The following is a 72,089-nucleotide window of genomic DNA, read 5'->3' on the forward strand; positions in this document are numbered from 1 at the left end:
CTCTCATACGCTTCACCTCCTATCGTCAATGTTACTGAGCCAGGGCGCCTCTTTTCCAAATGTGAATCCTCCTGTGTTTTTCACTTCTGTTAGTTGCACTCAGCCCGCCTGCAACTATAACAATCGGTGCGTTCTATTGACGACTCTTATAGGCCGCGTCGACAGTTCTTTTGTGACGAACTTACCTGTGTGGATCGGAATTTTCATACCGATGCGATGAATGATGGGAGCTCCGTAATAAACGTAATTTGTAATGTGGCTTCTTAAAGTAGCACTGGACTGGCTTGGTGCGAAATATATAAGTTGTGTCTGTCCTTAGGCGAATAAATCAAAATAACTTCTCATTCCAGATTAGAGTGTATCATGGTACCAATAATAAAACTGCAATCAGTTTCTCACTATTGGGTTTACGTGTTGTATTGCAACACGTGATTCACCCTTAGTGTTAGCAGTAATTACGTAAGCCTTCCGATGTCGAATTGTGCGTTGTAATAGGACAGAATGTGCAATTGCAGAGAGTACCTCCAGTGTGGTGGGGTACAGTAGTAATTATCAAAAATTTTTAACAGCTTTGTTACTGTGTTTGATACCTAATTGTCGAGTACGTCTGCAAATACGTTATTCAAGTGTGTCGTGCTGGTATTTTTTGTTTATAAAGTTCGATTTAATTGGGTCACTAGTGCCCACTACAGCGCCTGGTTCGTAGCGCAGTTTGTTGCTAATCGGCGCTTGGTATGTGCCATCTCAGCAGGGTTGTGCTGCGCATCTGCCTAGGCGGCTTGCGGCTGTATGTCACTGCGGTGTGACAAGCGGCTGCTTCGAAGAATATTCACGGATAGTAGGCGTCAATATCCCATTCTATTAGGAGGCATCAACACAAATATATTCGCAGTAGACGCAGTTCCTTTGATACTAATATTGAAAGATATTTAATCAATAGCCGGCCGCGGTGGCCACGCATGTGTTTACCAGACATTTTTGCATCGAATGTTCGTTTCTGTCACACCCCTGGCCGGCTGTTTGTGGCCGAGCGGTTTTAGGCGCTTCGGTCTGGAACCGCGCGACCGCTATGGTCGTAAGTTCGAATCCTGCCTCGGGCATGGATGTGTGTGATGTCCTTAGGTTAGTTAGGTTTAAGTAGTTCTAAGTTGTAGGGGACTGATGACCTCAGATGTTAAGTCCCATAGTGCTCAGAGCCATTTGAAGCCATTTAATCAATATTCAGTAATTTCGAAGTTGAGAATCGACAGCCTCAGTGGCTCCATAGGCCGAATATTCAAAAACATTTCTGGAAGCTGATAGTTTTACTATGGGACTAATAAATAAGCAATCTATTTTACCTCGATCTGATCGCAAAATAATGGAGGGTGGTCGGGAATAAGTATTGTTCGGACTGTAGCTTGAATAAGACTTCAATATAACCGTAATTTTATTAGCAATTCTGTTAAGGGTCAATTGTTTGCTGCATGGTTCGCGAATTCGCTTGTCTTCCTCGTAGCAGCTGAATCAAGAAGATGCACAGAGCAGCAGGGTCCTTGCTAATGTACGGACCTCCATTAATCACCTAACCCCCTTGACAGATAAGACAGTACAAGCCAGCTGGGGAAAGGCAATCAGGTGTCTTAGCAGGGCGGACAAAATTATGTTTAGTCAACAACTAAACTGACCACAGTATTAGATCCTGTCAAATTACTTGTGGAAGCCGATAAAAGCTTTTCAGAGAGCCACAATTAGCGAACATTATTAAGCAAAACGCTTACAAGAAAGTATCGAAATGAGCCAGGAATAGTTTATTCGGTATATGACGGTGGTACAAGAAAGTAATTTAATGCCAATCTGTCGGCCATTACTCTAAATGTGTGACCAGTTCACCATAACATTTTCGTATTTTACTGTTTCTTTTCCTTTATTTTCGATGAAGGAAATGTTCCGGTATAACGATAAGTGACGGCACGAAGATGAAGAACGCAAGAGCAAAGAAGGCTGTGATACGATGTTAGCCAATAACCCACTAACAAGGATCGCACCACCACAGGAGCGTCCTATAGCTGAAGAGAATACAGGGTGTTACAAAAATGTACGGCCAAACTTTCAGGAAACATTCCTCACACACAAATAAAGAAAAGATATTATGTGGACATGTGTCCGGAAACGCTTAATTTCCATGTTAGAGCTCATTTTAGCTTCGTCAGTATGTACTGTACTTCCTCGATTCACCGCCAGTTGGCCCAATTGAAGGAAAGTAATGTTGACTTTGGTGCTTGTGTTGACATGCGACTCATTGCTCTACAGTACTAGCATCAAGCACATCAGTACGTAGCATCAACAGGTTAGTGTTCATCACGAACGTGGTTTTGCAATCAGTGCAATGTTTACAAATGCGGAGTTGGCAGATGCCCATTTGATGTATGAATTAGCACGGGGCAATAGCCGTGGCGCGGTACGTTTGTATCGAGACAGATTTCCAGAACGAAAGTGTCCCGACAGGAAGACGTTCGAAGCAATTGATCGGCGTCTTAGGGAGCACGGAACATTCCAGCATATGACTCGCGACTGGGGAAGACCTAGAGCGACGAGGACACCTGCAATGGACGAGACAATTCTTCGTGCAGTTGACGATAACCCTAATGTCAGCGTCAGAGAAGTTGCTGCCGTACAAGGTAACGTTGACCACGTCACTGTATGGGGAGTGCTACGGGAGAACCAGTTGTTTCCGTACCATGTACAGCGTGTGCAGGCACTATCAGCAGCTGATTGGCCTCCACGGGTAGACTTCTGCGAATGGTTCATCCGGCAATGTGTCAATCCTCATTTCAGGGCAAATGTTCTGTTTACGGATGAGGCTTCATTCCAACGTGATCAAATTGTAAATTTTCACAATCAACATGTGTGGGCTGATGAGAATCCGCACGCAATTGTGCAATCACGTCATCAACACAGATTTTCTGTGAACGTTTGGGCAGGCATTGTTGGTGATGTCTTAATTGGGCCCCATGTTCTTCCACCTACGCTCAATGGAGCACGTTATCATGATTTCATACGGGATACTCTACCTGTGCTGCTAGAACATGTGCCTTTACAAGTACGACACAACATGTGGTTCATGCGCGATGGAGCTCCTGCACATCTCAGTCGAAGTGTTCGTACGCTTCTCAACAACAGATTCGGTGACCGATGGATTGGTAGAGGCGGACCAGTTCCATGGCCTCCACGCTCTCCTGACCTCAACCCTCTTGACTTTCATTTATGGGGGCATTTGAAAGCTCTTGTCTACGCAACCCCGGTACCAAATGTAGAGACTCTTCGTGCTCGTATTGTGGACGGCTGTGATACAATACGCCATTCTCCAGGGCTGCATTAGCGCATGAGGGATTCCATGCGACGGAGGGTCGATGCATGTATCCTCGCTAACGGAGGACATTTTGGACATTTTGAACATTTCGGCCGGCCGCGGTGGTCTCGCGGTTCTAGGCGCGCAGTCCGGAACCGCGCGACTGCTACGGTCGCAGGTTCGAATCCTACCTCGGGCATGGATGTGTGTGATGTCCTTAGGTTAGTTAGGTTTAAGTAGTTCTAAGTTCTAGGGGACTGATGACCACAGCTGTTAAGTCCCATAGTGCTCAGAGCCATTTGAACCATTTTTGAACATTTCCTGTAACAAAGTGTTTGAAGTCACGCTGGTACGTTCCGTTGCTGTGTGTTTCCATTCCATGATTAATGTGATTTGAAGAGAAGTAATAAAATGACCTCTAACATGGAAAGTAAGCGTTTCCGGAGACATGTCCACATAACATATTTTCTTTCTTTGTGTGTGAGGATTGTTTCCTGAAAGTTTGGCCGTACCTTTTTGTAACACCCTGTATAAGCGCCGCTTTGCCAGCCTCGGCCACACAGAACCAGACCGGGACTCGCGACCAGCACAGTATTCGCACAGTATTAGGACAGTACTAGACGGCCTAGCGGATAGCACTGTGATAGCAGATACGTGTGATCCATATCAATTGCTTTCATGGACCTTGTGTACAGCAAAGGACTTTGATTGTTTGCATGTCGTCCATCGCTTGCGACACCGTTGTAAATTCAAAGTTAAGTATTCTTTATTGAAATAAAAACTATTACTGTAATTTGCTTGAACTGTCGTATAGCATTCCGAGAACGCAGCGTCATTTAGGCACCCTATACGAGACGAGTGGGCAGGACCACACACGACATTACTATACCTGTGTACTTGTACTTTTCAATATGAGTAAGGGGTAGAAATGGCTCCAACTGTGGTTCAAAATTTAACGCAAAACTTTCAGTTTGACTCCACTTCCGATGGCTAGCGTGCCTACTTCACCGTTAATTAATTCAAGTAGTTTCTTACTTGGTTTCACGAGACAAAGTGGACTCCATTGTAGAACTTCTCATCTTGACGAAATTAGAGTTGGTCTCTTGGAATCAAATGCGGGATCTCGGCATCAGCAGCCACGGAGACTGACCACTTCTCCACAGCGGCAGGGAGCATGGTGCGTCAAATTTGAGAACTTATATCACAGAACTACTATTGTCGTTAGTATAAAACACTTTTAATATCCTTCGAAACGCATTTTTTGCAGAGAGAGGGGAGTGTGTATGTGTCTATGTGTGTATGTGTGTGTGTGTGTGTGTGTATGTGTGTGTGTGTGTGTGAGAGAGAGAGAGAGAGAGAGAGAGAGAGAGAGAGAGGCATGCTCATGAATATTTACAACAACCACATTTACAGTTATTACTTCACAAGTTTGCTGGGTGTTGGTGTCTGATATTCCTTTTGCACTTAATTTTAGTACTCAGTTTTTATTTATTTCGTATCCAGTGATGCAGTCTGCTGTAATAATTTTTCTGTACCATTTGCCCCTTACATCCCAGATGTACTTGATAACATTGGAATGTCGCTGGAAGTCCTCCTCGTTTTGTTTTGTAGATCTCTTAGCACGTCGAAAGATAACTCAAGGTGATACCTTCAGTTTACACTGAATGAGGCAGTTATTTATTTTATTCATGGTTTCACTGAATTTCCGTCCCATATTTGTCTTGAGTTACATTACGTTTGGAGAGTCATTACGAGGTCGTCTTGATACACAACGACAATTCCTGCAGCCTTGTTATCTTGCTGTAGTTCTACAACTGGTTATGCAGTGTCCTTGCCTAGGACCTCTTACTTTATTTCTTGTTCATTTTATATTATTATGTTTGTTATTATGCATGAGTAGCAGATATTCCCATCTCGAAACTGTCATGCCAGTAACTCAGGCAAGCACGGAAGGATTACGTGTGCTGTCAGAAGCGTCAGTTCTGTCAGTTATAACAATTCAGCACGTCGCTCACGAAAACAATTACCTGATTATTTACGTCGTGTAATGATTTTCCTTCTGTGAAACCATATTGCTTTTGTTACCATTACTAAAACCTCCCTACTAATCATTAATCAGCAGTAAAAGATAGGCTGTTTTACTTTAACAAAACCATAGGCCGATCCGACTTCAGTCCATCTCCTCTCTCAACTACTGGGTCATTATAATTAAAGTGCAGCTACTCAGAGACGCCCAGTGTGGGCTAAAACTGTCGTATGGCAACGAAACTTGGTAGGCGTTGTAACGCGTTAATGCGGAACTGATTTACACTGAAAAAAAAAATCCAATTTTCGCCACCAGGTGTAAATCTGGCGCTTTGAATGTAAGAATGGTTTATAGGAATATTTCCATGTGTAATGCTTAGCATTGAGACGTGGGGCAAAAAGGTCAAACAAGTGAGAAAAGCATAATTTTATTTTTAACCGCCGTTTACACAATTTGTTCAGTATGACCAGTCGAAAACGTCGACGAGATGCTGTACAGTACCAGATGTAGTTGGTGGCCAAAATCGGAACATTTTTTTCCATCGTAAATCGGTTCTGCATTGACATATTTACAAAGTTTCGCTATCATATGATAAGTACAGCCCACGCTCGACCTCAGTGAGTAGCTGTACTTTTAAGTTCAACCATTCAGTATAACAGCGTCCGTGTCCTCTTATACGGGCAGAATTGTGCCCTAAATGACGGTTCAGAGCGGTCCTGAACCAACTGTACCATGTCTTTATATCTCAGGCCTCAGCCCTTTTTAATGAGTCCCAAAGAGTATGATACGAGATCGAACGAGACAGCGTGGTGTACACTGAAGCAACTTTGACACTGGCTTCAGAATCCTTATACCTATAACATTTTGCAAGAATACACATCAGTAGTTCTAAGAAGCCACTTCCATTGTACATTTCTCACACTAAAACAAGTTGGCACGTGAAAAGAATCGAGCATACTGGTAAATTACTGAGCTTGTACGCCGGAGGAACAGATCTGAAGTGACTATAACCCACAGTTTCTCTAAACAACTCGAGGTGGTGACGAGTTGGTTACCTCAATAAAGACATGAGTAATTCCTTCTCTTAGTGTTGTCCTGGCAAATTGGTGCACTATCATAAAGGATCGTTGCTGCTCTGCGATTCACACTGGGGAGCCGCAGAGCTCCTGCCCTCTCAGAAGCTCGCTATTGTCCCTGTTGTTGGAAACTAAAGAACAAAAATTAATGACAGTATCCTGAACAATATGTATACGAGAAGGCTACGACGTGTATTTTCGTTTTGTGTTTAACTCGTTACAGTAATCGTTCGAAGTTCCAAATACGTTATTAATTTTTCCCATCGGCGCCAAATGTATTTCCTCGTGAAATAAACCCTTAAAATTTCCTTCTCAGCCTCAACAGTTTCTTTCACTAAGTGATCTTAATCGAGTTATTAATTTAGTGGCAGATTTAAGTATCATGGCACCAAAGAGACGACTAAACTTTGCTAAGATATGTAAAAAAATTTCATTTCTCCCTATTGAGTATCATACTATGTCCGTCTTACTCTCCTGTTGGATCTATCTTCAGATAGGTAGAACAAAAGGCAAATGGAAAATAAAATGGATGGATAACGTAGTGTGAAACAAGATACACTCTAGAGTATAAAACACTTACATTTATTAAAATACAGGCAAACATGAATTTATATATAAAAACAGGTATATCACGACATACTTAAAAATATTTTGAACATTTTTTCTTGATGGCACACAAATTTCATGCTAATATGAGTAAAATTAATGCATCTGTCAGCCTTTTGTTGATATTGAACTAAATGCAGAACATTCATTTTAATGCATTCGTATCTCAGGATAAGTCGTGAAGATGAGATTTTTAGTAGACCTTTGGATTCATAATGTTCTCTCTTTGAGTAATATATACTTTACACAGCTGTTTAGCTCATAAAAATGATAGTTTTTAACACTTTTGTTGCTGACACTTGCGACAATTATGGCTCAGTGAAACAAGCCTTTGGGTGTTCCACTCCTATTGTCCTGCGTTTATGGGCCTTGCGTTCTTGGGCTTTGGTGGGTCAGTGACGTATGTCAGTTCGTTAAGATAGTACCTGAAAAATAAGAAAAACAGTCATTAAAATAACTACCTTACTCATTAATTAAATTATAATCTACAAAATAAAGCTGATACAGCGCATGAATTAATTCGGTGAAATGTGACGGAAGTCCAACAACTAAGTTATGAGATGTGAACATAACACTTTCATTATAAGCACGACCAAACTGTGAAAGTGTTTAAAAAAATTGGCTAAAATGCAAGGAAGGCGAATGGGATTAACTGGGAGAAACTTTAAAAAAGAACACAGTATATTAAAAGAAAAGCCTAAGAAATCCTGAGGTATAGTTAGCTAAGCCACTGGCCATACGTACAAGAGGAACGGTGTTCAAATGTTCGTTCGTCCATTCTAATTTGGATTCACATTGTTTATCGAAATCACTTGACGTGAATGTCACGATGGTTATTCCTTCCTCATAGATCTACCGCTAAGAACCTATTTTGTACCTCATGATCTCGACGGCATCGTGTTTTCGTAGTAACGGAATTAGGAATTAAAGTGGGTAGTCTGCCTCACAAAGCAATGTGTTTAGTGTGCGTGCAGTGTCTGGACGTAGTCGTCTTCAGTAGAAAGGAAAATGGAATTCACTGTTTCCATTGTAACTGCCAAAGTTTCTGTCGTATTAGTGTTTCGCAACATCAGCGGGACGTATTCGTGAATTCTTTTTTTTTATTTTACTAGTTGTATAGTAAAGTCACTATCATCTAAAAATTAATTACTTTGAAAGTTATCCACGGCGTATGGGTGTACATGTTAAGACAGTTTTAGTGTTTTAATTCAAGCACATGTATTAATCACATTAAAGTGTTTTTCTTTTTTGCTTCGGTTTTATCGAGCCCTTATAACGAAGTCGTTAGAGAGGGATTCTTGCAGACGGTAGGTAATCCATAGTTACGTTATTAGGAAATCTACGCAGCAATGTTTTCCCTCGACGCTGGATGTGGCATGGAACACATAACGGACAGTATTTGTTTGGAATCATTCCTCCTATACACTGTGAAACAAAATTACGAATATACTTCCAAACAACAAAGTCAGTGATCCTTCGCCGTTTTTTCTGGTTGGATGGTTGTGAGTTAAGGTACTAGACAGCGAGGCAATCAGCCCCTCAGATGACAGACAGCTCATCAAGAGTTAGTGACATCAACCACAAATTAGATCGAATTATGAAAGTACGAATATGTAGGTGTAGTAAAATCGAGGTCTTCAAGGAAATATTGATGCAAGAGCTGTGAAATAACATAACGAGAAGCAAAAGTATAAGGATCGGGCTGGTACGAAGGTCAGAACAGAGGAGTGGTCTCCCAGGGCTCATCTGTGGCGAACATAAGCCCACCAGAATCTGACTCTTATCCCTCCCCGACAACCCAATTAAAGGTGCAGAGAGTTACAGAATAAAGGATTCCTTAGAGTCGGAAGTAATAGTGAAAATGAGAAGGCTATAAACATGATGGACATCAGTTGGACCGACAATAATAAAATAAGATGACAAAAATGATCAGGTCAGTAGGTGGGTGGGGTCGCGAGAGTTCCCCAGGGCTCTGCAAGCAACGGAGCCGTATCTCCCACAGCCGTCCCACACCTGATCCGTTATAGTCAAAGTGTTAAAAAGGGAAGCAGCACCCACTATTCATCGGAGTGCTGTCCCTAAATCGGAAAGCAGGGTGCAGCAGAAAAGTAATTAAAACACAGTTACAGAGATAAGGAACAAGGCAGCTAGCAAAGAAGGTAGGGTCGAAGGTCCCCAGACCCAGCATGTGGCAGTAGAGGCCACAACGCCAGCCACCCTGCCCAAGCTCCGAAAGTATTTTAAAATGTCATATCTGAAAATAAAAAGCACTTTCACGGAGTAAAAGGGGAACCAGTTCAACTGCCCGTGAGACGTCCGGCAATATTAGTCCGCAATCACAACGTGAAGTAAAGCTATTGGTTAATCTGCCGAGGCGACATAGGACGGCTAATTCCTTCTGGGAGCAACGAAAGGAGGAGTGCCATGCAGTACTAGTCTCCTTGATGGCGCGGAATTTGCTAGAAGGGGTAGTAGTCCAACAGATAGGCCGTGCTGTTTGTTAGCTGCCGCCATGCAATAGTGTTACACAGTAGCTGCAGGAGCACTAGTTATTCTTCGTGCTTCGCTGTCCCATTTAACATTTTTCGTTGAAGTGAATATCGCACTAGACTAGCGTTGAACCGCTCATCCAATGAGCACATACAATTACAGGTTTTAAAATGTTTGTCAAGGTACATAAACCGACACTTTCTGCGATTCTGAGCGTCACATGAAACACTTGATGAGACGTATTGTTTGATGTGACTGCATCTAAAATCGTTGAAACTAAATTTCATATATCGACCGAAACACAACAGGAAACGCGGCGACGCTCAGAAGAGACATCCGGTATACAAGAACGTATTACATCGCTAGAAAATTACTGGATATTCTTTAAGTTCTAGTTGGCCATTTCAGCTATTTAAAAGTAAAAATAGTGATCCAATGATTAGTTCCGATAGTGTTACAGAACGGACTGAAGGTCTTGATGAACGAACCTTAGAAGTCAATCACGTCGCATGTGTACCCTCACGCTTGAGAGGAAGATCGTAAAAACTATAAGGAGCAGTCAAATGAAAACGAGACAGATGGAAAAGTAAGCAAATTGTTTATTATTTCAAAAGTAATCACCATAGATGTAAGCACGTATGACCCAATGTGATACAAGATGGTCGATGCAGAATGAAATTTTCACTCTGCAGCGGAGTGTGGGCTGATATGAAACTTCCTGGCAGATTAAAACTGTGTACCAGATCAAGACTCGAACTCGAGACCTTTGTCTTTCGCTGGCAAGTGCTCTACCATCTGAGCTACCCATCCACGACTCACACACCCTCCTCACAGTTTCACTTCTGCCAGTACCTCGTCTCCTACCTTCCAAACTTTACAGAAGCTCTCCTGCGAACATTGCAGAACTAGCGCTCCTGATAGAAAGGATATTGCGGAGATATGGCTTAGCCGCAGCCTGGGGGTTCGCAGGAGAGATTCTGTAAAGTTTGGAAGGTACGAGACGAGATACTGGCAGAAGTGAAGCTGTGAGGAGGGTGCGTGAGTCGTGCTTGGGTAGCTCAGATGGTAGAACACTTGCCAATTTTAGGCAAAGGTTCGAGTCTCGGTATGGCATACAGTTTTAATCTGCCAGGAAGTTTCAAGGCGGTCAGTGCTTTCTTGGAAAATTTTTTGCACTTGCCTAGAGAACCACGACTGTACCAAGGCGTGCACCCACGAAGTAAATCGAAGGTTACGAATGTCTTTCTTCAATGCTCCAAAAATTTGGAAATCGCATGGAGAGAAATTGAGGATGTGCGAGCGGTTCCCACCGAAACTTATGCAGTGTTGAAAAGGTTGTTTGGAATACGCTGCAGTAGTTTTGCTGGGAAGCCCTTACACATCCTTCATACAGTCCAGTCTCTCCCCGTGTGATTACCATATTTTTGGCGTCCCCAAGAAAGCACTCGTGGGTGTCGACTTCTTCGGATGAAGAGGTTCACGTCTGGGTACAATCATTGTTCCATAGGAAAACGCGAAAAAATTCCACGATGGGACTGACCCTCTTTTCCTGCAGTGTGATAAGTATATTAACAATTATGGCGAATACTTTTGAAATAATAAACACTGTACGAAATTTTCCCCATCTGTGTCGTTTTCATTGAACCGCCCTTACACAAGACAGATACTTACGTAAATGATTTCTGATTATGTGCGGTAAAACGGGAATAATTACAACCAATAATCAGCTAGAGGAAACATGGGCCACATGAGTACTGGTGAAGAGAAACGAGGCACTAAACACACACGTGGAGACATGTCAGGACAACAAATGGAAGGTCAATTAAATGAAGTGAACTGTTATATTATTTCGATTATATTTGGTATATCACGTTCATTTACTGAAACAACACATTTTTAAAACTTATGTCCACCTGTAATTAAATGTAATTTTGGTATAGAATTCCTAGACTATAAAGAGATTATTTTTCTCTTTTGAATAAACTCAAAGAATTGAAATATATTTACAATTTTTACTCAGTTTTAGTTGTATTTCAAAGAGGCGGTAGAGAAAACTTTTCTGATGGTTCTGAAACTGAATCGCAAATAACAACAAGTACACTGTATATATTCGTCATTAATGGTAGGGAGAGAGAAAGACAGAAATACGACGTGTGCTGCTCACCAGTCCTGTGACTTCTGGCAATCGAAGTTGTACTCCCAGTCACAGACACGATACTCCTGATTGAAGGAAGTGTCGTTGGCGCAGAGGTAGGGGATGCGTCTGCCGTCCTCATCACACATGTGGAAGATCTGGCAGTGATGCTCCATGTCGGCATAGAAGCCCACGGCGCGGTCCGAGCAGTCAAACGTGAACGTCACGTTCGGAAACTCTTCCCACCTCTTTGCCTGCAATGAGGAGAAAACGAAGTCAGATAGCACCATGCGTCACTTTGTCACTTCCCCTGTCTCTACCCGTCCAAGAAGCTCAGTGTGCTCTTTTTTTTTCATGAAACGGTATAAAGATATAGTCTTGATTCAGCCTGAGGTGGAGTGCTCAACCGAATACTGAAACTGAGGCCAGAAAAAAAGTATAAAGCTTGGGCGGAGGGCAAGTACCGGAAACGTTATCACCAGTCGGAATAGTCTTACGCAAAAAGTTGTCTACAGAGCAGCATGCAAATCAGTAGTTATTTTACATTGCACTGATGATAAGTGTATTTTGAGTGTAACGTACCATATTGTAAGATATTAAAGACGGAGAGGATACTCACAGAAAAGTTTATCGAGCTAGAAATCAGTGCCATCAGTCTCTATGACAGGTAGTTGGTGAAGTAAAAGAAGTAAGGATAATTTGTCTGAGAGATAAAAGTTAGCGAATATTTTAGAGACGACCACTGTAGTGGAAAACAAGCGAACTCCTTCAAGTAAAATTAAGGGCCGTGGCATTTAACATCCTATTGGTACTAAAGAATGTTGTTCAAATGGCTCTGAGGTCATCAGTTCCCTAGAACTTAGAACTACTTGAACCGAACTAACTTAAGGACATCACACACATCCATGCCCGAGGCAGGACCGTAGCGGTCGTGCGGTTTCAGACTGAAGCGCCTAGAACCGCTCGGTCACACAAGCCGGCAAACAAAGTTGTGAGAAGCATGCTTGATGTACCACAAATTATCTTATTTCAAAACACAGTTGCAAAGGATGTAAAACGAGGCTCTGGTTTTATAAAACATGTTTGGAAAACACGTTGTTTAAATTGCTGCGAATCGTTGGCTCTATATACAGGATACACCTCGTAAGGGTCGTCAGACGCATTTTTTCTGGTGTTTTTGTAATGTGTAGCTGGAGTCAGCCCGAACAAAAACTGCTCATAACGTCTTTCATGCGTCACCAGTGTCAAACGAAAGCGACAATTCGTTTCCGGTTTTAAAAAAAGTACAAAAAAAAATTTACGGTGGAACTTTTACATGCCCATTCGGTAGAGCGTTCCCACATTTGTCTAGTGTGATATTAGGTATATCGACATGTACACACATCAAAAAAAGTTTTGCATCACGCCGGTTCCCAGAACTCCTGAAGATGGACGTTGACTGTGGATATTGTATCACAGACACTGTCCCTTTGACTGTTCAGAGATGTCACTAAACCCGCCCAAGGATGTAAACAACCATGCACCATGCGGCTTTAGACGGGGTCAGACAGCCGATCAGATCGAGTCATTCCACCAAGGAGGAGGTACACGGCTCGTGTTGCCTGTAGTTCAACCATGCCTAGACGGTCAATACCGCGGTTCGATCGCTTCCGCTTTGTAACTTTGTGCCAGGAAGGGCTCTCAACAAGGGAAGTGTCCAGGCATCTTGGAGTGAACCAAAGCGATGTTGTTCGGACATGGAGGAGATACAGAGAGACAGGAACTGTCGATGACACGCCTCGCTCAGGCCGCCCAAGTCTACTACTGCAGTGGATGACCGCTACCTACGTATATTGGCAAGGAGGAGTCCTGTCAGCAACGCACCATGTTGAATAACGCTTTTCGTGCAGCCACAGAACGTCGTGTTACGACTAAAACTGTGCCCAGTAGGCTGTATGATGCGCAACTTCACGCCAGACGTTCATGGCGAGGTCTATCTTTGCAACCACGACACCATGCAGCGCGGTACAGACGGGCCCAACAACATGCCGAATGGACCGCTCAGAGGAAGAGTAGAATATTGCAAAGTCATCCACAAACAAAGAGTATTTGACAGGGCTCTTGACTGCGGAGAAAATGCCATTGTTAGCGATGAGCGATGGCAAACAATGTGACACTGAGAACGCAGACATGGGGGACCCCATTCTCTTGAACATAGCAGTCAGACAAGGCATCGCCTACGAGACATCGAAAACGCCGGTCCTCGAGAAAGGATTGGACAAGAAGTGGCAGGCGTCCACGTAGTCCCCACTCATGAAGTTGGCGAGGGATGTTGTACCTCCAAGTAGTGTCATACGCTTTTTCGAGATCAAAATACACACAAAACAAATGGTTCCGGCGTAAGATGAATTCATGTATCGCTGTCTACAGTAGAATTAAGTTGTCAAGGATGGAACGGTAGCGCATGAAACCGCACTGGGAGCGGCTCAGATGACCTCGGGATTCGAGTAGCCAGACGAGGCAGCGGTTGACCATACGTTCATGAGTCTTAACCATACAACTGGTAAGGGCTACACTCCGGTAACTGTTAGGGGTGCTACGGTCGTTGCCTGGTTTCCAGAATGGAATTAATATTGCCTCAAGCATGAAGGGATGCAGGTGGTTCGCAGTTGTCAGCATGTCTTCGATTACAAGCACAGCTTTCAGGGAAGTGCAGGAGAATGTCTCTCATAGCATAATACTGCCCCCACAAGCATGCGTCCTCGGCGCATTGCACGTTTCGAGCCGCCGTTCACCTCGTTGACGGCTTTTGTAGAGGTGGCAATCGACCTAGCGTAGCAGAAATGCGATTCATTCGAAGAGCCATCAAGTTTCCATTGGTAGGCTGTGATATCCGATGGTGTCGTGTCCTCTGCCATCGTAACTCACGATGTCGTCGAGACACTTGTGCATGCACTGGCATTGTGCTCTGTCGGAAGAGATGCCACAGATAGATCACCACATATCCTATTTTACACAAACATACGTGCCTCCGAACCCCACGTTCTATGAAGAGTCGTGGACATCCAACAATTTAGCGCCTAATGGAAGTTCCACTGTCCATCGCATTTTCCGAGATACTAGTTCAAAGGCTATGAATACTAATAATCTGCCCTTTGTCAGAGTCGCTTATCTCAATGGATTTCCCCATTTGCGTCCCATATCTTCGCTAGGCTGATCCCCCGTCCGTTACTGCTCCGCTTACATACTTTTGTTACCGCGTTACGTGCCCACAACTCCACCAGGCGATGGGCAGTGGTCGCAATGTTTCGGCTTATCAGTGTATCTCCTGAACTGTATGTCGCACAGTGATATAATTTTGCTGTTACATCTCCTTCTCCTCCCTATTTCTGCCCATCTCCATTTCTTGTCTACAAAATGTGTCACGAATACATTTAGTAGTAAAGAAGTAATAAATTAAAACGTCATGCTACATGCGAAAGTTTTAGTGCATGAACAGAAAAACGTAGTCAGCGATAAACTCTTTTCCTTTCATCATTTTTTGGGTGTTGTCAGCGAGAAAAATTTTTGTAATGGTTTGAAGTTAAAGGTCAAGTTTTCTGCAAGCCCGTAAGTGCCTTCATTTTTAAATATTTTCTGTTTAAAGTATGGGTATTCACGCGTCGTGAGTAACGCTGTGTTTTGACCTGCACCCCTTTGATAGGTGGATGGTTCTTACGCCCACAGAGATTCTTTCCAGACAATAAGTCATATGTGTACCAAGTTTAGTTGAAATCGGTGCAGTGGTTTAAGAGAAGGTGTGGAATCATATTAAATCAAAAGTATCCGGACACCTGGCTGAAAATGACTTACAAGTTCATGGCGCCCTCCAATGGTAATGCTGGAATTCGGTTTGGTGTTGGCCCAGCCTTAGCCTTGATGACAGCTTCCACTCTCGCAGGCATACGGTCAGCAATGTGCTGGAAGGTTTCTTGGGGAATGGCAGCCCATTCTTCACGGAGTGCTGCACTGAGGAGAGGTATCGATGTCGGTCGGTGAGGCGTGGCACGAAGTCGGCGTTCCAAAACATACCAAAGGTGTTCTATAGGATTCAGGTCAGGATTGTGCTGGCCAGTCCATTGCAGGGATGTTATTGTCGTGTAACCACACCGCCACAGGCCGTACATTATGAACAGGGGGTCGATCGTGTTGAAAGATGCAGTCGCCATCCCTGAATTGCTCTTCAACAGTGGGAAGCAAGAAGGTGCTTAAAGTATCAATGTAGGCCTGTGCTGTGATAGTGCCACACAAAACAACAAGGGTCGCAAGCCCCAAGGCCCTCCACGAAAAACACGACCACAGCATAACACCACCGCCTCCTAATTTTACTGTTGGCACTACACGCGCTGGCAGATGACGTTCACCTGGCATTCGCCATCCCAAACCCTGCCATCGATCGCCACATTGTGCACCGTGCGTGATTCGTCACTCCACACAACGGTTTTCCACTGTTCTATCGTCCAATGTTTACGCTCCTTAAAACAAGCGAGGCGTCGTTTGGTATTTACCGTCGTGATGTGTGACTTATGAGCAGCCGCTCGACCATGAAATCCTAGCTTTCATACCTCCCGCCTAACTGTCATAGTACTTGCAGTGGATCGTGATGCAGTTTGGAATTCCTGTGTGGTGGTCTGGATAGATGTCTGCCTATTACACAGTACGACCCTCTCCAACCTTTGTCAGTCAACAGACGAGTTCGGCCTGAATGATTTTGTGTTGTACCTGTCCCTTCACGTTTTCACTTCACTATCACATCGGAAACAGTGGACCTAAGGGTGTTTAGGAGTGTGGACGTATGACGTAAGTGACACCCAATCACCTGACCACGTTCGAAGTTCGTAAGTTCCGCAGAAGGGCCCCATTCTGCTCTCTCACGATGTCTAATGACTACTGAGGTCGCCGATATGGAGTACCTAGCAGTAGGTGGCAACACAATGCACCTAATAAGAAAAACATATGTTTTTGGGGGTGTCCGTATACTTTTGATCATATAGTGTACATACATACATACTAGTACGTAAAGACGTACGTCCATTTTTGTAATATGTATGGATTACGCAGTGTTGAATACATTTACCGCAGCTAGAGTAACATAACTGTAAGAGAACCCCTCGAAACTAACTATTAGTATTACGTTTTTTGAGTGTGTGTGTGTCCGAAATGTTGGAAGCAGGGAATTAGGTCACATACGCAGTAATATCTTTAATTTATCGTAACATTGGAAAATTTATGTGGACCGATGTCAGGGGCAGGGAACTGTGACACTCCGTAACGCCACGATGACCAAAAAAAAGAATATGGCTCTAATGTTTCTGTCCTATTATTTCCGGGCACTACAAACACAGGATCTCTCAAGCGTTGTATGGGAGTAACAGCAATTAGGGATCAGATGTTCTGTTATACAGATCGGGGATTGGTAATATTTATAGGAACACTGAAATCAAAGAAATTATTAAAATTACTTCCACAACTCAGTCACACGATACTGAATGATGCTGCTCCAACACATCCCATGACAGAGCCTTCGATCAAAGTCTTAGTAAATGAAGGAAAGGATCAGCGACGTATGAAGTATAGGTAGATCCTGAATCTGTACTCGGATGGCGTAATTGGTTAAAGCGAGTGATTGTGACAAACTGCAGATAATTATAGTATGGCACAAATTTTCGAACTTCCATATAAAAGAATTTAATGGACTGGTTTCCCATTGTTATTGTATTTCGTATAATGTCTCTTCCGATTGGAAAGACGACGTTGAGTACATACTGTTAACCGAATCTACCGCTTCAGATAACATAGACTTTACTCGCATAAGCCTTTGGATTATTAACAGACGGAACAGCACCATTATCGGCATCCTAGCTCTGTCAAAGTCATAACCAACCGTATAATTAGATAGCAAGAGTTGACCACAACGCAGGAGTGCCACATTGTATTCTTATAGAAGATCCAAGTGCATGTAGTATGCTGTCTCCTGTCTTCCTATCTATTATGAAACGTAAAGTGTTTATCTGTACTATCTGGCTGACTGTGATGATTTCTTTTGTAGTGTCGGATCCTAATTATTATGTTGCCGATGAAAGGACGGGAGATAGGCTGAAACCCGATATGGAGACACACAGCCTACTTTCGTCGGATAGCACGTAGGGAATCGCATAACTTAGTGTCCCTATAGTGCAGACTGATAACCACCAATAGCGTCGCCTGCCGAAGTGGCTGAGCGGTTCTAGGCGCTCCAGTCTGGAACCGCGCGACCGCTACGGTCGCAGGTTCGAATCCTGCCTCGGGCATGGATGTGTGTGATGTCCTTAGGTTCGTTAGGTTTAAGCAGTTCTAAGTTCTAGGAGACTGATGACCTCAGAAGTTAAGTCCCATAGTGCTCAGAGCCATTTTTGAACCAATAGTGTCACATTTCCTACTCAGTGAAGCACTTGCAATTTTACACAAAACAATGGCGCCGAATCTGATGACAAAGAGCCACCTCTCTTTACCTTCACGGCCAAATAGTGATGAAAACTGTGCGTCTGCTGGGCGAAAGAGCCACAGAGATTCACTGTATCTCTGACAAAAGTTGCAAAGATATTCAGCTAACTAATGTAGTAACAATGCACAGTGCCTCTGGCAAGGTACACAAGAAACGGAAAGCATTCGTACGTCACATTACATGCCCGGTAACTCTTATTTCTTTCATAACCAGAATCCCCTTCCCTTAAAAAAAAAAAAAAAAAAAAAAAGACTAAGTACACGTATTATTATTTGTTCCAACAGAATGGAAATAGCACGTCTCTAACGGTATTTTACTATTCACACGACTGTCTTCTCAGACGCTCGACCTGTCCTGGTAGTTTCTAAGTGGAATTTGAAAGTTCTATGTAAACGCAGACATTCTAGTTCATTCAGATCTAAAGAGGTGGTGCAGTGGTTAGCACAATGGAATGGCATTCAGGACGACTTACGGTTCAGATCCCCATTAGGCAATCCAAACTTAAGTTTTCCGTAATTCCCTTACACCGCTTAAGGCAAATCCCGGGAAGATTCTTTTGAAAGAACATGACCGATTTCCTTCCCCATTCTTCACAAATCCGAGCTTGTGCTTCGTCTCTAATGACCTCGTTGTCGATGGGACATTAAACACTAACCTTCCTACCTTCCTTTTTCTTCATACTGATTCCTATGAGTTTCACATTTGCGTTTTCTAAAGCCATCTACATTATAAATACGCGTTTATATGTAAACGCTGAGAATAACTGTTTTAATTTCCAATATTCATTTTTTGTCATTACAAAAACAATGAAATAGCTTTGCTGTAACTTACCCGGTGCAGAGGTCGAAGGGAGGCCGGCTTGCAATGCACGTAAGCCAGCGCTGCAACAAAAATGACGATGTTTAGTTATCGACTTCGTTAACTGACCTAGTATTTGTTCTGAGAGCACAAACATCACAGCACAGGGAATTTATGGCTATCGACTATTCGACGATTTCATTCTCTTTGATAGTGATTTCCTCTTTTTATCCCTCAGAGCAGAGAATTTTATTTTGTGTAGAAATTAACGCGTTCTTTTAAACTCGAATCAGTATCACACGTAAGTGGTACGAACAACTTCCCACGTTGTTTCCTTCCAAATGTACGTTGCGCAAAGAAATAATAACGACTGCAACCTTCATTCATTCTCTATGTCACTGAGGCTACAATTTCACGAAGATGCCATCAGAAGAGGACATAAAATATGAGGATAAACATAGCGCTGAAATAGATACCTATGTCTACAGCAGAATTCGAATGCATAATATTATCGCTGCTGTGAAATCCCTTAGAGAGCTCTGTTAACATTCTTCAGGCCTCATCTGATAGGTAGTGCTACATACATCGGAAGCTATAGTTGTCATGTTTTATTTTTTCTCTCCATACCCGTCATCGGTGTCGAATTCGCTAACTCACGCTTGTGCGATGATGTTCTCCTCGGAGGTAAGTTGGTTCGAATCCCGGTGGTGAAAATTTTCAGTATCAGTACTTGAATAGGAAGTAGATGAGAGCTGGTGGCGTAACGTTCCCGATCATCAACCTTGGAGTCAATGTCCTGGATTAAATTCCAAACCCCTCCGCAGTGTCTCATTCAGTGAGGACACTGTTGATGTTGGTTCATCCGTCGAATGGGAACGTTAAGCTCTGCTGCCCACTTGGTCTTATTCGAGAGGACTAGGCTATGTGTAGGCGCCGAGGATTAACCCACTCCCTTCTCTCATCATCATCATCATCATCATCATACATGCACAAATAACACTACACTATACACGCATACATTACACTCACCTACGCTACACAAGTGCACATACGACATAGCTTTCACATATGGCAAGAAAAGGGGCTGATGTGCGTGAACATTACGCAGCGTTGTACCGAAAGAGAGGAAAGGAATACAATAGAAGACAAACAGGTACGTTTGAGAGATGGAATAGGGAAGCAACAAAGTATCACACTGGTAAAAATACAGAGCCTCATAGAAATCCCTGGATAACACCGAAGATATTAAATCTAACTGAGGAAAGGAGAAAATATAAATATACAGAAAGTGAAGTAGGCGAAAGGGAATACAAAACTTTAAAAACGAGATTGACAGAAAGTGAAAATGCAAGGCTGTAGAGGCGTGCATACTTGGTAAAGATAGATGCTACCTGCAGGAAAATTAAAGATCCATTTGGGGAAAAGAGAAGCAGCTAGATGAATATCGATAGCTCATATGACAAAGTCAATACTAAGCAAATAAGGGCAGGTTGAGACGTGTAAGGAATATACAGAGGCTCTACCAGATGTTTTTGCGAAAGGAGCCTAAACAGTAAGAAAAGATCCCTGAGAGGATAATGAGAAAAAAAGGTCATACGGACATATGGCCGAAAATGCGTTCCAGGGGAGGTACTCCCATTTGAAGGTGCAGATAAGAGATCTTTGACAGTGCATATTTTAATGATTGAAAGCACACATGAGAACACGCCAGACTAGTAGGAATGTTCTCTTTCTACAACGGTTTTGGCACCACGCTCAAGAGGACAGTGAGCTGAAGCACCATCATGAAATAACCACTTTACACTTCGTACCACCAAAGGCACATCTTCCAGCAAGGGAGGCATGTTCACCCGCAGGAAGCGCAGATAACTGCTGTGAGGCATTGTGGAAGGGTAACTGGTCTCACGAGGCGGTCGCCAATAATCCCCGCCCATACACTGAGGTAAACCGATGCTGATGGTCCGCTGCCGCCATACCATAGGGATACGCCGTAGCCCAGACGTGAGTACTGTGAAAGTTGACGATGCTGTCCCTCGTAAAGGTAGCCTCATCTGTGAAAAGGATGGATGACAGAAATCCCAGCACCCTGGTAGACTGTGCGACGAACCAGCGAAAGAGAACGTCACCGCAGATGCAAATCCGGAGGTAATAAGTGCTGCAGGTATTGTAAGTGATACGGATCGCGGCAGTTCTCGTGGAGAATGGACCACGGCGGTCGTCTGGCTTATATCATACTGGCTGGCTTCTTGCCTGTTGCTGATATCGGAATCACTGTCAAAGATCTTTTATTTCCGCCTTCAAGCGGGTGTACCTCTCTTGAAACGCCTTTCCGGATAGATGTTAGTATGAACTTTTTTGTTCTGCATCCTCTCAGGATTCGTTTCCTGCACCTTGACTCCGTTCATGAAAATCACCCTGAATATAAGGAAAACGAAGTTGAGGAAAATTTTATGAAAAGAGAATTCGAAGTAGATGAAGATGAGATGGAAGATATGATACTGCGAGAAGAAGTTTACAGAGTTTTACAGAGTCTGAAAGACTCAGTGGAAACAAGCCCCCTAGAGTAGACAATATTCCCTCAGAAATATTGAGATCTTTGGGAGACACAGCCATGACTAAATTATTCCATATATTGTGCACGATATACAAGACGGGCGAAATACCCTCACATATGAAGAAGAATGAGATAATTCCAATTTCAAAACAGGCGGTTGCTGATAAGTGTGAATAATACTGGGCTACCAGTTTAATAAGTCTTGGCTGCAGAGTAGTGACAGGAATTATTTACGATGAATGGAAAAACTTGTAGAAGCCGGCCTCAGGGAGGATCAGTTTCGGCTCCAGAGAAATGGAAGAACACGAGATGCAACTCTGACTCTACGGCTTACTTTACTTTCTTTTTAATTTTTCACGTCTAGTTACTTAGGACCAAATTGAGGAGCAAATCTTCATGGTCATGGAACGTGTCAGCACATGGAATAGTAATAACAGATAAAATAAACTGTTTAGGAAACCTAAAAAGTCGTCAAGCTGTAAGTTTATGTAAACGCGACCAACAATGTAACACAGGAACCAGCTTAATTTTTCAAGGAACTCCTCGACAGAACAGAAGCAGTAACTCATGAGGAAACTCTTCAGTTTAGATTGGAAAGTGCGTGGATTACTGCTAAGATTTTTGAATTCTTGTGGTAGCTAATTGAAAATGGATGCAGTAGAATACAGCACGCATTTCTGTGCAAGAGTCAACTAAGTGTGATTCAAATGCAAATTGGAATACTGCCTAGTATTAACTGAGTGAAAGCTGCTAATTCTTCGGAATAAGCTTATACTGTTAACAAGAAACGACAGTAAAAATGTATATGTATCGAGAGGCCAATGTCAGAATACCCAGACTAATGAACATGAATCGACAAGAAGTTCACGACCTTACACCACTTATTGTCCGACCCCCCCCCCCCCCCCCCCCCCGGTTCTGAGCCAAAAATACCCTTTGAGAATGGGAAGAGTTACACCAAAATATAATACCATAGGTCAAAAGCGAATAGAAATAAGCAAAGTAGACTACTTTTCGTGTCGAACAATGACTTACCTTAGACACTTTTCTAATAGCAAAAATGGCATCATTAAGTCTTTGAAAGAGATCCTGAACATGGCTTATCCACTACAATTTACGATCTACCTGAACACCTAGAAATTTGTACTGTTCAGTCTCATAATCATATGCCAATTGTGTGTAATTAAACCGTCACGTTTTGCTGAATTATGAGTTAGAAACTGCGATTTAGTGTTAATTCATTTTCTGCAATTTTTGAACACCTACAACCTGCTGACATGAGGAAAGTTTCCAACCGATTTCGCATACACAAACAGCAGTTGACCGGCGTTGCCTGGTGAGACGATCTTGTGATGCCTCGTATAATGAGGAGAAATGCGTACCATCACGTTTCCGACTTTGATAAAGGTCGGATTGTAGCCTATCGCAATTGCAGTTTATCGTATCGCGACATTGCTGCTCGCGTTGGTTGAGATCCAATGACTGTTAGCAGAATATGGAATCGGTGGGTTCAGGAGGGTAATACGGAACGCCGTGCATCGTATCACAAGCAGTCGAGATGACAGGCGTCTTATCCGCATGGCTGTAGCGGATCGTGCAGCCACGTCTCGATCCCTGAGTCAACAGATGGGGACGTTTGCAAGACAACAACCATCTGCACGAACAGTTCGACGACGTTTGCAGCAGCATGAACAATCAGCTCGGAGACCATGGCTGCAGTTACCCTTGACGGTGCATCACAGACAGGAGCGCCTGCGATGGTATACTGAACGACGAACCTGGGTGCACGAATGGCAAAATGTCATTTTTTCGAATGAATCCAGGTTCTTTTTACCACATCTTGATGGTCGCATCCGTGTTTGGCGGCATCACGGTGAACGCACATTGGAAGTGTGTATTCGTCATCGCCATACTGGCGTATCACCCGGCGTGATGGGATGTGATGCCATTGGTTACATGTCACGGTCGCCTGTTGTTCGCATTGACGGCACTTTGAACAGTGGACGTTACATTTCAGATGTGTTACGACCAGTGGCTCTACCCTTCATTCGATCCCTGCGAAACCCTACATTTCAGCAGGATAATGCACGACTGCATGTTTCAAGTCCTGTACGGGCCTTTCTGGATACAGAAAATGTTCGACTGCTTCCCTGGCCAGAACATTCTCCAGATATCTCACCAATTGAAAACGTCTGCTCAATGGTGGCCAAGCAACTGGCTCGTCACAATACGCCAGCCACTACTCTTGATGCCGGCCGAGGTGGCCGAGCAGTTCTAGGCGCTACGGTCTGGAACCGCGGGACCGCTATGGTCGCAGGTTCGAATCCTGCCTCGGGCATGGATGTGTGTGATGTCCTTAGGTTAGTTAGATTTAAGTTGTTCTAAGTTGTAGGGAACTGATGACCTCAGATGTTAAGTCCCATAGTGCTCAGATCCATTTGAACCAATTTTGATAGAAACCGAGTACGCCCTTGTCCATTGTCCGAGAGTGTGTAAATCAATACACCAACACTTTCTGCCCATCACCAAGTGTGATACGTTCGAGTCACCAACAAACAATATACGACGACAAACCGGCTCCATGCTATTGGATTATCGGAGTTCCCCTTTGCCCTGACTGTCGCCTCCTGGACACCGAAGAACATTGCTTAACGTGTGTGTCGTCGTCGGGTGTTTGGCGACTGAGACAGAAGATCTTAGCTTGTCAACTCCGCGTCACACCTGACGTGATTGAACCTTGGGCCCTCGTCTTTCCAGATGTCCGGATGACTTTTACTTTCCCTCTGCAAAATACTGTGCGTTCGAGGGAATTGCCATCGAATATGTCTTCGGCGAAGGAAGGAAAGTGGACTTTGATTACTGGTGGTACCTGCAAAACGCTCACAACGTCTTCGAACGCACATCGAGGTACCGTACGCTCTCCGTAAGTTATTTACGTAGTGTTTTCGTTATCTCCCTCTTTAGCTGGAGAGTGCCAGGCTCAGTCTGACGTTCAGAGCAACGTCACAGAAAGTCCTGAATTGTAAGCAGTGAGAAGGAAAAGAGATTGCCTGGTTCATGGAAGGCTGCATTACCGAGCGAGGTGGCGCAGTGGATGTCACACTGGACTTGCGTTCCGGAGAACGACAGTTCGAACCCACATCCGGTCATCGCTTCAGGAAAAAGTTGGGATGATTCCCTGGAAAGAGCACTGCCGGTTTCCTTCCCCATCCTTCGCTAATACGATGGGACTGATGACCTCGCTGTTTGGCCCCTTCGTCCCAGCCAACCAATCACAGCTGCATTCATAGAGGCATTAGCAAAGCTGAATGAGTCTCTTGTAAACATTTTTACACGGCATTGTTGGAGATAGAAAACGCCGATGGTAGTGGACAAGAAATATCCAGCTGCACCATTTCTTGAAGAAAGATTCTTTTAGCTGAAGTTGCACAAGCAATCTACAACTTTTTTCCTATTGAATAACATTTTTATAGCATTGTGTTCTATAGGATTTTCTTTTGTACATGTTCACTGATTATAATCATGTAAAAATATCATGGTCGTGGATGAAATTTTCGCTGCCAGTATTTGGCCGACAAGGGGAAGAGAGGTGGTGGCATGAACTTCCAGTCTTTTCGCTAATGTCTCGGATCAGATTCCAAAACCTCTCTGCAGCGTCTCATGAAATGAGGGCATATGACATCGTTGATGGAGATCTGTCCGTCGGGTGGGGACAAACTCGGTGGTCCCCTGGTGCTATTCTAGAGGAGTAGGCTATGAGATGGCACTGCTTTTCATCTGCTCACTTCCCTTCACGTAGAACAACACATACTGACACTGCACTGTGCAAGCACTAACCACGTCATCCATACGACACAAATACGCACTTGACACTTCAAAACGCGTCGGAGGAAGGCAATGGCAATGGCAACCTCCTATACATCGTTGCCAATAGTGGCGATGCAGGATTCCTGCATTGGTTCCCTATGCTCATTCCCTGAGTACAGGACCACTCTCATACGTTATCACACACGCCGTACGCCAGCATGCGTCACTTGTACAATGCCACCACGAAGTGGCCCAACAGAGTCGACTTTCCGCGTCATTGTTCTCTCTTTCTTGCAGCGTTTGTGCCATCTTTGGCAGGATTATTTATATATTTTACTCAATTTTACTACCCTATACCGTTCCAGTCGCTAAAAACGTCAATCACCCTATGAAAAGAAATTCGTGAGTGCCATCTGTTCACGACTAGAGTAACCTTTATTTTTGTTTGTTGATACTTACTTAGTTTGTGTTTTGTATACCTGAGTCCAAGACGGACCTGTGTAAAGCCTTACCCTGTGCGTAAACGAAATGCGATTTCGTAAAAAAAAAAAAAAAAAAAAAAAAAAAAAAAAAAAAAAAAAAAAAAAAAAAAAAATGAAAACATAATTGTCTAGATTTCTGTGCAGATGTATTTCAAGCAAACGAATCAATAAAATGGCGAACGTTTGCCGCATCAATAGGTGTTTATTATATCTACATAGATTCTTACTTTTTTTCCAAATGTAGGTTCCAGAAAGAAATAATAATGAATCCACTGGAGAGCTATTTTCTACATCAAAGCTTAACTTGCAAGATCTGGAACAAAGGTGAGTGGAATCACCAGCATATAGTCTCAGGATTTTTTAAAGATATTTCAGTAACATCTTGAGGCATATGACTTCGCCCGAACTTTACAAATTCGGTTTAAACATTAGCGAAACATAGGAAATCAAATGATAAAAATAACGTGATTCTTGAGTTTTTCCCGGCGTATTTGATAATCAAAATATCCACGGGTGTACTGTCGGTCTACAGTGTCCAACGGGCACAATGTTTCGGCGATCATACATGTCGCCATCATCAGGTGAACTGACGGACTGAGCTCCTGTGAACGTGTCGGTACGGAGATCCGTACGCTATGGCTGCTCAGGCGGAGAAACTGGTTGGTCACGATCCAGGTTGCTGTTAATACTTTTATGTGACACTAACTTAAGTTTAAAAGAGCGCATACCTTTCATTTTCTCAAATGTCTGGCAGCTTCATAAATACACTACTGGCCATTAAAATTGCTACACCACGAAGATGACATGCTACAGAAGCGAAATTTAACCGACAGGAAGAAGATGCTGTGATATGCAAATGATTAGCATTTCAGAGCATTCATACAAGGTGGTCGCCGGTGGCCACACCTACAACGTGCTGATATGAGGAAAGTTTCCAACCGATTTCTCATACACAAACAGCGGTTGACCGGCGTTGCCTGGTGAAACGTTGTTGTGATGCCTCGTGTAAGGAGGAGAAATGCGTACCATCAAGTTTCCAACTTCAATAAAGGTTGAATTGTAGCGTATCGCGATTGCGGTTTATCGTATCGCGACATTTCTGCTCGCGTTCGTCGAGATCCAATGACCGTTAGCAGAATATGGAATCGGTGGGTTCAGGATGGTAATACGAATCCCGTGCTGGATCCCAACGGCCTCGTATCACTAGCAGTCGAAATGACAGGCATCTTATCCGCATGGCTGTAACGGATCGTGCAGCCACGTCTCGATCCATGAGTCAACAGATGGGGATGTTTGCAACACAGCAACCATCTGCACGAACAGTTCGACGACGTTTGCAGCAGCATGGACAATCAGGTCGGAGACCATGGCTTCGGTTACCGTAGACGCTGCATCACAGACAGGAGCGCCTGTGATGGTGTATTCAACGACGAACCCGGGTGCACGAATGGCAAAGCTTCATTTTTTCGGATGAATCCAGGTTCTGTTTACAGCATCATGATGGTCGCATCCGTGTTTGGCGACATCGCGTTGAACGCACATTGGAAGCGTGTATTCGTCATCGCCATACTGGCGTATCACCCGGCGTGATGGTATGGGGTGCCATTGGTTACTCGTCTCGGACACCTCTTGTTCGCATTGACGGCACTTTGAACAGTGGACGTTACATTTTAGATGTGTTACGACCTGTGGCTCTACCCTTCATTCGAAACAGGAACATTTCAGCAGGATAATGCGACTACTCTTGATGAACTGTGGTAACGTGTTGAAGCTGCATGGGTAGCTGTACCTGTACACGCCATCCCAGCTCTGTTTGACTCATTGCCCAGGCGTATCAAGGCCGTTATTACGGCCAGAGGTGGTTGGCTCTGAGCACTATGGGACTTAACATCTATGGTCATCAGTCCCCTAGAACTTAGAACTACTTAAACCTAACTAACCTAAGGACAGCACACAACACCCAGTCATCAAGAGGAGAGGTGGTTGTTGGTTGTTCTGGGTACTGATTTCTCAGGAGCTATGTACCCAAATTGCTTGAAAATGTAATCACATGTCAGTTCTAGTATAATATATTTGCCCAATGAATACTCGTTTATCATCTGCATTTCTTCTTGGTGTAGCAATTTTAATGGCCAGTAGTGTATATTTCATGCTTTACGTAATGAAAGTAACATAGGAAAATTCAGTAGTTAAAATGTGATTTTTGTAACTTACCGACAAACAGCATGGCGAGAAACACGTGTCGAAGCATGGTAACCTGAAACACATTCCAAATGTTAGTTACGTTTTAAGTAAGACAAATACTTAGTTGGTGCATAAGTTCCTAGCCAGACATACATAACAGAGAATTTAGTCATCAATATTATATTCTCCTTCACTGTCTTCCTCAACATGAAGAGTCACTAATGTCAAAACGATCCTCCTTACAAGGAGAAAAACGTTTTCCTGCCGTGCTCTGTCCAATGACATTATACCCATACACGGTGCAAGTATTTATGGCTGCTTCGGCTGCTGTCACGCCTCTATTGAACTCGAACAGAAGATTATGCCGGAAATGTTCCAGTTTCTTCACTTGGCACTCCATTTATAGCGTCCAAAGCTCCACTTACTATCTCAACATGACAAAATGACAATACGTCAACTCAAATGGCAACAGTGAACTACAAATAAAAAATGACCATTGATAAATTAACCCATACCAACCGAAATACAAACACGAAAAGTAAAAGCGTTACGAACTTATGCACCAACATAATAGATAATTGTGGATCAGACTAATCAGTAAACTGTACTAATGAGCAATTATCATGTTAAGAAACAAAGTGGATAAAGTTAGAAACAAGATGAGCAACACCGTTGAAATGTTCATCTCACTTCCTGCATTGGCAGAGCAATGTTGAAAATGCCACACCCTGCTGTACCACGAGTGAGCCGAGAAGCTCAGTTTCAAAAAATGAATGTGACTTCATCGAGAAGCATGCAAGATAATTAGTGGATAGGAAGCTATCTTTTTTATGTTTGCAGGTTTAACTACATCTTTTTTTATATTTTCGGCAAAATTATGGGCTGTCCTTAATGTAAGCGTTTAAAATTTTCTTGCACAGCACTGCACATAGTTATCCCTTCGCTTATTGTCATTTCTTCTTAATTAATACATTCAGCGCGTCCGAGGTGGTATGGTCAGTGTTTAGGGACATGAAAAGAATGATGATTCGAAGAGTCTACTGAGCATGGGCTTCTAAATACATAGCTTAACAGCTATGAATACTTCTTCATCTTTGATACTGTGAAAAAAATCTCTCCTGCTTTCCATACTTTGAGAGGTGATAGTACGGACCAAAGCAAGAAAAAATATCCAGTAAACACGTACCCGAAATGGCATACCTTAAGGGTTACGAGCACTTGCTCATTTTCCTTCTGTGAAAAACATCTCTTCTATAGAACAATTGCTCACAGCTCTTAAGGTGTGGGGTTTAGAGCATATGTTTAGCAGACTTTTTTTTCATCGAATGTTCGTTTCTGTCATACCCCTGGATACTGACCACTGCTCCTGGAATATCCTGCATAGCGTAATAATTCCGTGTGACATTGCGTCTGGTATATCTGTAGGTGTCTAAAATCTTCAGCGCCTTTAAGAGCGGAAAACATAAACCGTCTATAGCTTCTGCTGAGACTGAGAAAAAGGTTTGCAGGATAGAAACGATTAATCTGCTTTTATTTCTTCTCTACTTCGAGAGCATGTCCCCAGAGAGTCACTGCTTCGCTAACGATGAAAAGTCTGCCTATATGCAGATCTTTAACAGCAGTTCGTGACTTTCAGTTCTCTCGTTATCCGTCAGCAAAGGATTGACACACTTGCTCTCTTGCTGAGTTTGGGAAACGAAACTAAACAACTGTAGTTCAGTGTTCAACGCGGTTTGTCAGAGCTTTGTTGAGTTGTCCGCTCTGTTCTCATTTTGGGGCTAGTAAGAAGACGCTCATGTATTTGTTCTACGCCATATTATAGGCTGACTACAAAAAAAATACTTAAATAAAAATTTTCTTCCAGGAGAACACGTTGATCGTAAACTGTAAAGGCACGCTATTATCTGGACGAAAGAGCCGAAATTTTCGAAATCATAATGGAAATACAATACCCTGTAACTAATGCACTACTAACTATCCGTCTGATTTGATACCATAATTGACCGTTTCTCATTTCAGAAGTTTTTTTTCCGTAAATTGCTGATTACCTTATAAGCTGCCGCTTCGATCCACTGGTTTTAAAAGTCCCGGGTAACCCCTCTTGACATCTGAGATGCCTGTCTCTGCCTTTGAAATATTATACCACGTACACAGCCGTCTTATCCCTTCCCTTTGAGGGATATAGTTGTATTATCATCTGAGCTGATAACTTCTGATTTTATTCGACAAGCAGCTTTCAAAATTTTTGTTTTCTTGCTGTAGTCTTTGCAATAATTCACTGTTACATGAATATGGAGATTTATGAGTTTTATATATTAATTATTATATTAATGTGCTGAAAACTTATGCTTTCTTTTTCGTCCACGATGGTGTACAAGGAACCATGACATCCTGACAACGCTGAAGCACCTTACTGAAGGGTGGTCAGAAACAGTCTGAAAAGCATGTAAGGGCGTTGCAGCGTAGGTTGTGCTGAGAAATAATTGTTACGAAAAAAACTGATACATGAGCCTATTCCGAGTCAGTTGGCATTGTAGCCAATCAAGCCGTTTCGCACGGATTAATGTGGCCCATAAGATACAATTAATGTCAGTTATTCTCATAGTGTAGATGACAGCACACGAGACTATTCAACTGTCCCATGTCCAATTTTTGTATCACTCTCTTGTTCCGTTTTATGAAACCAAACAAAGAACACGTTTGGCAACACTGTCCCTGACGAGCAGCTTGGATTTGCGTGCGCAACTGCCTGATTGGCTAATTTAAGTTCTAATTAACTTGGAAACATCACAACGATCGAATTTCTCTCTTAACAGTTATTTCTTAGAACAATCTACCCTGAAACGCCCTTACAAGCTTTTCTGATTGTTTCTGACCATCCTTTATAGTCTACAGTAGAAATTATTTAACCAAGCACTACTATAGTTGTCTGCTACGTTATGTTAGTTCAAGTATTGCTTGGGAATAAAAAATGTCATGGTATTCGACAAACCAAATTCTAAAGTGGGTTGAAAAATAAAATAATCTGAGATGGACTGGATGGTATCATCTATTACTAAACTTAATTATCGTGTCCCCATTGCCCTGTAAATGTACTATTTATTTTCAAAGAGGAAAATTATGGATCAGAACCTCGGTTTCGTTAGGGGTAAGAACAAATCGTTAGGTGAAGAATGATCTCATTTCTATAGATGCGTTTTCTGATAAAATGGACACGTGCAATCTAGAAACAAATGCACTGGGAACAATACACTACATCTACACATAGCTGAATTCTGTTTGAAGCTATTTTTTGCTCGACAAATGAACAAGTGGGCAACACATCTGCAAGTTGGGCACATATACCACAATGTATGTGATATACTGTATACGATGGTCGCACGTACTTAAATGCAAATGGCTCTGAGCAGTATGGAACTTAACATCTGAGGTCATCAGTCCCCTAGAATTTAGGCAGGACTCGAACCTGAAACCGTAGCAGTCGCGCGGTTCTGGACTGAAGCGCCTAGAACCGCTCGGCCAACTTAAATGCATCTATGTATGTATATTATTACAAATAATCTGTAGTATTACGCGCCCGTCTCAAGCAGAATACCTCTACATTTTTTCTATTTTTTTGTGAATTAACGTAGTTAAGCGAAAAATAAGAACTAAAGTAGACGAGTAGGCAAGATGTCTACGGATTATACCGCATTAGGATTGAACCTTCCACCGTCGATCATACCCTAATGATTGCAGTAAAACAATTAACTCACGGGAGCTTCAGTTCAACCCTCTCTAGCAGCGGTGGCGTCTTCTTCGTGAAGAAATCCCCAAACCTGCGGTGCAATCTTTTAGTTTACGCCTTTACGTGGCCTAGTACGGAAGGGGGCAACTTCTTATCTCATAAAAAACTTGCAGTAACAAAGGAAAGCCAACTGCAATATCACCTTTTGAAGAATATGACGGGGAACAATCACAATATAACTGAAACGAGAAGCATTTATTAAAAAGTTAACCGTCTGGACGAAGAACATAGATCTTCAAGGGGATGAAGAAATTGAAGTAATGTGTAGCTCCCTGCTTCGCGTTGGCCTACCGCCAATTCTACGCCTTGCTTGTGAGTTTCGCAATTGAGGTTTTACTCGTATTTTTTTTTTCATTCATTGGCGAATTTCTACACCACCGAGGCCAGAGATTTGTAAAAAATAATGGTATCGCCATTTGCACAGAATCTCGAACCTATCTTCCATCCCCTTCGTCACTACCCATTAATCACCTTAAATGTCCGCCTGCTTAGCTGCGTGGTAACGCGCTTGCCTCCCATACAGCGCGCCCGGGTTCGATTCGCAGCAGGGTTGGAGATTTTCCCCGCTCGTGGACTAGGTGTTGTGTTGTCCTTATTATCATCATTTCAACCTCATCACCAGCACGCAAGTCGCCCAATGTGGCGTCGACTGAAATAAGACTTGCATTCGGCGGCCGAACTTCCCCGGTTGGGGTCTCCTGGCCAACAATGCCACACGCTCGTTTCATTTTTTCACCTTAAATTATCTTACGAAATATTGGTTAAAAAGGGACATATGTCTTGAAACTTTTAAATCAAAGTCAGGGCTAACTCTGCGGGCATTCCTCAGACTTACTGATCAACAGAACAAACTACAGGCACATAGCAACGCTCCAGTAGTGTGGGTTCTTAGCTGAAGTGCAAAAAGGAATCTGATTCGGAACATGAAATCACGGACAGGTGCGACGGATTGCTATTAACGTCGTGAATTTACTGATGATAAGAAGAGGGGGAAGAGTGACAGCGCTTGCTAAGTGTTGACATTCAGGGCTGGACTTCAAGGTTATCAAAGAAACTATGAAGAATTATTCTTTCTAAAAGGGAAGGGAAGATTGGAGAACAACGTCCCGTCGATGTTGACACTAGAGACGGCATTTGCATTGAGCTAGGGACGCACAGAGAAGAAATTCATCGGTTTTATTTGTGAATGAAATCGACCCGCAATTTCCTTAAAGTGATTTAGGGAAACCATTGATGGCGGCTCGGTTAACGCAACCCAGGTCCTGCGCATGCGAATTCAGTGTCTTAAACTCAGTACCACCTACTTCGGTTTATCCTTTAAAGGAAATTTAGATTTTAAAATGTACGAGCGGTAAAACACAGTTGCAAAGGGAGTGAACCGCATTAAATTTTTATGAAAAGTGATGTTTTGGAATCCAAATGCCTGTTGGTATATTTATAGGAAACATGTATTTACACACAAATTACACACCGAATAAATGTCATTAAGCTGATAGTGTGCAAGGATTATTTTTGAACAAAATAGCCGATAAATCCTTTATTGCTGCTAGACGTTTAGTGCATGACGTATGTATGTCTCACGAATTCTCGGGCGTGGAAACGACGGTGTTCCCTCTCTGGTTCGGACAACAGTTTAGGTTGTCAAGTAATACCTTTGTAAGGCTTGACGTTCTAAAGAAGTGAACAGTGAAGAATTTCCACTCTGGAGTCAGTCAACGACTTGCTAACCCGAAGACTGCAATGTTTCTGACAAAACATTGGAAGAAAACAATGACCCGGCCCCATACGGGAAAACTGATGTAACACACCTTTGTATGAAATTACGGAACAGAAACATCATAAAATGAAGCAACAGACGCTTCACTTCTTTAAAACTAGCTGAAAAGCGAGTCAGTTTTACAATATGTCGGGTTAAGAGATCACTCGAGGGTCCAGGTCAGAACAAACGTGGAAACCACACCCAGAGATCTGAGACCGAACGTCAGAGCTACAACGGCACGCTAAAAAGTTCTTGGACCTGAATTGAAAGACTGTGCTATTCAGGCCCTAATGCACTTCTTTTCTGATGGAGACCCTTTCACGTCAACGCATCTTGTCCAGAAATTTTCCACTGAGTGTACTGCATCCCTCAAGTGCTATCACGAGAAGTCTACAAGCTACCAACCTACGGATGTCACTATTTTCACTGCACTAGAAACGTTTTCCAGCCACAAAAATCTTCTGTGTGTATGGGTGGAAATCTGACGTAAGCAGTCTGATGATTACGGTGCATGCTACAACGATTCTGATTCCACATCACTCATCCGTTACCAAATTTTTTTTTGTTTCTTTTCGAGTACTACTCCTTCCTCGTGTGTTTCTCTTCACAGCTGACCGACCGAGTTTACGTATTCGTAAGACACTGGACTCGCATTCGGGAGAACGGCGGTTCAAATCCCGTCCGGCCATCCAGATTTAAGTTTTTCGTGGTTTTCCTAAATCGGTTAATGTGAATGCTGGGATGATTCCTTTGGACAGGCACGACCGATGTCATTGCCGATCTGAGATGGTGTTTCGACTCTAAGGCACTCGTTGTCGACGGGCCTTTAAACCCTAATGTTCCGTCCTTCTTTGCTCTCCTCTCATTTGGTGCACACGAACTGCTACTTATTATTTGCCAGTTACAAGGAAATACACAAGTAAAGTCACAATTTTTTCTTACAGAACACTGTCCATAATCTTTCCGATAGACAAAATAGACATCTCGTATTTTAGTGCTGTCGCACCAGAGTATACCCATTGCTTTGAATGCTGGTTTGTTCCCTGCGTGAAATTTCTCATCCACAGTAATAAAATGACGAAAAAACAATTAGGTACCTATTAATATGTACTGATAAGAAATCTATTTTCGCAATCATTTTCAGGAACATTCAAAAAATGGGGCACAGATCTTTAACTTTGGGTTTAATTTCTCCCGTAAAATAAACCTCAGTCAATTTTCCGACTCACTCAAAGAGTTCCGTATTTCATAAATTAATCATCAGTTGTCTTATTCCATATGTTAGAAAAAATAGGGTAAATATCTCTTCTGAGATGAAGGCATCACAGACTAAGCTCAAACTCGGATTGAGAAAGTATGCGGCAGCAAATTGTTTACGTCCTCTTGAAAGGAATTATTGTGGAGTTTTCTTTTCAGCGGTTTAGTGAAACCATGGAAAACCTAAATCTGGATGATTTGGTGGCGAACTGAGTTCCAGCCCTCTCGAAAGCGGCTGCAGTGTCTCATCCATTGCATCCCCTCGCCCGGTAATGGCAATGCCATAGTGTATACCATACTGTGTACTTCGACGCTGTTTTCCAATGTAGCTGTAGCTTAGGAACGTCATTGATATAAATGTTATTTAGGTTAGATTAGAGAAATGTGAATTTAGCCGCACAATGTATAACTGATGAAACTGAATGAGTAGACTGCTTATAAAATTTCAAAAACTTTGGACCAACCTCCGTTGACGATAATCAGCCCAGAACAAATAATTCTGTGACGTCGAAGTGTTTCTGTTTATATATTTGAACGAAACAAGCGCAACGCGACTACCTTAAGAAATCTTGTAGAGAAAAGTGTTCTTGATATCACACTTACGTTTGACTGATATAATTGCGTGGCACATAAAATCGTAACATAAAAATTTCCTTAACGTCGAACTCCTTTCTGAGCCACTCTGAGATATTTTCATCTTGCCCTGAGTATATCCACCTGGGGATACTCCGACATGAAGTTCCACTTGCGGCGGTGTAGGCACGTGCGTGGGATGTGGCGTCAGCGTGACGAGCGAATTGGCGCTCTGGAGTGGAGGCGTTGGCCAGTGTGTAAGCGCGCGGCTCGATGGTAAGTTAAAGTGTGTCGAGCCGGCAGGCGCATGGCGCATCCGCCTGGGTCAGCCGCATTCCTCATGCTGGACCAAAGGTCGGCACGCTTTCACCCACACTTACGTAAAAGCGCCGCACGCCTTTATGTAAAGGACCGCCGTAAGTTATGGCATACGCTTTCTACGGGGTTCCTCGTATGACGAATCGCAAACACCGGTCGGCCTGCAACATCGCACGTCGTCAGGAATTTGTCGCCTGTGTAATTTGGCTCAATTATATTGTCGCCGTCTTCCACGAGCCGCTTTCGCAATGAACAGGTTCGACAGCGAAGAGAGTTATTAGCCAGCTGTACACAATGACAGAATGAAGACTGTAAATCTTCCCCACGCGCGCAACTGTTTTCGAACTGCCGTAACAGCGAAACCTGTTCTGTGCTTTCTGCCATAAGTGTGCGGGCAGACTTCACTCTAGAGCAAACCAAAATACTCCATATTTTTAATAAATGCGTGTTTTAATTAAGCCAGATACTACGATCCAAATCAAAAAATTCCTTGTAGCTCAGTTCTGTTAAAACTTTATCAGGAGATGAACTTCAAATCGTTCTACAAGTAACGCACACAAACCGAATGGATTTATTCTTACTGCGCTCACCAATCAGGTACCAAGCGATACAGGGTCATATCCCCATTTCACTTGAATTTTCAGTGGTTTACCTGAATGCAGGGTAATTATAAGATGCTAGCCTCTGTGGCCTCTGGGCGACCTTGCCACTGTGGAAATTGGAAGTCGCAAATTCCAGTCGCTATTTCGGTATGCTTATGGACTTTCAATGTGTCGCATGTATATTAGTCTCTTAACACTAGTTATTCAGACAATTGTAGACAATGGCCGGCCGGTGTGGCAGAGCCGTTCTAGGCGGTTCAGTCTGGAACTGTGCGACCACTACGGTCGTAGGTTCGAATCCTACCGCGGGCATGGATGTCGGTGATGTCCTTTGGTTAGTTAGGTTCAAGTAGTTCTAAGTTCTAGGGGACTAATGACCTTAGATGTTAAGTCCCATAGTGCTCAGAGCCATTTGGACCATTTTTTGTAGACAATGCATTGTGACATGCGTACTTGTTGATACATGTATAGAATTAATGCATCTGCAAAAACAAGTTGATCTAGCGGAGTGCCTGTTTCTTCTTCTTTTGCGTGTACCTTTGCCCCTCATCGGCCTATGTTCGGCATTGTTATTTATGATTTTGGAATGGTTAGTTTAAGGGGTGTCCGGATGCCTTTCCTGCAGCCAGCAAGCTTCCTCCAGGACCCAAACTGTCTGCGTTTAGTGTTATCCGTGTGAAAGTGACCGAAAGTTTTCAAAAAGTTTGCACATCGTGTAACTGAGGCAGGGGTGGGATGCCAGTCTGGTATTCAGCTAAAGAGATGTGGGAAACCGCCCAAAACCCACACCCAGGTTGGCCGTCGGAGCAACCATAAGCGGCACCTTACACGAACGACTATGTGGGCGGCTAACGGAATTGCTGCTTAATCGAGCCAATTAAAAATGTTGGTAATTCCGTTCACAAGGTTACTGCCGGTTTCCTTCCCCGTTCTTATCCAAGTGAGCTAGTGTTCGTCGTTACCAGGGGGATGTTCAACTGTAACCTTCCGTCTTCCTTATCATCCTTAGGTATCAGGTGTTTCCCAAATATTCCATTTAACATGGCCTATCCTGATTTTTCCCAAAGGCTTCGAGATATCTCAACTGTGTTTCCAGCAAATGACACGACACAATGAGTGAAGTAGTTTAACTTATGATAGCAAAATCTTCTAAGTTGTTAGACTGTTGGAATACTCTACGCTTCGACCCTCTGATTCTCTATGATTCTGATAGTGTCCCTGGGTTCCTAAGAACGACCCACCAGAAGGGTCGTAACGTACAGTATTGTAGAAGACTGACGAGGAATATCACGCGGTAAGAGAACCTGCAGACTTATATATTTCAATGTGCTGTTAATTTTTCTTATCTACTAAGATTTACGTTGTTGTTGTTGTTGTTGTGGTCTTCAGTCCTGAGACTTGTTTGATGCAGCTTTCCATGCTACTCTAGCCTGTGCAAGCTGCTTCATCTCCCAGTACTTACTGCAACCTACATCCTTCTGAATCTGCTTAGTGTATTCATCTCTTGGTCTGCCTCTACGATTTTTACCCTCCACGCTGCCCTCCAATGCTAAATTTGTGATCCCTTGATGCCTCAAAACATGTCCTACCAACCGATCCCTTCTTCTAGACAAGTTGTGCCACAAACTTCTCTTCTCCCCAATCCTATTCAATACCTCCTCATTAATTACGTGATCTACCCACCTTATCTTCAGCATTCTTCTGTAGCACCACATTTCGAAAGCTTCTATTCTCTTCTTGTCCAAACTAGTTCTCGTCCATGTTTCACTTCCATACATGGCTACACTCCATACAAATACTTTCAGAAACGACTTCCTGACACTTAAATCTATACTCGGTGTTAACAAATTTCTCTTCTTCAGAAACGATTTCCTTGCCATTGCCAGTCTACATTTTATATCCTCTCTACTTCGACCATCATAAAAAAAAAAAAAAAAAAAAAAAAAAAAAACTTGATTCATGCGTCTCTGAGCACTATGGGACTTAACTTCTGAGGTCATCAGTCCCCCAGAACTTAGAACTACGTAAACCTAACTAGCCTAAGGACATCACACACACACACACACACACACACACCCGAGGCAGGATTCGAACCTGCGACCGTTGCAGTCGCGAGGTTCCAGACTGTAGCTCCTAGAACCGCTCGGCCACTCTGGCCGGCTTTTACACCCTCGTCCAGTTCGAGTTTGTGCCCATCATACAAAACCGAGCGAGGTGATGAAGCTGTGAAGATATTGGACTTGCATTTGGGAGAACGGCGGTTCAAATCCCCGTCTAGCCATCCAGATTTAGGTTAACGAGAATACCGGGATGTTGCCCTCTACATGGCACTGTCAATTCCCTTTCCCATCCTTCCCTAGTCAGAGTTTGTGGTCCATCTTTAAATATCTCGTCGTCGACGGGTCGTTAAACTCTAGTCTTCTTTTCCCCCCCTCAGCTTCTTATGATTTAATCGCCGACTATATGTTAAACACTTAACCGCCGTTTCCAAAAAGGATGGGAGAACAGATTTGAAATTGCAGTGTGCCGACTAATTTTGGTACAGTTTTGCTGGCACTGAGAAAAGGGCATCGTTTCTGTAAAAAATAATACTTTTAACATCGCAGTAGACAAAAAATTGCGGGCACTGCTCACACGGTAAAATATATTACCCTCTGTCTACGATCCTTATTGTAAAGTGTATAAATATATCTTCACGACTACAAATGAACTTCCTCTCATGATGCTTCCAAAGCACCATTAAAAGTCAAATGAGTGTCTGAGACAATGGAACAATCTCACACTGCAGTCCAGCGCCAGGTATTAGTGCCAGGTCTTAGCCGCCATGTTTTTCGTCACCTTCCTACGACTTTTTACAAAGTGACCTTGTGGATAACATCGGAAGTTCACTGAGGCTTTGTGCGGATGATGCTATAGTATATCGAGAGGTTGTAACAATGGAAAATTGTACTGAAATGCAGGAGGATCTGCAACGAATTGACGCATGGTGCAGGGAATAGCAATTGAATCTCAATGTAGACAAGCGTAATAAGCTGCGAATACATAGAAAGAAAGATCCTTTATCATTTAGCTACAATATAGCAGGTCAGCATCTGACAGCAGTTAATTCCATAAATTATCTGGGAGTAGGCATTAGGAGTGATTTAAAATGGAATGATCATATAAAGTTGATCGTCGGTAAAGCAGATGCCAGACTGAGATTCATTGGAAGAATCCTAAGGAAGTAGGTTATAGTACACTTGTTCGCCCACTGCTTGAATATTGCTCACCGGTTTGGGATCCGCACCAGATAGAGTTGATAGAAGAGATAGAGAAGATCCAACGGAGAGCAGCGCGCTTCGTTACAGGATCATTTAGTAATCGCGAAAGCGTTACGGAGATGATAGATAAACTCCAGGAGAGACGCTCAGTAGCTCGGTACGGGCTTTTGTTGAAGTTCCGAGAACATGCCTTCACCGAAGAGTCAAGCAGTATATTGCTCCCTCCTACGTATATCTCGCGAAGAGACCATGAGGATAAAATCAGAGAGATTACAGCCCACACAGAGGCATACCGACAATCCTTCTTTCCACGAACAATACGAGATTGGAATAGAAGGGAGAACCGATAGAGGTACTCAAAGTACCCTCCGCCACACACCGTCAGGTGGCTTGCGGAGTATGGATGTAGATGTAGATTCTCTATGACGTGGATGTCTGTCATGAGGATTTGTACAGTGCAGCTTTTGGTTAAAGCTGTTATGGAGAGGCAGGGAGTAAAAGGAGAAAGGGGATGAAACTCTATGCCAACATGCAGCTTACTCCTCCCATTTAGCAAGAAGAGCGTAGCCGAACTTAATGATTTCATCATAGAGACGGATCATCATCAACAGTGACATATGTCTTCTTCGCACGAGAGAGTGCGGAGAGCTTCGAGACTGAACCATAAACATTGCTGCAAGGTCCATTGGTTAGGGACTTCCTCTCCATCTCTTCTCCACTCGCCAGTAAAATAATGGTAACGGAAATGTCTGCCACTACCACTATTAGACAACTTCCGGCTTGGCAAACGATGCCGCAGCTTTGTGCGTTATTGATCTTGGGTACGGGGGCAGATGCTACCAACTTAACAAAATAGAAATCCAGCAAACCAGATTGGCTCCGCACTGTACTCAAAAAAATCTGTAGACGAGGTACGAATTTATTGTCATTCTGGATACAGAGCTTGTGATACTGCGGGGAAAGGCTACGTTACTTCTTCAACAAAGCGAAAATGAAAGAGATTCTTCATATGTGTTATTACAAAAAGTCGAAAAGAAAACATTGATGAAAAGTGGTTTTCATGGAGTCGCTGTTTTACGGATGACGTTTATAGTTACTCATGAATTGGTTCTAATCTGTACCTCTGAAGCCGCTGACTTGTTATTCAGTTTTCATAGCATGGAATGTTTTCAAAAAATGGCACACAACTGTTTTTGGCTGGATGGAAAGGTCAAGTTACGTAAAGCTGTCGCATCCTCCACTCTGCTCAACTTGAGAAACTGACGGACGGGAGATATTTGCGCAGCACTTGACAGTGCGTGGATGTCGTGCCGAGGAAATGAGAGAAAGTCAGTTGCCGCTGCTAACGAGCAGGACCAATATCTGATCAGCAGGGATGCAAATGAAGAAGCCCGCGCCACAAGTCCACTGAGTGCCAGCTAGGAGCTCTGCGCAGGCTCCGACGGTGGATTACGAGGAAACTATGTGGCAACAAGCGAGAGATAGTGATAGACTGGTTATTAAAAGTTTCTTTTAGCTAAAGCGTGAGTTACTAACGGGCGCTGAATTAATTTTCGAAGCGGTTCACGAGTGGTGTTTCAGTACGCTCCTCAATTAAATTTCAGTTCCGTTGTACAACGTGGTGCTGTATATCTACATCTACATCCCCATACATACTCCGCAATCCACCATACGGTGCGTGGCGGAGGGTACCTCGTACCACAACTAGCATCTTCTCTCCCTGTTCCACTCCCAAACAGAACGAGGGAAAAATGACTGCCTATATGCCTCTGTACGAGCCCTAATCTCTCTTATCTTTGTGGTCTTTCCGCGAAATGTAAGTTGGTGACAGTAAAATGGTACTGCAGTCAGCCTCAAATGCTGGTTCTCTAAATTTCCTCAGTAGCTATTCACGAAAATAACGCCTCCTTTTCTCTAGAGACTCCCAGCCGAGTTCCTGAAGCATTTCCGTAACACTCGCGTGATGATCAAACCTACCAGTAACAAATCTAGCAGCCCGCCTCTGAATTGCTTCTATGTCCTCCCTCAATCCGACCTGATAGGGATCCCAGACGCTCGAGCAGTACTCTAGAATAGGTCGTATTAGTGTTTTATAAGCGGTCTCCTTTACATATGAACCACATCTTCCCAAGATTCTACCAATGAACCGAAGACGACTATCCGCCTTCCCCACAACTGCCATTGCATTCTTGTCCCACTTCATATCGCTCTGCAATGTTACGCTCAAATATTTAATCGACGTGACTGTGTCAAGCGCTTTACTGCTAATGGAGTATTCAGGCATTACAGGATTCTTTTTCCTATTCATCTGCATTAATTTACATTTATCTATATTTAGAGTTAGCTGCCATCCTTTACACCAATCACAAATCCCGTCCAAGTCATCTTGTATCCTCCTACAGTCACTCAACGACGACATCTTCCCGTACACCACAGCATCATTAGCAAACAGCCGCACATTGCTATCCACTCTATCCAAAAGATCATTTATGTAGATAGAAAACAACAGCGGACCTACCACGTTTCCCTGGGGCACTCCAGATGATACCCTCACCTCCGATGAACACTCACCATCGAGGACAACGTACTGGGTTCTATTACTTAAGAAGTCTTCAAGCCACTCACATACTTGGGAACCAATCCCATATGCTCGTACCTTAGTTAGGAGTCTACAGTGGGGCACCGAGTCAAACGCTTTCTGGAAGTCGAGGAATATGGCATTCGTCTGATACCCTTCATCCATGGTTCGCAAGATATCATGTGAAAAAAGGGCGTGTTGCGTTTCTCAGGAGCGACGCTTTCTAAAGCCGTGCTGATGCATGGACAGCAACTTTTCTGTCTCAAGGTATACAAGGTGTGTCTAGAAAGACCAGTGGATGGACTGAAATCTAACTGACAATATCAGTTAAAAATGGATGCATGTAGGTGGAGGAACACTTATGCGAATGCTGTGTACCACAGAACACACTTCACTGGAGCGGTTTTGTGTGCTTGGTCAGTCGAACATACAGTGTGTCAGGACTAATGACGTAGTACAATAGATCAAAGTAAAGCTTCATTACATACAGCAACAAACAGTGACGAGACGCATGAGACGTGATCCACGTGTACGAGTGTAAGGAGCAAGAGTCATGTGCGTAATATGTCGTTACGACTACGCCACACTGTTGATGGTGAGTCACGTTCAGGTTGAGCGTCAAAGAGCATAACAACAGGCAGCCTCGATTAATTACGACAGTTGATGCCACAAAATCGGTAACAGTCTCTGAGACTGATTAGGAGGAATGGAGAATTAGCACGGACAGCGTTAGAGACGTCCTTAACAAATTGCAGAACGCCGCACATTTCACCTAAGAATCGTGATGAGAAGATAAAAGGAATTATGGCTCGTACACGGCAGTTTTCCTCTCGGCCATTTGCAAATGGAATTGGAAAGGAAATGACTACGTGGTACCCTCCGCCATACACCATACAGTGGCTTGCGGAATATGTGCGTAGATAGAGATGAAGGTCTGGGTGTCATGGGTAGTATAAAAATAAAAAAGCCATTATTTGCTTATTTTAATTCCATGTCACACGGGATCGTTGTTTTGGTATCTCTGAAAAATGGTTCAAATGGCTCTGAGCACTATTGGACTTAACTTCTGAGGTCATCAGTCCCCTAGAACTTAGAACTACTTAAACCTAATTAACCCAAGGACATCACACACATCCATGCCCGAGGCAGGATTCGAAACTGCAACCGTAGCAGTCGCGCGGTTCCGGACTGAACCGCTCGGCCACCGCGGCCGGCAGTACCTCTGAAGCCAAGCTAAATTCTTCTGTGTACAAATGTAATATGAATTATTTGTGATTTGATCTCAAGAACACTCTGCAGTGACCTGTTCAAGGAGCTGGGGATGCTAACTACTGCTCCCTAATGTATCTATTCCTTACTGAAATTTTTCATGAATATCTCTCATTGAGACCAACAAGTCAGTTCAGAGAATCAGCCCTAGAAATAAGAATAATATTCAACAAGATTTAAAATCACATAATTTGGTCCTTAAACCTGTCCATTATTCAGGCATACATACACTCCTGGAAATGGAAAAAAGAACACATTGACACCGGTGTGTCAGACCCACCATACTTGCTCCGGACACTGCGAGAGGGCTGTACAAGCAATGATCACACGCACGGCACAGCGGACACACCAGGAACCGCGGTGTTGGCCGTCGAATGGCGCTAGCTGCGCAGCATTTGTGCACCGCCGCCGTCAGTGTCAGCCAGTTTGCCGTGGCATACGGAGCTCCATCGCAGTCTTTAACACTGGCAGCATGCCGCGACAGCGTGGACGTGAACCGTATGTGCAGTTGACGGACTTTGAGCGAGGGCGTATAGTGGGCATGCGGGAGGCCGGGTGGACGTACCGCCGAATTGCTCAACACGTGGGGCGTGAGGTCTCCACAGTATATCGATGTTGTCGCCAGTGGTCGGCGGAAGGTGCACGTGCCCGTCGACCTGGGACCGGACCGCAGCGACGCACGGATGCACGCCAAGACCGTAGGATCCTACGCAGTGCTGTAGGGGACCGCACCGCCACTTCCCAGCAAATTAGGGACACTGTTGCTCCTGGGGTATCGGCGAGGACCATTCGCAACCGTCTCCATGAAGCTGGGCTACGGTCCCGCACACCGTTAGGCCGTCTTCCGCTCACGCCCCAACATCGTGCAGCCCGCCTCCAGCGGTGTCGCGACAGGCGTGAATGGAGGGACGAATGGAGACGTGTCGTCTTCAGCGATGAGAGTCGCTTCTGCCTTGGTGCCAATGATGGTCGTATGCGTCTTTGGCGCCGTGCAGGTGAGCGCCACAATCAGGACTGCATACGACCGAGGCACACAGGGCCAACACCCGGCATCATGGTGTGGGGAGCGATCTCCTACACTGGCCGTACACCACTGGTGATCGTCGAGGGGACACTGAATAGTGCACGGTACATCCAAACCGTCATCGAACCCATCGTTCTACCATTCCTAGACCGGAAAGGGAACTTGCTGTTCCAACAGGACAATGCACGTCCGCATGTATCCCGTGCCACCGAACGTGCTCTAGAAGGTGTAAGTCAACTACCCTGGCCAGCAAGATCTCCGGATCTGTCCCCCATTGAGCATGTTTGGGACTGGATGAAGCGTCGTCTCACGCGGTCTGCACGTCCAGCACGAACGCTGGTCCAACTGAGGCGCCAGGTGGAAATGGCATGGCAAGCCGTTCCACAGGACTACATCCAGCATCTCTACGATCGTCTCCATGGGAGAATAGCAGCCTGCGTTGCTGCGAAAGGTGGATATACACTGTACTAGTGCCGACATTGTGCATGCTCTGTTGCCTGTGTCTATGTGCCTGTGGTTCTGTCAGTGTGATCATGTGATGTATCTGACCCCAGGAATGTGTCAATAAAGTTTCCCCTTCCTGGGACAATGAATTCACGGTGTTCTTATTTCAATTTCCAGGAGTGTATTTTCAGTAACCTGCAAGCAGCTATAAAAAGTTTAGCTACTAAGGAGTCTAAACTATTTACTGATGTGCAACTCCCACATCATTGTTGAATTTCTTAGTAGAACTAGTTGATATATACACTATTAACAACTTCAAATAATACGAGAGTTATGTAAAATTTGATTCCTGCATATTTTAGTGCAATAACATGATCATTGTAAATAAGTGTAGTAAACTGTTTTATGTTATAAGGGACCAAACAGCTGACGTCATCGGTCTCTAGACTTACACACTACTTAAACTAACTTAAACTAATTTATGCTAGGAACAATACACACACCCATGCCAGAGGGAGGACTCGAACCTCCGGCGGGAGGGACCGGGCGCCTGTAACCGCTGTTATATGATTCGTGGCTACAATATCCTAAGAATTGTCTTATGCACGCCAGTGTATATACATGACATGTTTGTAACTAGTTTTGGACTTAGCCCTAATGGGAAAATATTTTTCAGAGTTTTTACTTATTCCAAATCCGCCAGAACCATTTCACCTAGGATCTGTGCTAGCACCATTAGCCTATCGCTTATGTTTTGTAACTGTGTGTAATGTATTCTTGTTTTATGAAATGTTTTCCATCCTGGAGGATCTCCTTATTGCAGACTTACAGAACCAAAGTACATTTAACCTAATCTATGCTGCATCAAAAATGTTCAAATGTGTGTGAAATCTTATGAGACTTAACTTCTAAGGTCATCAGTCCCTAAGCTTACACACTACTTAACTCAAATTATCCTAAGGACAAACACATACACCCATGCCCGAGGGAGGACTCGAACCTCTACCGGGACCAGCCGCAGAGTCCATGACTGCAGCGCCCTAGACCGCTCGGCTAATCCCGCGCCGCTATGCTGCATCAAATGACTAACGAGAAAAATGCTGAACACTTGCCAACGATATTAACATATTTCACAGAGATCACATGTTCTTCTAACCATCATCACATGCTGTAAGAGGCGGTGCCGTCATGTACAGTATGGTAGAAACCCATGACATGCTTCGTACTATGCCTTTCACGTTCCGATGGCCATACAAAGACCTGTAAGTCGGTGTTTCGACATATGCCAATAGGTGTCTTCACAGAAAGTTTCCAGCAGATTTATGAACGTCCCTATTACGGCCGATGTTGCGTCCCGTCATCGTCTAGATTATCCGGAGGGAGTATAGCCTCACATTAAACAAAGAAAGCACGGCAAGAGAGTAACATCTCTTCGAAACTGGCTTCATTAACGGTAATTCAGCTGGAGGGAAGGAATCATCTGCAGAAGGAAAGATACCTGTAAACGTCTGCAATTAATGAAATATACTCCGGAGAACCTATACCTCGACACTAGTCCAGCGTCTCAACCAGTGCGCCGCATCTCTCGAACAAAGTCAGCGAGACTCTTTAGCGGCTGTGGCTTTGCTGAGGAATGGTTCGAAAATTCACTCGGAGTGATTCTGGGATACCTGCTACCTAGATGGTCCCAAGGGGAATCGAAGCGCTATGCAGTTCTGAAACAGATGTCTTATATTAGACATCGTAGGGTCCCTAAATCGTTTGAGGAAATCGTCACAATGATTCCATCAGCGAGATCACAGACGACCCACTGTCTAACAAACTTATCGGTAATAACTTTGGCGCCGACGGGATGTCAAACTAACTAAAAATTAAAATTATCCCAGTTACGAGTCTAGCATTCTACCACTGTGTGGTCTCGCACGGTTGGGAAGTAACGATGGATTGATGCCAATAACGTAGATAAAGCTCTGGGTTGCATTCCGTACAATATTAAGTTCTTGAATATTGAAGAACTTACATGTAATGCGTATTCCAAAGCCCGAAATGGTTTTGTAAAGACAGACAGTCTATGTCTTTGGAGGTGTGCGTCTGTAATTAATGGCAAGGAGCTCATGTGGTCGATAGTCGGTTCTTCAACGTACACGATGTGAGAGAAAGAAATTTAGAATCTCTTTCTACAACCATTGTGAAAAAAAATGTATGAAATGGACTCGTTTGCTGTCTGTAGCTGAAAATGGTAAGGCAGCGGTCAAGTATTGCAGTCTTGTATTCGGAAGGAGCAAGCTTCAGATCCGTCGCACTACTGTAATTTAGGTTGTCTATGATCGTCTTAAATCGCTAGAGACCAATTCCACGATCGTTCCTTCCGTATTCATATCTACGTCAATCTTTAGAGAATCACTTTAAAGTGAATGTAGTAGAGCACTTTTTAATTTACTGTGTATTAAGTTTCTCCTTTTTCCATTCATTTTTGGAGTTGGAGACAATGAGTGCTATTATCATTCCAGTTTTTCCTTCAAGATCTCTACAAGTGCAATAGGTACGATACTGGAGAATACTCTTAGATTCCGCTTTGGAAACTAGATTCTGTAATTTTATATGTGGATTTGCGAGAGATATTAGGCGTCTTTTTTCGAATGTGCCCTCAATTGCGCATCTCGTTTTATTTCTTACTACGGTCGCAGATTCGAATCCTGCCTCGGGCATGGATGTGTGTGATGTCCGTAAGTTAGTTAGGTTTAAGTAGTTCTAAGTTCTAGGGGACTGATGACCACAGATGTTAAGTCCCATAGTGCTCAGAGCCATTTTTTATTTCTTACACGGCAAACAAGCCTGTGACTATTAACGCTGCCGTTCGGTGTATAAACTTGACATCCCCTATTTGTTCACGTTTGCATTCCACACACTTCACGAGTATACCAGTATAGACTGTACAAGTGATTGTCAAGTCAATTCCAGAGACATATTTCAAGTTCCGTTTAGTTCATCAAGAGTAGTGACTGACGTATTGTGACGAGCCAGTTGCTTCGCCACCATTGACCAGACGTTTTCAATTGGTGAGAGATCTGGAGAATGTGCTGGCCAGGGCAGCAGTCGAACATTTTCTGTATCCAGAAAGGCCCGTACAGGACTTGCAACATGCGGTCGTGCATTATCCTGCTGAAATGTAGGCTTTCGTAGGGATCGAATGAAGGGTAGAGCCACGAGTCGTAACACATCTGAAATATAACGTCCACTGTTCAAAGCGCTGTCAGTGCGAACAAGAGGTGACCGAGACGTGTAACCAATGGCACCCCATACCATCACGACAGGTGATACGCCAGTATGGCGATGACGAATACACGCTTCCAATGTGCGTTCACCGCGATGTCGCCAAACTCGGATGCGACCGTCATGAATCTGTAAACAGAACCTGGATTCATCCGAAAAAATGACGTTTTGCCGTTCGTGCACTCAGGTTCGTCGTTGAGTACACCATCGCAGGTGCTCCTGTCTGTGATGCAGCGTCAAGGGTAATCGCAGCCACGATCTTCGAGCTGATAGTCCACGCTGCTGCAAACGTCGTCGAACTGTTCATGAAGATGGTTGTTGCCTTGCAAACGTCCCCATCTGTTGACTCATGGATCGAGACGTGGCTACACGATCCGTTACAGGCATGCGGATAAGATGCCTGTCATCTCGACTGCTAGTGAAACGAGGCCCATGGGATCCAGCACGGGGTTCCGTATTACCCTCCTGAACCCACCGATTCCATATTCTGCTAACAGTCATTGGATCTAGACCAACGCGAGTAGCAATGTCGCGATGCAATAAACCGTAATCGCGATAGGCTACAATATGACCTTTAACAAAGTCGGAAACGTGATGGTACGCATTTCTCTTCCTTACACGAGGCATCACAACAACGTTTCACCAGGCAACGCCGGTCAACTGCAGTTTGTGTATGTGAAATCGGTTGGAAACTTTCCTCATGTCAGCACGTTGCAGGTGTCGCCACCGGCGCCAACCTTGTGTGAATGCTCTGAAAAGCTAATCATATGCATATCACAGCATCTTCTTTCTGTCGGTTAAATGCCCGCATCTCGTGGTCGTGCGGTAGCGTTCTCGCTTCCCACGCCCGGGTTCCCGGGTTCGATTCCCGGCGGGGTCAGGGATTTTCTCTGCCTCGTGATGGCTGGGTGTTGTGTGATGTCCTTAGGTTAGTTTGGTTTAAGTAGTTCTAAGTTCTAGGGGACTGATGACCATAGATATTAAGTCCCATAGTGCTCAGAGCCATTTGATTTTTCTTGTCGGTTAAATTTCGCGTCTGTAGCACTTCATCTTCGCGGTGTAGCAATTTTAATGGCCAGTAGTGTAGTTTGCTTCAATTCTCGGTCATTGTCGGATCACTTACAGTACTCATCCTTCGTATGAGTGCCAGTTCTGAATGGTTTTCTAATATTTCCAGGAAACGTGAATTGCAGTTCCTGTGGGAGCCAGTGTGGCTGAAACGTTTATTCTTCTTTGCTAATGGCTTTCTAAGACTGTGTCAGAGCGAAGTAGCGCTATTAAACGAGGCCCGCAGAGGGCTGGGAGCTTCACGACTGGCAGACGGCAGCTGGAAGATATATCTGAGCCGCGGCCGCGTCGCCTTTCACAGTAGTTGGCGGGTATAACTCTCGTGGCCCTTTGTGGGAGCGGGCGCTCCGCTACGCCAGCTAAACGACCAGCAGCCTTCTCCGTAAATTATGTTTACGCGTCCTTTCGCTAAATATCTGCGGTAACGTGGAGGACCTGGAGAACGAGTTTCTTCGGTAGGTCGTGTTTGTTTCTAGGGAGGCTGAATAAGGTCAAAGAAAGCATGTTTCTGCCCCGTGGTGACTGGGTGTTGTGTGCTGTCCTTAGGTTAGTTAGGTTTAAGTAATTCTAAGTTCTAGGGGACTGATGACCATAGATGTTAAGTCCCATAGTGCTCAGAGTCATTCTTGAAAGCATGTTTCTTTTGAAGCAGGACATTATTCCACCAGGTGGCATTTAAAATTTTTATTTAGTCTCTCGTTTCTCAAATGATCTAAAAAATATAACAACACACCATAAAAAAGAGACCTACAACTTGAAAATCATGTATCTCATTGGACCTAGCCTTAAACAAACGTAGTAGTTACCTATAGTAACAGTTGTGGATGCTTCGTAGTCGTTTCGTTAAAAAGAAGCCTGGTGGAATAGTGAATAATATCCTTCTTCAGATTTATTGAGGCTGTGGTGTCCATCTAAGAGCTAACTTTGTAGACCTTTTTACAGATAGCGAAATAGCTCAGGCAGTATAAAGAATGTACTCAGTTTTTCGAATGATACCGTGGGAATGACCTAGTAAAGTATAGAATTCATTTAAAACAGTCTCCCATGAACAACAAATAATGGCACCAAGTGCATCTGAAAGATTACTGGCAGTGAGTTTCGAGTTCTAATAAGGAGAATATTCCAGCGAGCTGCTTCATTAGATTTTAGCTCATTCAGAATAAACGTGGTTGACACTGCAAATGATTTGGCAAACAGCAAATGTCATCTGTGGGAGAGGGGACATTACTGTTGATAGCACAAGCAGAAATTATACAGAAAACGTGAAGACTTTAGAAGTCTGTATACGTACTATCCGAGACCCGGGTATCTTTATAAACTTCAGTTATTAATATGCAGAGGCTTCAAAAGTAAGTTACACATGTCGTCCGACGGTACGAACATTGAGCAAAAAGAGTGGCGCATTGACAGAAGAGAGTAGATATTCCGAGATTCCTTCGGACAGTGTTGCTGCGGTACAGGTGCTTTACAGTGTGCCACGGAAATGGCGCGGCAACTAGAAACTTACTCGAAAGTTGCTGTAGACGGGACGGTAAGATCTTCGTAGAGAAAACGTCTAATATGCGCCTATATTCTCTGTGGAATCCTAGCGCTATATGGACCAATACCGAAGTCACGTCCAGCCGCAGTGGAAGGGTGCCAATAATTTGACCGAGACCGCACAAACGTGGGTTATGGTGGTCAGAAAATCCAAATTATAAACTATGCGATTTCCAACTTTACTGCAAGCTGAAAGAACATCCAGGTGGAATGAGATTTTGCAACGACGAGGACGTTCACTCGAATGGCTCTGTGACCAAGGAGCGGGATTCTATCGTCGAGGGCTGAACGAATGGTAGAACATTCCGACCGTTGTTTACAGAACCTTGGTGACTGTGTTGTGAAACAGTGTCACGCTTCTGTGTCACATGAAAGAATAGTGCAGCATTCAATAAAAGTTTCTTGGCCTGCCATGATATTGTATGTGCCGGCCGAAGTGGCCGTGCGGTTCTAGGCGCTGCAGTCTAGAAACGCGAGACCGCTACGGTCGCAGGTTCGAATCCTGCCTTGGACATGGATGTGTGTGATGTTCTTAGGTTAGTTAGGTTTAACTAGTTCTAAGTTCTAGGGGACTAATGACCTCAGAAGTTGAGTCCCATAGTGCTCAGAGCCATTTGAACCATTTGATATTGTGCAACTTACTTTTCGAAATCCCCTCGTAACAGAGAAATAACTTGAAGGTGGTTCGATGAACCCTTTCTCTTAACTATGAGTTGCAAGAAAATCATGTAGTTATAGACGTAAGAACTAAAGTTCTTTGGGGATACGATCAGCTAAGCAGAGCACCAGTGGGTTTATTTTATTTATTGCAAAAGGGAAATTGTGTGAGAAATAAGAAGATGTACATGACCAGAGGCTGTCCTACACAGGAGCGCAAGGCGTGCTCCGAAGCGGCTGCTGGTTCCAAGGGGGCGCTGAATCTGACGGCACGATTCATCATTAAGCCCTCGCACCCCAGCGACAGAGAGGATAGTGCCGCCTCAGCATATGGCTACTGTCTGAACCTCACTGTAACTTTTACAAAATTCTTCTGTGAAGTTTGGAAGGTAGGAGACGAGGTACTGGCAGAATTGAAGCCGTGACGACGGGTCGTGAGTCGTGCTCGGATAGCTCACATGGTAGAACACTCTCCCGCGAAAGGCAAAGGTCCTGAGTTCGAGTCTCGGTCAGGCACACAGTTTTAATCTGCCAGGAAGTTTCATATCAGGTCACACTCCGCTGCAGAGTGAAAACCTCATTCTGGAAACATCCTCAAGGCTGTGGCTAAGCCATGTCTCCGCAATATCCTTTCTTCCAGGAGTGCTAGTTCTGCAAGATTCGCAGAAGAGCTTCTGTGAAGTTTAGAAGGTAGGAGACGAGGTACTGGCAGAATTGAAGCTGTGAGGACGGGTCGTGAGTCGTGCTTGGATAGCTCAAATGGCAGAGCATTTGCCCGCGAAAGGCAAAGGTCCCGAGTTCGAGTCTCGGTCCGGCACACAGTTTAAATTTGCCAGGAAGTTTTTTACAAAATAGTTATATTAGTTCCTCATTTAATTGTTTTCTGAGCTCTCAGATTTCGGGTAAAAATTCGAGTTTTCTCAGAATTCCAACTGCAATTAATTAAGCTTGCAAAGGAAACGGGCTGAACAACCCAAGGCATGTAGCTAAACTAACTGTTACAAGTGGAGCTAAAACACCTGCTTTATAAAGTCTCACAATAACGTTGATGATCGTTTCCATATTTACGTGTGTTTATTATTCAGTACATATCTCCTTTTAAATGACCTGATGAAGATGGAAGAATATAAACCAGACAGATTCTGTTTAAGAGAACAGCAATATAACTGCGTTTTCTTCAAAGCAGCATCCTCAGTCTACTTAATTGTCATGCAAGCACGGTCGTGGATATCGAGCTCCAAAGAAGTCACCGGATGATTTGCAAGAAGGTCAAGAGTAAACGCACGGTCGACACCCACGGAGCACTGTTCAGCCAGAGAATAGAGTGGTAGATTTAACAGTTTGTTTCTAAGGAAACGTCCCAAAATTCAACTGAAGTAGTTTTCTCCAATGATGCCCCACTTGGTTTTTAGACCTGATCCATTGGAATGAAAATTGTGTGTTCTAAAATTTGCTTCAGTCCGATCGCTCTTGTTATTAACAGCATGCTATTAAAAACAATTATCTTCAGTTGTAATCTTAATCTCTTCTTGAAGTGCATATAAGAATTTAAGTAATTTGTTTTCCAAAAAGCAGCATATTCTTCACAGTTCAATGTAGGTAATCACCTGGAGGAAGTATTAGACTTATTGGTATTAATAAGTATTATCATTACGATGTAGTTACAGTCTCCACATAAAACAATCACTATTTTTAAGCTCTAAGAGACACTGTTATGATTCTAACTCTTACATAGAAATAGAATTGTTTCTAAAAGGTTTCTTCAGAAAAGCCATGACGTATTCTCGTTTGTACTCTCTTTAGTTCAACCACTTTTGGGAAAAAGGAAGACAATTTCCAGATAATAAGAGTCGAGGATACCTTCCCCACTCCGATTCCCTTACCCCGCCTTCAACGTGGTCATAGCGTGGTGGTTGTATATATCATTCGGTTACAGTCCTCGGTCTGGTGAATCCAAGAATTTTCATCGTTATCAGTCTTTGCCTTACTTCCATCAGAAACCTTTCGCACAAAAATAGTCTTTTAATTAACAGTTTAGGCCTACTTCTTTAAGAAATCGTTCTAGAAATCTAAAAATCCTGCGTTCGAATCTCGCTCGAATCCCAGTTTATTTTTTCTGATGTCTTACGTGAGAAGCATTGTGAGCGTCAATCCACACTATTGTTCCATTCCACAAGAAATTGTAGGTTCGTAAGTAAGTGATAAAGTGAGTTATTTCTCAGGCTCCAAGAAGAGTACAGATCACCTCAAAAGAGGTAGGTCTAGCAGTGTGATACTCAAAGCAATCTTCGACTTGGTGACAGTTTCTTTCTTCAAGTTGTTGGAGAGTGGAATGTCGTTGACCAAAACAAATCGTAAATCGTCCAGTCAGTCGAAGAATGTCATGGGTGACTGATAGTGAAGTATGATCCTCCTCAACTAAAATCAGGGACCGATGACCGTAGCAGTCTGGTCCCTTTAATCCCACAAACCAACCAACCTCAACTAAAATCATGAAAATTCAACTTCAACAGGCAAAGAATTGGGCAGGCAGTAATGCAAAAAGAAGGATCATTGGAACAAAATATAGCCGATGTTAACGCTAATAAAACGACGTGCAAACATTCATCGAATTTTTGTAAATAGGAATTTCTGAATTTTAAATAATACCTTTAGGTAAATCTATGATGAAGACTGAGCACCGAAACTTACATGTATAGATATGTCCAGCCTACCTTCTTCATAACATGCATACGTGGAATGCATAACTTACTCTTTTCAAAAAATGAAATATGCGTCATCCAAGTCCCGGCGTACGGGAGATAACTTTCATTTTATCTGAAACATATTACGAAGCTTAAATCCTTACATTTATAGTTCATCTAAACTAGAACCCATTACATACCTGCGTGCGCAGCGACCGATGAGAATTTCAGTATTAACAAAAGAACGGCAGTCAGTTGCAAACGACAAATTTTGCGACCGATTGCTGTCATTTTCCTAACATTTACAGTTTTGCTTAAACATCGCTTATCAGTTGCTTCGATTCATGGTGCGAATAATATCTACAAATATTCACTAAACTCTCAATAATCAGCTTCTCTGAAGACCTCAACTGTACCTGCATAAGATAATATCCAGTTATGAGGATGCTATGAAGCCCCAAATAAAATATCTGGAAAGCTGTAGGTATTCACCACACATTGTGTTATTACTTATCAAGAGGTTATTCGATTTACGGAATCGTTCTTTGCTAGACTTCGTGTTGGTAGCTCCAATGTATAAATATCTGTGACATTTCTATGTTGGCTGCCATGCGGCGCGTGGATCTTGCTGGATATTGCAGCTCATGCATATGGAAAGAAAACCCAGGAGGTCATCCGCATAAACGTCAGTAACAATTCTCTTTCCCTCGGAAATACCGCTGTATCGCCATGTATGTTTATTTTAAAAGCTCTTGAAACAAGATAGAGGCCATGACATTATGTATTTGTCATATCTCATATGTATTTAAGCACTTTCTCCAGAAATATTAGAAATATCTCGCATTTGATTCTTTTAAATTGCGAAGAGTGGACGTAGTGCTAATGCAGTTCGTAGTTTGCTTGAAGTTGTTGAAGATATATGTACTTCTGCATTGCTGTCATCCTGTGATGAAACTGTTCTTTTTAGCGGTGAGTATTAACACTTACAGAAAAATATTCCTGCATCTTAAACACTGTTGGTTGCTGAAGTAAGTAATGAATTACAGACTTAAGCATAGAAGACGGATACCATAAACGATTTTTTTCTGTTAACTGTGGCGTAAAGTTAATATTATGAAACGTGTTTCACTGGCTACTTGCTTTAAAAAACATTAAGCTGTCAGACCTCAGGAGAATACAGTGAACTTTTAGTTTATCTCCTGCATTAATACGAGTTGCTTTTTGGTGCTCAATATCCGGAATAAATTCCGGGCCAATTTTCCAAATAACATTGAAATATTTTGAAAATTATAATGCTCGAATAAACTGTTGAAATACGATCTTATTTTGCAATGCTGACAAAAATAATTTATCGCTTTAGTGCTTTCAAATAAAACGAGGTTTACTTTAGACATCCCTTCAAAACCATTGCTAATTTTTTTTTTAAAAAAAGTATGGAATACTGGAATTTAAGGTATCTGAGGTACTGTTGTGAAGCAATGGTAGTCAACCTTTTTTACTCACCGTCCACGTTTCTATCTCTGTTAGTAATAACATTTTCTAACCGCCCATCGGTTCCACAGTACTGGTGATTTGTAAAGTAGGGAAGTAACTGTACTTTTAAAAAATTATAAAGCAGAGCTGCAGCAAGTTAAAGGATATAGTAATAAATAAGTACCAAATACTTTCATCAAAATTTCATGAAAACCGAAGAGAAATATTTTTAAAACTTGTGCGGTCTACCACCGCCCATGAAAGCTATAATGCCCAATAGTGTGGGGAAGGGACCAGGCTGACTGTTACTGTTGTAAGGTATTTGATAAAATTTCTCGTTAATATTACGCGTATTGTTCTGTCGTTGGGCGAAAAGGCGTGTGTTTTTAAATTGCATAAACGAAAATTTCCTGTGTCCTTTGCATTTGCATTTGCAAATTTATCTTAAGTTTTAGGTTGCGACGACGCTATGTGCAACAAGGGGCGTGACATGCAAATGAAGGGTTCAACAGAAATCAAAGTTGCTTATTTGCCACATAAAATACCACAAAACTAACTACTAATCGTAATCTTGTTCCAGTAACTTTTGTATGTGTGGTACAAAAGAAAGAGTCATTCACGGTTACTTCCACCATTATTAAGCACAATTAAAAAGCAAGGCCTTCGAAATAGTTGTACGCCTGCACACAGAATTTCTCCTGTCATGCAATGCAATATATGCGTCACAAAAAGCACGTTCAGGTATCGTATACTCAAATGGAAACTACATAAAAATTTGAGAATGGAACTATCTTCAATGCAAATATTTTCGTTTCTAAAATAAGCTTGATACTGATACTTTTGAAGACTGCTGTTGTTATAAACTTCATAGCAACACAAAACTTTGTGCTGGAAAGAGACAAGAACCATGAATCTTGCATGTCGCGAGCAATGTTTTTACCAGCTTAGCTGTCTAGTTACGACTCGAAAGCAACTAGGACGTCTCTGTTCAAAAAATGGCTTTGAGCACTATGGGACTTAACATCTGAGTTCATCAGTCCCCTAGAACTTAGAACTACTTAAACCTAACTAACCTAAGGACATCACACACATCCATGCCCGAGTCAGGATTCGAACCTGCGACAGTAGCGGTCGCGCGGTTCTAGACTGTAGCGCCTAGAACCGCTCGGCCACAGCGGCCGGCGACGTCTCTGTAGTTTCTCAAACTTTATATTTCTCGAAAACATATGCGGTGTAAATAAAAGGAAAATCTGTGACCGTCCAGATGAAAAGGAAGTACTATTATTACGAAATATATCTGTGTCACTAAAACCTGGCTAATTTAATGGATGAAAACCACTAATGCACACCAAAATGGAAATCAATATTAGTAGTTAATAAACGTAATACTGTTTCTCTGTACTGTAATTTAACAAAAATAGGATGAAGGGATAAAGTTATATGTGAAAGAACTCACAGAGCGTAAGAATGGCTACCGAAATTGAGATTAATGTTAGAAAACTAGAGTAGATGATTCTATGCTATTGTTGACTGAAATTAAATTAATTTTCTGTGATTCTAAAGATTTCTCTCTGCTACTGACAGAAGACACATTACTAGGTATCCATATCAGTTACGAGAATTTCATTTGCTGTAGCATATTGCGACGAGTGACATAATCCAGTTCATCAGGCTCTGCTGACATCTTACACGTTTCTTTACTGTCAAGATAGTAAGAATATTGAAGATCAGTGTTACCAACACATGAGGAGGAGCAGATCAGTCGTTGAAATGTTGATCAGGAAAATGGGATCATCGACGCTTCGCGACACACGGAAATATATCTTGGACAGGAAGTTAAGTTTATTAGTTAGTGTGAAGTCAGAAGACCACAGCAGCGACCTGCTACTGTAGCTTAATGTATAGCTCGCTAGCTTGAGACCAGAATCGGATCGAAAGAATGCGGTGTAATAATGGCGTCGGTCCCACACACCGACCAGGCTGAGTCTGGCTTTTAGGCGTCTTCCCACACTCATTTAGGAAAATGTTGGCCTGGTCTCCAGTCTCTGCTCCGGAAAATCCGATACACCAACAGGTGAATGCAAAAACACACAGAACGAAGTTTACACGATGCCCAGATGGCGCACATGACTTGTTTCTCTTAGGTTACCTAATGGCTGTGATGACTCTAAGGGCAACCGGCCACGAAGATAAATAAAATAAATTTACCGAAATGAAAACTGTGGACCGCATAGGACGGGATAAACGCTAGTAGAGAGAGAGTAGATTAAAAATGCAGTTAACAGTTATATGCCCTAGTGTCACTAGAAATCTACTCTCTGAGTTTCGATTTATTGGCCAACTCTAAACGTAGACTAGGCATTCATCCACATCTGCATCAACATGATTATCCTGCAATTCACTATTAAGTGCCTGGCAGAGACTTCATCGAACCACCTTCAAACTATTTCTCTACCTTCCCACTCTGGAACAGCGTGCGGGAAAAACGGACACTTAAATCTTTCCGTGCGAACTCTGATTTCTCTTATTTTATTTTGACCATCAATCCTTCCTATGTAGGTAGGCACCAAAAAATATTTTCGCATTGTGAGGACAAAATTGGTGATTGAAATTTCATGAGAAGATCCTGTCGGAACGAGACTCGCCTTTGCTGTAACGATGGCCACCCCAATTCGCCTAGCATATCCGTGACACTCTCTCCCTTCTTTCGCCATAGTACAAAACGAGCTGGCCTTCTTTGATCTTTTCCGATTCCTCTCCTATCTGAAGCGGTTATTACAAGTTGCCTGAATTTGTTGGCATTGGTTGTGTGAAATATGGCCTTTTACGGAGGTTGTTATAGTGGGGGAGATACAACGGACGTCAGAAGACTGTTTCGGCGCCGGCCGAAGTGGCCGAGCGGTTCTAGGCGCTACAGTCTGGAACCGCGCGACCGCTACGGTCGCAGGTTCGAATCCTGCCTCGGGCATGGATGTGTGTGATGTCCTTAGGTTTAAGTAATTCTAAGTTCTAGGGGACTGATGACCTCAGAAGTTAAGTCCCATAGTGCTCAGAGCCATTTGAACCATTTGAACTGTTTCGGCATGAGCAGTTGGGAGAACCGGTAGTACACAACCTGCTAAAGGCGGAGGTTGTAGTTCTGGTGCAGGACACCGTTTTAGACTGTCGTCATGTTTTCTTTCTTTCTTTATTTATTTTTATTTGTCTGCTTTCGGGACTTGCCCATACGGCGGTCTCAGTAGTGGAATGTCAATTATAACGACACGGACGTAAGGACAACACAATTCCCAGCAACCGAGCCAAGCAATCCGGCCAAGGATCGAACCCGGGCCCCTTCGGTTAGCAATCTGCCACGCTGTCCGCGCAGCAACCGAGGCGGACATCACAATGGTTCATTACAGATATCACCCCCCTGTGAGTTGAAGACCCCAGCGTTCCCGTAGCTGGAATAGTCGGAGAACTGGAGAGACGCGTGCGTGCGTGAGCCGCGCTTGCGTACCTGGAGTGCGGTCTCGGGTCTGGAGCAGCTGCGACGGCGGCGGAGGCGGAGGCGGAGGCTGCGTGTGGCTGCGCTTCTGCCTGTTATATAGCATCCCCCCCTCGACCGGCGCTTCCCCCCCAGCTCGTCTGTGGAGCAGCGCGCGGGCTGGATGGGCACACGCGTCATTATCTTACGACACACGCCATTGTTACCTCTGCTCGTCGGCCATTATATAAGGCCGCGCCATTGTTGCCACCGGCGGAGAGGCGTCAAGACGCCGGGCGTCCACCCCACCTCGGCGCCGGGCGTCCTTAACACCCATCCTTCACTTACATAAACGTCGGGGATTCCAGTGCGCCGTACGTACCAGATGCGTCGGGACACGGTTGAGAGGTGCAGCCTCTCGTGCACTGAATAAGACCTTACGACAGGAACCGACTCTCTCGGTGACTGAGAGCGCTCAGCTGCGGTAGTCATCTAATTATTTCAAGAAATACAGCAATCGATCGCTTTTTTGTAGCTTTAATTATGCCAAGCCCCTTATTGAGTTTTCGCCCGTTTTCAATAATACATTTACATATTCATCAACGCTGTGTATTTGTTGACTGCTTTTTGAGAGTTACAGCTTTCCTGTGCATAACAATAACTATACATGGTGTTTCCATAAGTGTGTGCAGAAATGTAACAGGACATATAGAGGGTGCTACAAAAAGGTACGGCCAAACTTTCAGGAAACATTCCTCACACACAAATAAAGAAAAGATGTTATGTGGACATGTGTTCGGAAAAGCTTAATTTCCGTTTTAGAGCTCATTTTAGTTTGTTCTTCCACCTACGCCCAATGGAACACGTTATCATGATTTCATACGGGATACTCTACCTGTGCTGCTAGAACATGTGCCTTTACAAGTACGACACAACATGTGGTTCATGCACGATGGAGCTCCTGCACATTTCAGCCGAAGTGTTCCTACGCTTCTCAACAACAGATTCGGTGACCGATGGATTGGTAGAGGCGGACCAATTCCATGGCCTCCACGCTCTCCTGACCTCAACCCTCTTGACTTTCATTTATGGGGGCATTTGAAAGATCTTGTCTACGCAACCCTGGTACTAAATGTAAAGACTCTTCGTGCTCGATTGTGGTCGGCTGTGATACAATATGCCATTCTCCAGGGCTGCATCAGCGCATCAGGGATTCCATGAGACGGAGGGTGGATACATGTATCCTCGCTAACGGAGGACATTTTGAACATTTCCTGTAACAAAGTGTTTGACGTCACGCTGGTACGTACTGTTGCTGTGTGTTTCCATTCCATGATTAATGTGATTTGAAGAGAAGTAATAAAATGAGCTTTAACATGAAAAGTAAGCGTTTCCCGACACATGTCCACGTAACATATTTTCTTTCTTTGTGTGTGAGGAATGTTTTCTGAAAGTTTGGCCATACCTTTTTGTAACACGCTGTAGAATGCTCCACTGAACAATTTGAGATAGGGAACCTGAGGTCGGAAAAGCCGGCTTAAGGAGATATGGAAGTAAACTTGCCTACCGCTTTGTCTAGCATTACTGTTTTCCAGCTTATTTACAACTAGCATCCGTACAAGTTTACACTTACTGTGCTGTTTATTTACATATACTGTCTTGACTTCCTGTAAGGAGACAAGGAGGGTGAGCCTGATTATTAGGAAATCTACCTGACCGTCTGAGCCGAGGTTCGTGCAAAGAGTTCTCCCCGAGTTGATAAATAACGTACCTTGGATACAACATGACGGTGCACCGTCTCAATGTCTCAATCCAGTATGGATGTTCACAGTCATCTCAGTGCTGTATTTCCTGGTCGCTGGACTGGAAGGGGAGGTCCTATTATATGGCATGAGAGGTCAGCTGACCTGAATCCCCTTGATTATTGCCTATGGGGATATTTAAAGTCACTTGCCTGTGAGTCTCCAGTGGACACGGAGATGGAAGTAGCTGCCAGAATTGTGGCTGCCTGTGATGAGATTAGAAACACACCAGGGATATTTGTCAGGGTGCATCGGAATCTTTTCCGCCGATGTCATGCTGGCACTTCAGTTTCAGCACTTTTTGTAATATACAGTACAAATGGTATGTTCATTGTGTCAGTGGTGGCATTTGCAGTTAACTGTATTTAATGTAAATAAGAAAGTACACAGTAATATGATTTTATTCCTACTTTCTCCTCAAGCTGGCTTCTCTGACCCCACCTCAAATTGTTCAGTGGAGCATCCTCTATGTCCTGTTAACTTTTTACACGCTCTGACGGAAACACCCTGTATAACAACGGCCATTGGCGAACGTCCTAGTCGTTGACCGTTCTTATGAGCTTACTGGATACACAACCGATTGTTAGCAATTCTTTCACCGGTCTAGTCTTGCAAATGTTAGCGACACTCAGAAGCACGATCGTTTAGTAACCTGGTCAACCACCGCTGAAAATGTGTTGTTCACTTGCAATGTGCGATTGTAAGCCAGAAGACAAGAACTCACGCCCAGCGAAACGTAACTGTTAATTAGCATGCTGATACATTTAACTTACGTTTAAAAATACTTATTTTTCAGGAATTAATTTTTGATGCATACCACGTATACGACTACATAGTCTGAAAAATCGGTGCTGAAGTTAAAACGCCGGGCCGAGTGGCCGCGCGGTGGAGACGCCATGTCACGGATTGCGCGGCCCCTCCCGCCGGAGGTTCGAGTCCTCCCTTGGGCATGGGTGTGTGTGTTGTTCTTAGCATAAGTTAGTATACGTTAGCTGAAGTAGCGTGTAAGTCTAGGGACCGATGACCTCAGCAGTTTGGCCACTTAGGAATTCACACACATTTGAACATTTTTTGAAGTTAAATCACGAATTATGCTGTAAACTGTTATTGCACTTTCTCGGTTGCGCAATTCCCGCTAGGTTCCCAGAAGCAGACTAACTTTTAAGCCTCGTAATGAAGTTTTTAACGTCAAAAGTAAACATCACATAGGTGGCACACAGGTGCGCGGTTTGGCGATATTATTTCTACCGTGCAAATCAGTTGTTCCTCGCCATCTATGTATGTGCTATCATACCTAACTTTATTAGTTTCTGCATCCCAGGAGTACAATAGGAAAAAAACTTATCAGTAACTTATGGTTTTAAAATGTGCTCAAGATATGTTTTGTAAAGTGATTTCTTCAGTTTTCTAGATTTGGAGCAAGTGATGTAACGATTTTTTTAACGTTTCGGTTAAACGATTGTTCTCATCTGTATCCAGAGAAGGAAATTAATCATTAGTTTCTTATGTGGACAGGAAAACCGTAGCTAACAATTTTCCAGGCGCTCTGATGGAATTTTGCGCAATGTGCGAATGCGTTATTTTATGTAGACTTCTAACGACGACATGGCTTAGTTTTTCTCCCTAATGCAATAACGTACATCGAATACTAGTCTTTGCTGTAGTCTTACTCTGAAATGTTTTCATACAATTTGGATTAATTCTTTACTAATCCAGATCGTTTGAGAAACTTATTTGGCTTTTCGATTGATTTACCTTATTATCCCCCCTCTGCCTGCCAATTTCTACTCAGAAAAAATCCAAATGAAAAAAAAAAACAACGGTAGGCTGCAAAATGGTTCAAATGGCTCTGAGCACTATGGGACTTAACATCTGAGGTCATCAGTCCCCTAGAACTTAGAACTACTTAAACATAACTAACGTAAGGACATAACACACATCCATGCCCGAGGCAGGATTCGAACCTGCGACCGTAGCGGTCGCGCGATTCCAGACTGAAGCGCCTAGAACCTCTCGGTCACACAAGCCGGCCGGTAGACTGCATCTGACAATCAAACACAGGTTCTCTGCTTCCCAGCCAAATGCTTTGCACGCTATGCCACCGGTGCTCTCATACTCGTTTAACATTGTTTACCTTATGCGTACAAAGCGTCAGTCGATAAAATTTCTTTCCTAGATTTCTCGGAAAATATGCGTTTGCGGACCCCGTGTAAGTTGGTGGTAAATGCTCGATTTTCAATTATTTATCGACCCCTTAAATTCTGAGTCGATAGTGAGACATGAACTTTAGGGGTAGTTTTCTCAAGAACGGGAGGCTGTTAGGCCAAAATGTCTTACGAAGGGATCGTGCCTACTCGCCATCACCAATCGCGTAAACATTTATAGTATATTCAGAGCTTGGTGGAAATCAAAGTGACAGAAATGGGAGCTCCAGATGGCGAAGCGTTTAGAAGAAAACAGCATTTTTGGTGGAGATCAGGCGAGGAATGAGTCGTTTATGTTAACATAGTTTCCAGCCACAGTTGGAGCTGCGGAAAGAGTACTGAGTGGTAATCTACAGACCTTGGATTCGAGTCCGTGTGGAGAAACTTTTCCTTTAAGTTTCTATTTTTACTCTACTTACTTAAACAAAGGTAAAACTCATTATATTGTACAGGGTAGGGCAAATAAAAGTGGCCAGGAGAATAGAGTTTTAGGATACAAAGAAACGAAGCAAAGGAAAGGATAGATAGGATAGATTGCATGCAACCGGTGGTGGCGTGTTTGTCGCTGTTAGTAGTAGTTTATCCCGTAGTGAAGTAGAAGTGGATAGTTCCTGTGAATTATTATGGGTGGAGGCTACACTCAACAACCGAGCTAGGTTAATAATTGGCTCCTTTTACCGACCTCCCGACTCAATAGCATTAGTGGCAGAACAACTGAGAGAAAATCTGGAATACATTTCACATAAATTTCCTCAGCATGTTATAGTCTTAGGTGGAGATTTTAATTTACCAGATATAGAATGGGACACTCAGATGTTTAGGACGGGTGGTAGGGACAGAGCATCGAGTGACATTATACTGAGTGCACTGTCCGAAAATTACCTCGAGCAATTAAACAGAGAACCGACTCGTGGAAATATCATCTTGGACCTACTGATAACAAACAGACCCGAACTTTTCGACTCTGTAAGGGCAGAACAGGGGATCAGTGATCATAAGGCCGTTGCAGCATTCCTGAATATGGGAGTAAATAGGAATATAAAAAAAGGGAGGAAGGTTTATCTGATTAGCAAGGGTAATAGAAGGCAGATTTCAGACTACCTAACAGATAAAAACGAAAATTTCTGTTCCGACACTGACAATGTTGAGTGTTTATGGAAAAAGTTCAAGGCATTCGTAAAATGCGTTTTAGACAGGTACATGCCGAGTAAAACTGTGAGGGACGGGAAAAACCCACCGTGGTTCAACAACAAAGTTGGGAAACTACTGCGAAAGCAAAGAGAGCTTCACTGCAAGTTTAAACGCAGCCAAAACCTCTCAGACAAACAGAAGCTAAACGATGTCAAAGTTAGCGTAAGGAGGGCTATGCGTGAAGCGTTCAGTGAATTCGAAAGTAAAATTCTATGTACCGACTTGACAGAAAATTTTAGGAAGTTCTGGTCTTACGTTGAATCAGTAAGTGGATCGAAACAGCATATCCAAACACTCTGGGATGATAATGGCATTGAAACAGAGGATGACACGAGTAAAGCTGTAATACTAAACACCTTTTTCCAAACTGCAGTCATTTCTGGAAACCCAGAATCTATTCTGTAGGAATCAACATGGATTCCGGAAACAGCGATCGTGAGAGACCCAACTCGCTTTATTTGTTCATGAGACTCAGAAAATATTAGATACAGGCTCCCAGGTAGATGCCATTTTCCTTGATTTCCGGAAGGCGTTCGATACAGTTCCTGTCGCCTGATAAACAAAGTAAGAGCCTACGGAATATCAGACCAGCTGTGTGGCTGGATTGAAGAGTTTTTAGCAAACAGAACACAGCATGTTGTTCTCAATGGACAGACGTCTACAGACGTTAAAGTAACCTCTGGCGTGCCACAGGGGAGTGTTATGGGACCATTGCTTTTCACAATATATATAAATGACCTAGTAGATAGTGTCGGAAGTTCCACGCGGCTTTTCGCGGATGATGCTGTAGTATACAGAGAAGTTGCAGCATTAGAAAGTTGCAGCGAAATGTAGGTAGATCTGCAGCGGATAGGCATTTGGTGCAGGGAGTGGCAACTGATCCTTAACATAGACAAATGTAATGTATTGCAAATACATAGAAAGAAGGATCCTTTATTGTATGATTATATGATAGCGGAACAAACACTGGTAACAGTTACTTCTGTAAAATATCTGGGAGTATGCGTGCGTAACGATTTGAAGTGGAATGATCATATTAAATTAATTGTTGATAAGGCGGTGCCAGGTTGAGATTCATTGGGAGAGTCCTTAGAAAATGTAGTCCATCAACAAAGGAAGTGGCTTACAAAACACTTGTTCGACCTATACTTGAGTATTGCTCATCAGTGTGGGATCCGTACCAGGTCGGGTTGACAGAGGAGATTGAGAAGATCCAAAGAAGAACGGCAAGTTTCGTCACAGGGTTATTTGGTAAACGTGATAGCGTTACGGAGGTGTTTAGCAAACTCAAGTGGCAGACTCTGCAAGAGAGGCGCTCTGCATCGCGGTGTAGCTTGCTGTCCAGGTTTCGAGAGGGTGCGTTTCTGGATGAGGTATCGAATATATTGCTTCTCCTACTTATACCTCCCGAGGAGATCACGAATGTAAAATTAGAGAGATTCGTGCGCGCAAGGAGGCTTTCCGGCAGTCGTTCTTCCCGCAAACCATACCCGACTGGAACAGGAAAGGGGGGTAATGACAGTGGCACGTAAAGTGTACTCAGCCACACACCATTGGGTGGCTTGCGGAGTATAAATGTAGATGTAGATGTAGATGTAGGAAAGGAAATACAGTACTAACCTGACTGTAGCACATGTTGAAAGTGATTACCATTCATCCCTTGGCACCTTTGAGCCCTGGTCAGCAAGTTGCTGAAGGCTGACCGAAGCATGCATAAAATATTAAAAATGGAGGGAAGATCAAAATCCCAACTGGATTAAGAGATGGGCGCTATGACTGTAAACGTGCAGGAAACCGAGGCAATGCAAAGGAATGCCTCGAATACATTAGAAACAATCTAGGACTGGTGAGAGGGCATTGGTGACTAACGTTGAGTAACAGCTCGCGTAGACACTATGTGGAGCTATAGAATAGCAACGGTAACCATAAACAGTGTCGAGTTGGATGCTAAAATTAAATTCTTAAAGGATCACTATACGCCGGGGAAAGACAATTAGAGATCCTCTTCATGCACGAAGTTGTTACTCAGATCACCTACCTCGTAGCCTATGATGCAGTTCTAAATATAGCGACCGGACGTGGCGTAGCTATTTTCTATGAGCAAGCAATTTTAGCTTCGGTTAGATGAATCTCAATGGTCTTACACGAAATATATTAGTGACCTATGGGAAATAATGGGCGAACACAGAGAAGCACATTTTTCCGAATCGAAATAGCCAACTTGTTTATCAGACCTTCCTCTTCGGCAACTTAATGAGATTTTAACTATGGGTTAAATAAACAGGATCAAAGTCTCAGTTATAACGGTGATGTGAAGTTCTTCAACTAAAAGACTTGCACTATGCCGGAATTTCCGCCTATAACTTTACGTAACTAACCCTGTTACTAGCAGACACAACCCCGAACCGATAAGAAAAGAAACGGCGAAAAAAAATCTAAACAGTTCAAAGAATTATGATTTTTAACGTGAGCGAACGTAGCGGACCACTCTCTCTACACGGAAGTTCAGGTTCCGGGAAATTGCAATGAGCATGCAAACGGCAGCTATTTGCGTAAATTGTTATTGACATAGTTTTTAAATACCTTTCTGTTATGTATTATTATTATTATATTAAGGTCAATAGTGGTGACTTTTAATACGTATTTCCTCCTACGATGATGTCAACAAAGTAACGGAAAAATAGAATTGCGTATCGTATATTATCCAGTAACAAATATCATAAATACCATAGATTGATCGATATTAATATGAAATTATTTTGTCTGAACACGTATGTTGGAGGTAGCGCTCTAGAATTGTTTCTATAGCAGAAATAATTTAATTTTCTTACTCGCATCCTTTTACAGTAGCCAAGAATCACTACTACCAATAGACACATCAGACCGCTCTTTAACATAAGTCACAGACCTTAAAAAAATGTACGCACTTCCCTGTTGAGCTTTTAGTAAAATCACAGTAAAGGACGAGGAGGAGGAGATTAGTGTTTAACGTCCCGTCGACAACGAGGTCATTAGAGACGGAGCGCAAGCTCGGGTGAGGGAAGGATGGGGAAGGAAATCGGCCGTACCCTTTCAAAGGAACCATCCCGCCATTTGCCTGAAGCGATTTAGGGAAATCACGGAAAACCTAAATCAGAATGCCCGGAGACGGGATTGAACCGTCGTCCTCCCGAATCCGAGTCCAGTGTGCTAACCACTGCGCCACCTCGCTCGGTCACAGTAAAGGTTAATATAGATTGCTACCCTCTTATTTACGCGTACTACCATCAGCAGAAATCCCTAATATGTTTCAAGTGTATGAATTTTAACAGATAGTCAGCAACCTATTTGTTTTCTACAGCAACGCACGTCAATAATACAAACAACGTCTTTATCTTCATGTTACGAACAACGTTTGTAAACTTTCAACTTAAGAACTGAAAGTTAACCAACCCTTCGTATTTTCTGTAGATAACTCACTCGTACAACCCTTTAAACACTTAGTATAGCCCTAATTAATTATGATTTTATCAATTCAATGATCTTGATGTGAAAATTAAATACTTTGGTTTACCTATCTTGCTTTCATTTGTCACTCAAGAATCTCTGACGTATCTTTTCTATTTGTTAACATTGCATAGTTTAAGATTTAGCTTGTTTCTATCATAATAAATGATTCCTCTCAAATAGCAACTATTTAGTAGCTTCGGACTACATAAGAACGCAGGAACTATGTTTTGACTTCTAAACAAAATAACAATTTATTTCCTTCTCTTTACTAACTACGTACAGGACTCCTGGATTTTTCTCCGTCCTAATACTTCCGGATTTACATATACCAATAGCGAATCTACAACTCGACCGATTCTGTGAACATAACAGTTTCATTTGTAAAGTTATCGCCGGCCGAAGGTGGTCGATCGGTTCGAGGTGCTTCATTCTGGAACCGCGTGACCGCTACGGTCGCAGGTTCGAATCCTGCCTCGGGCATAGATGTGTGTGCTGTCATTAGGTTAGTTAGGTTTAAGTAGTTCTAAGTTCTAGGGGACTGATGACCTTAGAAGTTAAGTTCCATAGTGCTCAGAGCCATTTGAACCATTTTTTTTGTAAAGTTAACAGCCATTTACTTTCCCCGACTACAGCGTCTTTCTTGGAAGGGACTCATTTTTAAAAGATACTATCTGGCTCAAGAAGTCGAATATACTTGGAATAAATGTATCAGACGGTTATCAACGTATACAGATAGCAGGATAAGTAGGACTCCGTTGACAAAGTCAGGCCTTCAGAAATGTACAAAGAACTTCTCCAAAGAGAAATCTTAATGTAGGCAAAACACGTTAGAGTTTTACCTCCCAGTACCGCGCGACCTATACGGTGATACAGTGATTATAATCGCTGATATACCGAGTATTAAGTGAATGAAAGTCAAAACAGTCGCTCTGGCGCGGCAGTCCTCGGAAGGGAACCGAGATAGAGCACGCATTCCAGGTGATAGTGCCAAAGAATCCACTTCAATATACAGCACTTTTAGTGAAACCAAAAGGGATAAGCAGAAACTAATTACAATCAAGAACCATATAGCGAAGCATATATTAATCAGAGCTACACACAGAATCGGACCAGTGACAATGTATCATGTTAGAACTTAACAGAAACAGCAGTTTCCTCACTTACCGGTATAGCAAACAAAGCTACCCAAGGGACCAATCATGGGGAAAGAACGGTTTGGACTTGAAAGGGAGGTCTGGAGGGCTACAATAGAAACGAAAAAAGTGCCGCAGTTGTAAAAAAGTGGGATCCGATGTATGAGGACAGTGATTCTAGTCCCCGCCCGGCCATACACATTTAGGTTTAACGTGATTACTCTAAATCCCTTATGGAAAAACTTTCAGAAAAGACATCGTCCACGTCCTTCCTAAATTAAATGTTTTGCCATTTCTCTGATAACCTCATGATGGAAGGGTCGATAGAACCTAATATTCCTCCCTTCTTTCCATTCTTGACACAAGTAAAATAATCAATATTTTAATAGCTACTCGTTACCAGCCACACGTTCGTCGGATATCTTTCCGTTTCTTACCAGTCGTATTTTCTCTAAGAGCATGGGGCTTCTATTATTTAAAATGTGTATTGACGGAAATCATACGTTTGTTGACTCAAATTGGAACGTGGACTCTCGGAAGCTTGAGAATAAGAAGCTTAGCATAACATCATCTACCGAGGCAGCCATAGATGTTTTTTACCAGGTCATTTACACATGTCATGATCATCAAGCTTATCACACTTTACAAAGCTTTCCCGAACGCAAAGTTTGCTTCTGACAATGTCTCCTCCTCTTTCAGAAGAATGTATTAAATTGTGTTTTCTAAGAAAACTTCAGTCTAATCGCACACTACTTGATGTATTTCGTTTGCACGCATTTTACTTACCAGTATGAGGTTCGGAACTTAGTGATTATCTCGAAACTTAAGAACCACGGCATGAATATCGGCTCTGCTATCTACGATTTTCTAGATCTCGAGAACAAGTGATGGAAATCTGGTTTCACGCGGTCGGTGCTTTCGAAACCTACGAGAGGTGGTTACTATACTAAGGGTCTACTTATCCCCCCGAAATGGTAAAATTACGTAATTAAATTTTTTTCTTGCACACACATGTTTGCAGCACTGGTCGGCTTCTTTTTCGTGCACTTCTGGACTTTTCCCGCATTTCACAGGATCGACATGTTATTCTGAATTTGTTAATGTCAGTGGCAGAGGTGGGTCGATTCCCTGCCTGTAGCAACATCTCCCTCCCTCCTCCTACGGGACGAAATTTGTTTACCTGGTGTGTCTGCGTCTAGATTTATACCATGTGGTAGTGTGCGAACATTTTGGAAACATTTATATGTGCAGTCCTGGTACATACTGAAATCTTCGCGCCAAACCTGCGAGGGGCGTTCCCTAAGTAACGCATCACTTCCATCTGTTTGGCCCAATGAAGGAGGCACTCCGCAGAAAACGGTACGTCGATGTTGAGGACATTACTCGTGCAGAGAGACGTTGGTTCTGAAGTCGACCGGTAGAATGGTACCATGCGGATATACAGGACCTCTCAGCAAGGGTTTTTTTAACCAAAAGAGTTGGGAATAATGTGGTATATTGGAATCCTAGATAACATCCTTTCAGAAAAAAGCTGTGCTGAATTACTTGTTACACGTTCCTCGTGAATGCCGCAACCCATCTCCACTTTATCAGTGGGCTGTGCGATTTCGTCTTGGCTCTCCCAGTGGCGTGCTACCGTAATGTGGCACTAGGATTTCATTGTGCACAATAACACAGGAGTTACATGCTAAAAAACTAAAAATAATTACCCAACTTTTTTTGAAGTTGATAAAACGATATGACTACACCTCATAGCCCTGAGTAATAGTGACCTTACTTTTTATGCTTCGAGTGTACGAAAGCGATGTTACTGTGCCCGTCCCATCAACTGTTTCCTGTCATTGAGGTGACAGAGCCGCGTGTATAGGGTGGTGCCCTGTGGACCCTTCGAACGATATGGCTACTTTCCGGTTATTATCGTTCAGCATCAAATTGGAGAGTAGTTTGCTGCAGTATGGCTCGTACGAGAGTACTTTAAAAAGTAAGATAAACATTATTATGACAGGTCAAGCACCTTTCATTCATTGTTGAACTAGACTTCAATGTGATACAGATACATGACACTATTTTTCTACATAATCTCTGCAAACAATGGTCGGAACGTTCTGCCAGTCGTTAAATTCCTCGACTTTAGAAACTCACTCGTTCGGCACGGTGCCATTCGAGAGCCGCTGTGTTAACGTCATCGTCTTCGATTGCTAAGAATCGGTTCCTCGACTGCCTGGACAGTGTCGTCAGTGGTCGATGTCAATGGCTTTCGTTCCCGACCAGCATCACTCATGTTTGTTCGGCCTTGGTCAAATATTTGGTACCATTGAACTGCGGCTGGATGTGACACTACATTTGATTCGTATACCGTCAGAATTTCACCACGAATATGTGTGTAAATTAGACGTTTTACCCACAAGAATCGACAGTCCCGCGGATTTCAGTACGATTCCAGTTGCCTCGCCATTTCACTCCCTCACTGTGATGAACCTGTCATCTGTATCGCGGCAGAGTTCTGCATGAAACCCACATCATGTGCTCTTCTGACAACGCTCCGCTCTTTGTGGCGCGAGTGGTCTTAAAGTGTGACGACGTGTGTAACTTCCTTTCTGAAGTGCCATCGTACGTCCACTGGTACACTGGGTGATACACGACAGCGCTCCATGTAAAAATATCTTGCACTTACGGCAATGGAATCTAGTGACGGCAGTTTTCCTGCACCCTAACACAGCCAGCCCAGAGTCTGCCCGACATTGGTCAGACGCCCACAATCTGACAGCATCTCTAGAGCTTCTTGTCTATCCGAAACTTTAGAGTCACGCTGACTGCCATCATCCCACTCAGGTAACACGTATAACTGTTGTTCTCCACGGTCATAGGAGTGCTCCCTTAACAACACACAGACTATCTTCATTGTTTCTAACTGTCTATTCCATAAGTCTGTTGTTGTCACATATCACATGCCCCAACTACTTGATAGCATGGAGTGGGTCAAGATTGCCCACTGATGCTCGATCTCCGTTGCTGTTTGTGGTTGGTATTTGACAGAAGAGCTCCTGCAGGGTGACAATCATTGAACTATATGAAAAAAGTAAATTAGTTACAAACTGCAGCGTACACACACTTTATTCAACGTGTAAACGTCACTACAGATATTCGGATTAAGGTTATGACAGTTTCGATACGCCTGCCGTCACTGGCGATGATGTGCCGCAGACGAATAGCGAAATTCTGCATGATCTCAGAAGTGTCGGAACATCG

The 72,089-nt window shown here is 43.2% G+C and overlaps 1 protein-coding gene across 1 annotated transcript; it reads right to left on the minus strand.

Moving 5' to 3' along the window:
• Positions 1-6,997: 6,997 nt before the first annotated feature.
• Positions 6,998-28,060, minus strand: LOC124556500 (U-scoloptoxin(01)-Er1a-like). Its single transcript, XM_047130457.1, has 4 exons — positions 28,021-28,060; positions 18,997-19,046; positions 11,694-11,917; positions 6,998-7,464 (listed from the first exon to the last, which is right to left on the minus strand). The coding sequence occupies exons 1-4, from the start codon at positions 28,055-28,057 to the stop codon at positions 7,386-7,388; spliced, it is 390 nt and encodes a 129-aa protein (XP_046986413.1). The 5' UTR covers positions 28,058-28,060; the 3' UTR covers positions 6,998-7,385.
• Positions 28,061-72,089: the final 44,029 nt, after the last annotated feature.

The sequence above is a fragment of the Schistocerca americana genome, chromosome X (assembly GCF_021461395.2).
Source record: "Schistocerca americana isolate TAMUIC-IGC-003095 chromosome X, iqSchAmer2.1, whole genome shotgun sequence".
Classification (NCBI taxonomy): domain Eukaryota; kingdom Metazoa; phylum Arthropoda; class Insecta; order Orthoptera; family Acrididae; genus Schistocerca; species Schistocerca americana.

Coding starts and splice junctions, on each gene's coding strand:
- LOC124556500 (XM_047130457.1), bottom strand. CDS start 28,057: ATGCTTCGACACGTGTTTCTCGCCATGCTGTTTGTCG. Junction 19,047..28,020: donor TCTCGCCATGCTGTTTGTCG/GTAAGTTACAAA, acceptor TTTTTGTTGCAG/CGCTGGCTTACGTGCATTGC. Junction 11,918..18,996: donor CCCTTCGACCTCTGCACCGG/GTAAGTTACAGC, acceptor TCCTCATTGCAG/GCAAAGAGGTGGGAAGAGTT.